Raw genomic sequence first — 72089 nt, forward strand, 5'->3', positions numbered from 1 at the left:
TTTACTTTCCTAATTGCTAAAGCAAATACCATGCAATGGTTTGACTTAAACAATAGGAATTTATTGGCTCACAGTTTTGAGTCTAGAAGTCCAAATCAAGGCATCATCAATGTGATGCTTTCCTCTCAAAGACTGGCTTTTGAGGGCTGCTGGTTGGCAATCCTTGGTCCTGGGCTCTTATGTCATGTGGTAATGCACATGACAGCCTCTCCTGGCTTCTCCCTTCTCTTCTGGGCACCGTTGACTTTCAGCTTCTTGTTACTCCCTCTGTGACTTTCTCTTTCTGTCTGAATTTCATTTTTCTTATAAAGGACTCCAGTAGCAGTATTAAGACCCATTCTGATTGAGTAGGGCCACACCTTAGTGGAAGGAACCTCATCAAAGTGTTCTATTTATGATGGGTTCACTCCCATAGGAATGAATTAAGTTTAAGAACATGTTTTTCTGGGGTACATAGTTTCAAAACAACACAATAACCTGTCCAGGGACCTATTATGCTGTTAGAAATTTGGCCTCTGCTTCCTTTTATATATCAAATGATAAACAGTCATGGGCCATATTTGCCTTCCCATGGGAGGGATGACAGTGATTCTAGATCCTTCCCCAAGTGTAGCAGTTTAATATTATTGATGAATTCCAAAAAGAAATATTGGATTATGTTTGTAATCTGATCTGTAGCTGGGTATGACTGAGTTAATGATTAGGGCATTGAGTCCCCATCCACCAAGGGGTGGGGACTCACAGATAAAAGGCATGGTGAAGAACAGTGTTGAGGGTTTTTCTGATGTCAGAGTTTGATGCTAAAGACTTAAGCTGGAGCCCCGGGAAGTCAGCACGCAGAGGAAAGAGAAGCCAGCACCAGGAAGGAAGGAAACTTGAACCCAGAGATAAGCAAACCCCAGGAATGTAGGAACCCAGGAAGCCTGAACCCTCACAGACACTGGCAGCCATCTTGCTCCAAATAGACTTTGGTGAAGGAAGTAACTTATGCTTTATGGTCTGGTATCTGTAAGCTCCTACCCCAAAATAATTACCCTTTATAAAAACCAACCAATTTCTGGTATTTTGCATCAGCACCCCTTTGGCTGACTAATACACCAAGAATATATACATAGACCTGCTCTGTCATAAATTAATAGCTAGGGACCTGGATACCTAGGGTCCATGTCCAGGAGCATATGTAAAACACTATGTAGATGATATTTTGCCAACTTCTATAAATTTAAGTTTTTTTAAAAAAAGCCACAAAGGTCCTGGGTTCAGTCCCCAGTACCTCCTAAAAACAAAATGAATGAACAGATGAAAAAAACCAACTCTCATTGGTGAGTAGATGTAGCTCTGTGTTTGAGCGCCTGCTTCTCATGGACAAGGTCCTGGGTTCAATCCCCAGGACCTCCTAAAAAAAAAAAAAGAGCCATGGCACTGGCAGTACCTTCAAAAATAGATCAGTAATCAACCCTCAGAAAATACAAGGACCAGGAAACATCATCAAGTTCCTGGGGTGTGTGGCAATTTTGATATTTATGAATCCCAAAAAAAGAGAGATTATGTTTGTGGACTGGTCTGTTCCTCTCGGTGTGATACCCTTTGAATGCATTAGATTCAGTTGACATGTCTTGATTAAATTACCTGTTAAGATTAGGGCATTGATCCACCACATCAGTGGGCATGAATCAGAGCTGAGTCTCCACCCCCTTGGCGGGCTGATAGAAAGATACTAACTCAAAAAGACACACAGAAGATGAGAAAACGTGGTCATTTTGATCCTGCCATGTGACAGAGAGGAAAAGGCTCAAATAGCTAAAGCCCTGGGAAGAGAGATGAGCATTCACCTGATAATTTTCAGTTGAAGATAACAGAGCAGCTGAGAGGCTGAGAAGACCTAAGAGACCAGGTAGAGATCACTCAACACCTTGCTTCAACAAGTGGCAACAGATTTTGGTGAGAAAGCAGCCTTGAGTTGGGCTCTTTAGGGTCTTGTAACTGTAAGCCTTTACCCCAAATAAATATCCCTCATGAAAGCCAACAGATTTCTGGTACTTTGTATCAGCACCCCTTAGGCTGACTAATACAGGGTGGTATGGTGAGGTAAGACTCATATTTTACCATAAATAAAACCTAAGCTTATTTCTTTCTCCTACCTCCCCCCCCCCCAAAAAAAAGGATGAAGAGGTGTAGACTTTTGTGGGGTTATTGGGCTATTGGAGGACATTCATTGCTTATCTGACACAGTGCCTTTGCCCCCTATCTTGGCTAATAAAAAAGAAAACAATATGGGATTAGGGACACAAGAAATGGGGGCTTTTGCGAAAGCAAAAATTTTAGTAGCTCAAGTATGAGCCCTATAAACTGTGACTCCAGGAGACCATTTGATCTATATGTCTTTGTAACAGAGGATAGAATGGGAAGAGCCATATGGCAAATGGATGAAGAAACACAGATGCCCATAAGGTTTTGGTCTCAACTCTTTAAAGGAGCTGAGCAACATTATACCATCCTAAAAAAGGCAATTCCTTGCTGTATACCAAACTTTACTACAGTGGGCACCACAGGGGATATGGTAATAAAAATAAATACTATATATCCCATTAGTGAATGGGTAGAGGGCTGTTTGCAAGGTCTGCTTCTGAAGTAGCTCAAAATGACAAATTAATGCTTTGGAACACATATCTACAGTAGAGGGGTTACAATATCTCTCCCATCTCGCTGAAGTTACAAGCCCTTCTGAGGCCCATACCTTCTACCACAAAATCAAAAGATACCCCAGAATGGCCCCTAGGAAAGCCCCAACATAAAAGAAAAGAAAAGGGACACCCACACAGAAAGCTTGATTTATGGATGACTTCTGTTCTGGCCAACTCCCGCCTTCAGCAGCAGTAGCCATGCAATCAGCAATTGACACCTTGTGTGGAGAGGATAGGGGAAACAGTAGTCAATGGGCCAAGTTAAGAGCTGTCTGTTTCGTTCTAATAAACAAGCCATACCTGGTCACCATTTGCACTGATTCATGGGCAGTTATAAAAGGGTTAACAATATAAATTCCCCAATGTGAGGTCTATTATTGGCTTGTGGAGGGCTAAACTATGACAAAAAATCCGACACTGTCTAAAACAGCCAGAGCTGGAAGCTACAGTCTTCCATGTGACTGCCTATCAGTCGAACTCCTTCCTGGGAAACATAAAAACAAATATCTTAGCAAAGACCCAAGAGGTGAAAATGCCTAAAAAGACAAACATAGCCCCCTGGATACATCAAAAAGGGGGACACAGGGGTATTCACACACCTTGGAGGCTTGCACAAATGGCTGGTTTGTCCATCTCCAGAGAGGACATTAAGAGAGTTTGCCAAGACTTTTGGCCAAGTGTGACCCAAATCTCTGCCTAGGGGGTCTGGCCATATGACAAGTGGGACTAAACCTTTAGATGTCTGGCAGGTGGATTACATAGGGTCCCTTCTTAGGTACCATGGTTATTGTTATGTACTTAACTGTGGTCTCATGCAAGCATTCCCCCGCAGACATGTTAACCAAGCATTCACTATTAAAAGACTGCAGTGTCTGTAAACAATGTATGGCACACCCAGTGTAATTTCTAGTGACAAAGGGTCCCACTTCATTGGCACTCTAATACAAGAATGGGCACAAAAGGAAGAGATGACATGGCAATTTCATTTGTCTTATAACCTTTAAGGGGCTGACTTGGTAAAAAGCAAAAAACACAAGCAAACAAAAGAGTCCTACTAAAGGAACAGATCCAACTCTTCACTAGGCAGACATCTCTGAACAAATGGACAGTAGTCCTGTTGTGGAAGCAGAGAGATTCAGTGATTGCGTATGGAAGGCCAGGACTCAGTCATAATTTTGGGAAGGAAAACTTATTAATGACCGGCCCAGCTCGGAAACTTTTCTGTTAAAAAACCCGAGTCCTGAGTAGGATTTTTGGGTTCCCTTTATACAGAGGATGTAGGAGTGAGAAGCCAAATGGTATTTTGTTTGAGTAACTAGATACGCTTGAATTAACACATATTCCCCACATTCCCAGTCAGCTTGAATTAACATATTTAGTTTGCATTCTTCCTGAATATCCAAAGTCTACAGAGCCTATATCACTTAATTGGCTTTCCGGGACTGGAGCGCTTGGCGTGGTTATGAAAGGTGGGGCTGCAGGTCCTATTGTTTGACACACACAGCCCAGGTTATTCATGAAGAGACGCACAGCCCCACACATAGCCCTTATCAGTCCTATCAGAGACCTCAGAAACCTTAATAAAGTGCCCATCAAGTGATGTAAATCAGCCTGTGACGGGATCCTCAGCATCAAGCTTTGTGCCAGGTATGCAAATATAAAAACAGACAGGAAAAACCTAGTGCCCTGAGCTAAATACCATATGAGATAAAATAACACTAGTTCTCTTTATTGCCCTGGGTACCAGAATAATACTTTGGGGTCTGGGGTGGACAGCACCCAAGGGATGGATCAGGATCCACTTGCTGATAAGGTAGGAGGCTCCTGCCACCCTAGAGTTAACCCCAACATTCCTGGAAGAGAGAGGAGCCAGAGAGATATGGTGAGGGCAGGTGGGTATCTAATACCAAAGGGCACTGGATTACTGTTAATACTGTTAACATAGAATTGGTAGGCAGCCCCTACCATGGTGAGATGAAAGGTATGATATAGTCTGCCAGGTAAGTCCCCACTGGGTAGAGGTCATTGCCAGAGGAAAAACCAATACCAGTCTCATATCAATAAAAGGGTAGAATAGTCCAATCTGTGTTCCTAATCAGTTCTTATTTTTTTGATGCTTGGTATGCTATCTTTTATGGCTAGCTGCATATGCTAACACTTAGAGCACTACTAAAAGTATGTTTTCAGTTTGTGCCCACCACATACCAGACATACATGACCAGTCCAACTACTGGGTTTGTGGCCTTATACCTTTGAGTAGCTATGGAGACACCCGCTGGTGACTTGATCCACTTTGAAGTCACAACTTGGAGGCGGTCCAATGCTTCATCTGAGAACAACAAAAATTAACCTTAAACACCACTGACATCACAGATTTTATAGTTAATTCATGGCAGGAGGCGGGGGTGGTGAGGTGGTGGTGGGGCTAAAACCTCAGGATACAATCTAACATTTTCTAGCAAAGCCTTCTGAAAGAGAAGCCATTGGGAAGGTACCTCAGACCCCAAAGAACGCAACTTTCCCCCAGAGGGGGTGTCCTGTGCCCAATTATGGGATGGCTTTATTGGCTGACTCCTACCATGGGATACTACCATGACCCCCTTCCCTGTGTTGACAACAACAAAAAAACACACAAAAGACCATGAACCAATTAATACTAGATACCTGGGCTATATGTCTCCTATTACACGCTCCCATATTGTTATCCTAACAACTGTCACTAGTTTGCTGCCAACTGGAGACAATGCCTCAGAATCTATTAGATTTCCCCTAATGGTACACATTGTTCTACAGCATAAACAATGGGCCATGGCTGCCCCCCAAATGGATTAAAAAATATACTCTTGGCTTCCCCTAGACACACTCTAGAATATCAAACACAATTCCAGACCCTTAAATGAGCCTATTTGGAGGGAGAGGTATGGGTCTATATTCTCTTGGTGGGATTATTTGATCTCTGTTTTTGTTCCCCAAGGAGGTAATAGTGACATCATGCTCAAGATAAAAACTTCCCAAAAGTTTGTAACTGTGGCCCTTAGTGATACTGAGCAAAGCCCCTTCATATTAAATCAAGAAACTGTGCCTATGTACAAGGTGTTGCTATAAAACCACATGGCCCTAGATAGTTTCACTGCAGCAGAGGAAAACATGTATCTTATCAAAAACTAAGTGCTGTGTCTACATTCCAGATAAAAAAAGCCAAAGCAAATAAATCCTTAGATCTTTTGCAAAAACAGATGCAACTGATAGATTAAATGGATGACAACACATGGTAGTCTCAAAAAAAGACCTGCTTTACTGGATGGGTAGCAGGTAAACAACAACAACAAAAAACACTGTTAATAAACTTTCTATGTACTGGATAATTAAACTTATTCTATACACTTATATACATGTATATAATGCTGTAGGTTCTGTCTCAAACACTCCTTAAAAACAACAACAAAAAAGTTTTACATGCTACACCCCCAACCGGCTCATGATCCAGGGACTCTTGCAAAAAAGGGGTCACATAAGAATACAAGGGGGAAGTGGATGTGCCTCAAGCAATTGGGCTCCTGTCTACCATATAGGAGGTCCAGGGTTCGATTCCCAGGGCCTTCTGGTGAAAAGCAAGCTGGCCCAAGCAGAGAGCTGGTCCGAGTGGCAAACTGGCCCATGCGGAGTGCTGACCCACATGGAGAGCAGGCCTGGGTGGAGTGCTGGCCCAAGGAGAGCTGGAGTAGCAAGATGATGCAAGAAAAAGAGACATGGAGAAGAGTAAATAAGACACAATAGACCAGGTTGCTGAGGTGGCATGGGATCACTCCTGAAGGTTCCTGGATCACTTCCTATGTGCTGCCTAGAGAGAAGACAAACAGACGTGGAAGAACACACAGAGAGCAGACAGTGAGTGCAAAAACAATGAGGGGGGTGGGGAGAAATGGATAAATAAATACATCTTAAAAAAAAAAGAATACAAGGGCCTCACTGAGGATTGACTTTGCCCCTGCCTGTCCCCCTCGGGCATCCCTCCCAGTAAATCCTTGGAAGCATGCCGAGTTTTGGTTGCAATAACTATAAACATTGCCTGACCCAAGCATATTTTGTTTTAAAAAAGGAGCACACACCAAGATGCTTTCCCAAAGCTTGTATGCAAGCCCCTGGAATTTAGCCACTTTTGTCCCTCAACCATATGTAACCTGTAGAGCAACTGAAACAGGTGTGGACATACTCAAGTAAACTTTTGCCAGTTTCGCTGTCTGTTGCAAGGTAGCTGCAGCTCTCTGTACATAAGTTCCACTATTGCTTATGGACTGATCACCGTGGTGTTCAGTGCCTTTCTTTGGAATTGCAACAGTTCTCTTTGTGGGAAAGTTTGGGGCACTCCTGGCTGGGTCTCACCTATTTCTTCTTTCGGGGTGAGTCCTGCTGCTGGTTCAGTGGGATGCAAGAGATTGCAATGTTAAAAGTGCAAAGGATGCCCTGGAGACATTTTAGGCACAACATGGACATGGTCACAAATCACTACCCTGTTTCTGACTGGCTCACTTGTTGCTCGTTATTATCAATCTGATTAATGGTACTTAGTCTTATAATTCAGAACCCTGCGAATTATCTTTAATTCCCTTTTCTCTTTCATCAGCCTCATCTATTAGTCACTAATTTCCTTTTGATTCTATCTCCTAAATATCTTTTATACTTTGTCTCACCTCACCTAGCACTGCATCTACATTCGTGTAGACACTCATCTAGTTTGCAATAGGCTCCTAACTGGACTGCCTGTTTTGAGTCTTATAAAAACACTTTCAACTCATCTTCCTTTAATATGTCTTTTTTTTTTTTTTTGAGGTTCCATGAGCCGGGGCTTGAACCTGGGATCTTGTATGTGGGGGCTGGTGCACAACAACTGAGCCACATTGGCTTCCCTGAGTTGGTTTTTTGTTTGTTTGTTGTTAGTTTTTATTTTTTCAGAAGGCACCCAGAACGGAACACGGGACTTCCCATGTGGAAGGTGGGCACTCACCTGCTTTTGCCACATCTGCTCTGAATAATGTTTCTATAACAGAAGTCTGATCACATTTTCCCTCTTGCTCACAAGATAAAATTTGAGCTCTCAGGCCTAGCTTATCAGGAGTTTTTTTTTTTTTGATTAATTTATTGAAGTATATCACTCATACATAAATATACATAAACAGTAAGTGTATAACAATAGTTCACAACAATAGTTGTAAACTTACAAAACAAACATATATAACATCATACAGGACTCTCATATCTCACCTTACCACCAATAACTTGCATTGCTGTTAAAACTTTTTAACTAATGATTAAAGAACATTGTCAAAATATTACTACTAACCAAAGTATTTCCCCCAAACAACCCTATTATTATCTTTATATCATTTATATATGAACATACATAAACAATTAAGTGTCTAGTAAAAGTTGTGAAGTTACAAAGCAAGCATGCATAAGATCATACAGGGGTCCCATACATCAACCCTCTATCACCACCTTACATTGTTGTGAGACGTTTGTTAGAAATGATGAAAGAATATTGTTAAAATCTTATTACTAATCATAGTCCTTATTATAAATTTGGTGTGTTTTTCCCCCAACCCACTCTATTATTTTTTTTTAAATATATTTTTTATGACAGAAGTTGTAAACTTATAAAACAATTATGCACATGTGCAGAATTCCCAAACAACACCCCTCCATCAATACAACACACTGTGGTGGAACATTTGCTATAGATAATATCATCTGATTGTTGCCATGTCCACAGTGTACATTTGGCTCACGTTTTCCATACTGCCTCATTACCACCACAGTACATCTTTCGCATAGATGCAAGAATATTATATTATTACTACTAACCAGTCCATAGGTCTCTCCAGCTATATTTTTCCCATGTTTCTCCACATTTCCAACACCTGCAGTAGTGATAATACATTTGCTCTAGCTCACAAAGGACACTCTTGCATCTGTACCACCAACCACAATTCTCATCCATCTCTTGGTTTACTGTGCTATTCAGTTCCTAGATTATTCCCTAGCATTTTGTTGATTGGCATTTACATTCCTGGACTATCATTTTCAGTCACATCCCCATTTATGAACTGGCTGTTACTCATTTTGTGTTACCATCCAATCTATCCTTTTCCACACTTTTACATTAAAACTAATTAAAACTTCTACATACATTAAATATCAGTACTCCACTCAGTCCTCCTCTTATTGTCTTTAAGAATCTGCCACCTACCACAAGGTCTTGAAGATATTTTCCTACAATTTCTTCTAGAAGTTTTATGGTTCTTGCTTTTATTTTTAGGTTTTTGATCCATTTTGAGTTAATTTTTGGATAAGGTGTAAGATAGGGGTCCTCTTTCCTTCTTTTAGCTATGGATATCCCATTCTTTCAGCACCATTTGTTGAATGGATTGTTCTGCCCTGAGCTGTGTAAGTTTGACCAGCTAGTCAAAAATCACCTGACGTACATGTGAGGGTCTGTTTCTGAACCATCAGTTTGGTTCCATTGGTCTACTGTGTCTGTCTTTATGCCAGCATCATGCTGTTTTTACCACTACAGCAAGGTAATAAGACTTAAAAGTCTGGAGATGAGGGTTCGCTTTTCCTATTTATGATGTTTCTGGCAATTCAGGACTCCTTACCCTTCCAAACAAATTTGATGATTGTATTTTCAATTTTTTTCTTTAATGCTGGTGAAATTTTTATCTGGACTGCATTGAATCTATATATCAATTTGAGTAGAATTTACAACTTAATGATATTCAGTCTTCTGATCCATGAGCATGGAATGTTCTTCCAGTTATTTAGGCTGTTTTTGATTTCTTTTAACATTGAGTTGCAGTTTTCTGAATACAAGAGCTTTACATCAATGGTTAAGTTTATTCCTGGTATTTTAGTTTTATCTGTCATATTTTATTTTCACCACTTTTGACACTTTTAGTTACTGTTATTGATATACTCTTCATTTCTAGATTCTCTTTCAGGACTCTCTCTCCTGTCTTTTCTTTTCAGGCTCTAGCATACCCTTTAGTATTTCCTGAAAATCTAGTCTCTTGCTTAGAAATTCTCTCAGTTTCTGTTTATCTGTGAATATTCTAATTTCACCCTAATTTCTGAAAGACAGTCTTGCTGGATATAAGATTCTTGGCTGGAAGTTTTTCTCTTGTAGTATCTTTTTTTTTTAAAGATTTATTTATTTATTTAAATTCCCCCCCTCCCCTGGTTGTCTGTTCTTGGTGTCTATTTGCTGCGTCTGGTTTCTTTGTCCACTTCTGTTGTTGTCAGCGGCACGGGAAGTGTGGGCGGCGCCATTCCTGGGCAGGCTGCTCTCTCTTTTCACACTGGGCGGCTCTCCTCACGGGCGCACTCTTTGCGCGTGGGGCTCCCCCACGCAGGGGACGCTGTTGCGTGGCACGGCACTCCTTGCGCGCATCAGCACTGCGCATGGCCAGCTCCACACGGGTCAAGGAGGCCCGGGGTTTGAACTGCGGACCTCCCATATGGTAGACGGACGCCCTAACCACTGGGCCAAAGTCCGTTTCCCTCTTGTAGTATCTTAAATATATCAGGCCATGTCTTCTTGCCTCCATGGTTTCTGGTGAGAAATCAGCACTTAATCTTATTGGACATCCCTTATATGTTATGCATTGCTTTTGTCTTGCTGTTCTCAGAATTCTCTCTTTGTCTTTGGCATTTGACATTCTGGTGAGCATGTATCTTGGAGTTGGGTCTATTCGGATTTTTTTTGGATGGGAGTATGTTGTGCTTCTTGGACATGGATATATATGTCCTTCAATAGGGTTGGGAAATTTTCTACCGTTATTTCTTCAAATATTCCTTCTGCCCCTTTTCCCTTCTCTTCTCCTTCTGGGACACCCACGACACATATGTTTGCACGTCTTTTATTATCATTTAGTTCCCTGAGACCTTATTCAAATTTTTCCATTCTTTCCTTCATCTGTTCTTTTGTGTGTTCACTTTCAGAGGCCATTTCTTCAAGTTCACCAATCCTTTCTTCTGCCTTCTCAAATCTCCTATTACATGATTCCAATATTTTTAAAATTTCATTTATTGCACCTTTTATTCCCATAAGATCTGCTGTTTTTCTATGTGCTTTCAAATTCTTCTTTGTGCTCATACAGTGTCTTCTTATATCCTTAATCTCTTTAGCCATCTCATTGAATTTATTAAGGAGAATTGTTTGAACATCTATGATTAGTTGTCTTAACTCCTTTATGTCCTCTGGAGGCTTATCTTATTCCTTTAACTGGGCCATAGCTTCCTGTTCTTGTAATTGGGTTGTAATTTTTTGCTGGTGTCTTCTCATCTGGCTTACTAGAGTATTTATTCTGGGTGCAGTCTTTCTCTTTAGTTTAGGGCTTTTTGCTCTTTCTCCCTTGCTCATTGTACAATAGGAGCCATGCATGTAGTTGGTGCTATAAGCTGTGGAGGCTCAAGCTGCCCTCATTGTGCCAGAGAACAATGAAGCTTCTACCAACTTTCTCCTTTGCTGGGGGTAGGGACAGAGTCACAGCTGTGTGGAATAATCCAAGTCATGCAGATCTAAACTGTAGTTGCCCAGGGAGATTGATGAAGCTCCACATCCCTTTCTCCCCTGCCTGCAGTGGGGATGAAGTTGCAGGAATGGGCAGCAATCTATGCAGTGCAGGTTCAAGATGACTGCAGTTGCCCCGGTAGACTTCCAATTTTCATTCTGTGCCAGCCAAAGTTAACTGCAGTTACCTGGATAGGCTCGTTCAGGGTCTGCCAGTCTCCTCCCTGCCAGAGGTGGGGTTGAAACCTAGGCTAGGGCTGCGGGCCAATCTGGGCGAAAGAAACTGGTTCCTACCATCCCTCAGATTTTCAGTCAGTCCAGCTTCCCCTGATCTGGGGGTGGATCTAAATGGTGACCACAGGTCTTTTACTGACATGGGCAGATTCACACCCCAGCTGTTCCCAGGGTTGTATCTTAGCCAGCCAAGTCTACCAATGAGTAGCTGAAATCAGTGGCCAACCATCTCCTTCTCCCCTGTTTTTGGGAAATGGAGCTTCCAATTCCAGCCACAGAATACTTCCTGGGGTGGCTCATGCCGCCAGAGTAGGATAATCACTGGCCTCTGCAGCTTGGCTGATAATTTCTCGGAGAGGCTGGCGCAGGTCCCTGCAGCTTCCTTCCTGCTGGAGGTGGCACTGGGGCCTAGGCTGAAGCTGCAATCTGACCTGGATGGAAAGAAGCCAGTCCCCACCAGCACTGTGATTGTCAGCCCACCCCGCTTCCCCTTGTGCCAGGCGTGGAGTTAAGATGGCAACTCCCGGCCTCTTTCTGATTTGGACAGGCTCAAACTTTAGCTGTTCTCAGGATTATACTTTAGCCCACTGAATTTACTCATCAGTAGCTGAAATTGGTACCCAATTGCCTCTTTCTCCCCTGTTTTTGGGAAGTGGAGCTTTCAATTCCAGCTGCGGAACAGCTCCCGAGTTGGCTTGTGCCTCCAGTGGAGGATGGTCACTGGCCTCTGTGGTTTGGCGTGCTCTACTTATGAGTCTTCTCAGCAGGTGGACAGTCTCCTCTTTCTATTCCTTCAAGGATGTTACAGGATGCTCTTCTGGCCTCCTGGAGCCCCCAAACAGGTGCTTCAGCTAACTCCAGAGAGCTCTGGGTGTTTACTAACGCCCTGTAGCACAAGCTGACTCTAGGAGCTCCTTACTCAGCTGCCATCTTGCTGGTTCTCCCCTCCATGAGTTTTCTTATCTCCAGATCAGTGTTCTGTCACTTTTCTTCCTGATTCTCCTTTTCCCTAACAAAAACACAAAAAAACAAAACCAACAAAACACTTGATATTTAAAACTTCTGTTTATTGGGCATGAGATTCCTCCTGTTTGGAATGTCCTTACCACCAGGCCTTCAATGAGGCTCTCCTGAAAAATTTCCTCCTGGAAACTTCTGTTTTTCAAAACTGTGCTCTGTGCATACATACACATATACTTTTTCTTTTTTTAAAATTTATTTACATATACTTCTGTTGGGACATTTATTATATAAATATATCCCATGTACAAACTTTCAGTTCAAAAATCCAAGCATACAAGCAATATAATTTTATTCCACTTAGATTCCAAAATTTTGAACTCCCAGTCTGAGGTGGAAAAGTTCCAGTAAATTCAGCTTCCTTCTCTTTTGCCCCCGGTCTGTGGGTAAATTCTGGGGAAACCTTCACAGTACCTAGGCTTCAAGGTATAAGTGATGGATGTAGGATAAATGAATATCTGAAAGTAACTTGTTTCTCTCCCTGTTGCCAGGATACAAAGAAAAGAATTGTTTGTAAATCAGAAGGTGATGAAATACAACCCCCTCCTTGTGCCAAATTCCGCTTTTGGTGGCCAAGAATATCCTGTTGAAGCAATGAAATATGAAAATCAGCTTCAACCTGTTGGCTGAACCTGCACAGAAGAAGCCCTTTGCTGTCCTCACTTCAACTTGCTTAATTAACATAGGAAAATTTCCACCTAGGGTGGAGTTATCCACCCTTTTCTTGATCATGCAATGTATGTGCAAGTGTGATTTCCTGAACATACAAATCACACAATTATTTAACTAGCTATGTGTGTTCACCCATATGCATAAAAACTAATGTATAATCAAAGCAAATGCTAAGTAGTAACTTGAGTATTTAAGCAAGAGTGAAACTGCAGCACTGGGAGTTGGGTCTGAGTCATAATCCCCAAATTCTAAGTTCTGTCACATAACCACACCTAAGGCACGGTGAAAAACAAAATGGTCAGTAGCTCCTAAATCTCACTGGATACTTTAGAGAAGTTTTAAAAATTTGAGATGTATCCACTCCCAATTCTACATAACCAGAATGGTTTTTCGCTGTTTTTTTTTTTTTTTTTTAATGATCACCGGACATCTTGATCCAACTTTCAAATCTATTAGTGAGCAGGGTACAGGACTCAGCTCAGTCACTTTTCTTTCCTTGGAACCTCTCCTGCCAACTTTGTCCTTCCCGTCCGCTTTCCCCATCCTTCCCTCCGCGTCCCTACCATCCCCAACCCGCCTCTTTCTTCTCCTGCTCCCTCCTCCGCCCCTCGGCTTGCTCCTCCCCTCCGCTCGTGCTCCTCCCCTCGCGCTCCCATCTTCTCGCCCCTCCCTCGCTTCCCAGACCCACCCCTCTACCCCACCCCGTCCTTTCTTCTCTGTCGGCTCCCCTCTGCCCCGCCCCTCCTCCCAGCCCCGCCCCTCCCCTCTGCCCCGCCCCTCCTCCCAGCTCCGCCCCTTCCCTCTGCCCTGCCCTTCTCCCTTCTTCGTCTTGCCTTCTGGTCGCCGCCGCATCCATACTTTTCCGTGTGCCGCTTTCTCAGCTACTCTTCTCCTGGCCCGCCAACTCCTCCCTTCTTTGCTTTTCTTCTTCCCGACTGTACCATCTGCAACCGGCAGCTAACGTCATCACATCCATTACGTCTCCTCTGCGCCGGAAGAAGAACCAGCGGCCGCTTTTGGAATTATGGCGGCGGTGGATATCCGAGGTAACCTGTTTTGTTAAGTTTTACTTCCTGGTTGCCTGTGGACTGCTTTAGCGTTTCTAGCTCCTGGGGCAAGGCTCCAGCTCCTTCGTGAGGTCTCCCAGGCATTTCTTAATGGCTTCCGTGGACCACCCAAAACTCTAATACGGCGGAAGGTTGCCGGGTTTTCCCGTTCCTGTGGGGTCTCTTTCAAGCGTCCAAGCGAAGGGACACTGGAAAAAGCTCTCAGACATGCAGTATTGTCTTGCATATCTGTGTAGCAATATATTGGGGCTATCCTATCGAGAATGAAGGAATGGCCTTTGGGCAGAGAGGGAGGTGGGCTTATGAGCAGACTTGATTTGGTATCTCTTGGGACTTGGCACTGAGGCTGCTTTATTTTATTTTTTCTTATTTATTTATTTTAAATTTATTTTTATTACAGAAGTTGTGAAGTTACAAAACAATCGTGCACGTGTGTGGAATTTCCATTCAACACCCTTTCACCAGCTCACCACACTGTTGTGGAACATTTGTTAGATTATGAAATAATATCATCAGACTGTTACCACTATGTTCCACAGTATACATTTGGCATATTTTTTCCCATACCCGCCCTTGTTAACACAGTACACCTTTGGCATTGATAAAAGAATATTACAGTATTGCTGTTAATCATAGTCCATAGATTACATTAATTGCTTTTTTCCCATACTTCTCTACATTCCCACCACCCTGCAGTAGTGACCTATATCTGTTTTGGTTCACAGAAGGACATTTAGAGGCTGCTTTATTCTTAACCTCCTGCCCCATGCCTCGCTCTTCCTCCATCATACCTCTGCACGAATCTTTCAAACTTTCTATTAAAAGTTTTATTTTTGAGTATTTTTTACTTTACATCGAATACCCAACAGTTACAGAGGACTGGGACTGTTTCTTTTTCACAGCTGACCTGTGTAAGTATTCAAATATTTGTTGAATTAGTGATTAAGTGGGGGTGCACACCCTTAATTGCTGCTACTGATCCGAAGCATCAGACCACTCCTCTTCCTCTCAATACACATATACACATTCATTTTAGTGGGGAAAAAAAGTCAAGAAATTGTGTTCTGGTATTCCAAAGAGAGACTAGAAAGGAAATTTTTAAAAAATACCTGTGAAGCATGTGAAACGTAATTCCAAACAGACTGGGTTGTGAGGAGGAGGTGTCATGGACGTTCCCAGGAATAATTCATGAGAGTGTGAAAGAGAGATTATCTTTGACTATTGTGTGGTGGCTCCAACAAAACTTCCTTTACTTTATAAAACTCTCAACATGGAGACCATTGCTGGCTGTATCTCCTTTTGAAAGTTTGCAGAACAAGTCCTTAAAGGAGGCTTTGATGTTTATACCTAGATGGAAACTAAGATTCATGGTTAAATCTAATTCCCTTCTCCAGCAGATCACAGAAAAGGGCTCTCCGCAAGAGATGTTAACCGTGGGTATGTTCCTAATCATTTTTGTTTGTATAGACCTGATTTTTTAAATAAAAATTTTTGAAGTGTATCATTCATACATGAATATACATAAACAGTAAGTGTATGGTAAAAGTTGGGAACTTAAAAAACATGTATATCATCATACAGAGCTCCCTTATATCACCCCACCACCAACACCTTGCCTTATTGTGAAACGTTTGTTAAAACTATGGAAGAACATTGTTAAGATATTATTACTAACTATAACCCATATCTTAAATTTGGTATGTTTCCCCAAACCCACTTAGTCGTTAACATCCTGTATTAGTATTATATATTTTTTATAGTTCATGAGAGAACAGTCTCATATTTTTTCTAACCATAGCCCATCTTCCACCACAAGATTCCCTGTGTTATACAGTCCCATGCTTTGTCAGTCCATTTAAAGTGTACACTCAGTGGTCTCATTCATTACCTCAGTCAATTTTAGAAAGTTTTCATTATTCCAAAAGGGGAAATCCCATACCTCCTTATACCCACCAGTTGTTGCCCCTTAGAATTGATATATCTTCTTTGCCCTTCCTGCTGTAGTTACTCAGAATACCTAGTGATCTTCAGCATTTCTGGATAATGTTTTTCATGTTTGTCCTCTATTGTAAGGGAGAGTTTCAAGTGCCTAATTTCATCACTTGCTGATGGGTAGAGAGCTGTACTTGGGCTATGTGTACATGTTGTTATACTTCTGAATGAAAAATGGAAACATTTAGTCCCTCAGACTGTTTTTCAAATATTCAGTTGTCATAATGTTTTACTTGGTATTTAGATTTGTTAGAATCACTGCAAAGGCTAAAGACTGGAGTGAGGAAGTGAGAAGAAGATGAGGTAAGAGAGGTTAATAATAAATGACTAGCCCATATAGGGATTATAGGCCTTTAGAAGATCTTTGGCTTTTGCTCTGAGTTAAAGGGAAGCTGTTTTAGGGTTGACAAAGGGATGGTATGATCTGACATTTTTCCAGGATCTCTCCAGTTGCTGAGGGCAGTTTAGGAAGCCATTTCTGTAATGCTTGGTGATTTGGTCATAGCTTGGACTAGGGTGGTAACAGTGGAGATTGTAAGTGGTTGGGGTCTGCTTGACTTGGTAGTATATGTATATTCTTTTTATAGGCTGTTCACAGATAATCTTTAGGTGATATAGATAATTTTTTTGTTACACAGCCATAGCCCACCCTCTTAATTCCAATTAAATGTAAATGAACATCCTTGGATACTGTGTCTGTGTAAATAGATTGATGTAAATCTATGACCAGTAGAGTAAAGCATACCTTACTTGTCCTTGGCCCTCAATCATGAATTAATAAGCATTTGTTGATTATTATGCATCAGTTCCTGTGCTAGTTGCTGGGGCTACCCTGGAGAGTAAGACACATCTCCAGTTCTTAAAAACTAACAATTTAATGGGAAAATATAAACATTTGCATTTGTAGATTATGTTACATAAAAGTATGTAAAAACTGTGAGGAATAAGCTATTATTTCTGTCTTGGAAAGGAGACATAAACTGGGACAGCCTTGGTTAAACTAGAAAGAAGTTTGGTTGTCATAATCTTAAGATAAATTGGCTGCTAGCACTACCATCACCCCTCCTGCCACCACCGTCATCATCATTTTTGGGGTTATTACAGTGTGCTAAACATTTTACATACAAAATATATGTAGGTATTATTGTGGTTCCCATTTTAAAGATGAGCAAACTAAGGCACTGGGAGATCAATTTGCCCAGCATTCTGTAACCAAACCTGTGTACTTTTTCTTGTACATAATGGACATTTGTGGGCAGTGCAGGAGGAATAGTGGAGCTGGACTGTTAAATGCAATATTAAGACATCTTATCCTTTCAGATAATAGGTTTGCAATGCCAGTCTTTAAGGAGGGACATAATGAGATATATAGTTTGTAAGAGTAGCATTATTGAGGGTGAATAGGATTAGGAGAAGACCCAGAGACAGGGAGACCCGTAAGGAAGTTGTTGTATAAGATGACAATTGATAAAAGCTTAGGTAAGAGTGGAAAGAGGGATGTGAAAGAGGACATGTATTTGATTAGACTACATCCTCTTATTCAACAGCTCATTCTACAGCTGTTCTTCAAACTGATAGTATCAACAGTGATTTTTCTCACAAGTTCTCAATATCTTTCTTTACTGGGTATCTTCATTTTGAGGCAGTAAAGTGTATAGAATTATGGGTTTTAGAGCTGGGCTGCCTGAATTCAAATCCCAGCTCCTTTACTTAGTAGCTCAGTAGCACTGGGCAAGATACTTAACCTTCCCATGCTTTGGATACTTCATCTGTAAAATAGTAGTGATAATAGTACCAACTTCCTTGAGTTATCACTTGGTAAAGTGCTTAGAACAGTGCCTGGCAAAAGTCAGTGTTCAAAACTGGTAAGTAATATCATCTTCTTTTATATTGGTCTCATGTTATACTCACCTTACTTTTCATCTTTGACTGGAAAAACATGACAGACATACTGCTGATCCAGGAATTGCTAAGTATGAGAACATCTTGCTGAAGAAAATTACAGGGAGATGTTATTAACAGTCATTGGACCAGATGACATTTATGATTACTTCTAATTTTGAGAGCCTAATTCCATAATTAATCTCAATATATCCAAACCAAATTCATTATCATTACTTTGTAAATGAGTTATTAGTTCCTAAGCTCTCTGAATTTTTTTGTCTTTATTTTTTTTAATGTTACATTAAAAAAATATGAGGTCTCCATATGACCCCTACCCCCTTCACCCCACTCCTCCCATAACAACAACCTCCTACATCATCATGGGACATTCATTGCACTTGGTGAGTACATCTCTGAGCACCGCTGCACCACATGGTCATTGGTCCACATTACAGTTTACATTCTCCCCCAGTCCACCCAGTGGACCATGGGAGCACATACAATGTCCAGTAACTGTTCTGCAGTACTACCCAAGACAACTCGAAGTCCTGAAAATGTCCCCACATCACATCTCTTCTTCCCACTCCCTACCCTCAGCAGCTACCATGGCTACTTTCTCCACATCAGTGCTACATTTTCTTTGATTACTAATCACAATAGTTCATGAATAGAATATCAGTGAGTCCACTCTAATCCATACTCTATTCCTCCATCCTGTGGACCTTGGGATGGTTATGTCCACTCCACATCTATATCGAGAGGGGGCTTAGATTCCACATGGATGATGGATGCAATTCTCCTGCTTTCAGTTGTAGGCACTCTTGGCTCCCTGGTGTGGTGGTTGACCTTCTTCATCTCCAGGTTAGCTGGCTGGGGTAAGTCCAATAAACCAGAGTGTAGGAGTTGCAAGTCTGTTGAGGCTCAGGGTCTGGCTATCACATGGACAGTCCAGAGATTCAGGTCCCTTGAGTATACACTAAACCCCAGAGCCAACCACAGGTCCGGTAAAAGTAACAGGAGAGGCTTGTGAACAAAGATCACATCTGAGTCCAACTCCATCACACTCAGGAACACAAACTCTAAAGTAGGGCCAACGGACATGGCACTGAACTCCATCTGCCATGACCATAGAACCTGTGGGTGTCTGTAGCCCTCAGAAGAACCAATATCTGGGGTTGTATCTACTTTAGCTGTCTCTGGGACTCTGCTGAGGTGTGTGTAAGGGCGAAGCTCTCTGAATTTTTAACTGTCATTCAGAAAACTGTTTCCTTCCCCCATAAAATGCTTCTTGTGTCATAATCTTCCTCTGCATTGCCATGCCTTACACCAGGTCTTTATCACCTAATGCCTACTATCTATTGATGTTCCATAGTTGTTGGTAGGTAGGATCTATAATTGTTTATTTCTGCAGATTATCTTCTATGCAGAAATGATTTGTGACATTGTAACACTATTATCAACAACAAATTAAACACCATATAGACAAAATTTTCACCTAAGAGAAACGAACCTGAATTTTGTCCTTCTAGAGATACTTTTATATAATCATTATTAAGGAAAGGAAAAAATATAAATGTATAAGAAAGTTGCTATAAACAGAACTACTTTAATAATTGGACTATAGCAGTTAAAGCTGAAAATAGTGATTGTCCTTATTACTTGTTTTCAGAAAAACTATCTTTTTTCTGGAAATGTTATTTCCCTGCCTGTTGATTTGGTTATGGCATGATGAATCGTTTTAATGGTCTGTACTGATTATTTGGTGATGAGCATATTTCATCTGTTTCCTCCTTTGTCTTATAATGTACAAAGCATGTTTCACCTTTATATGATTACTTTCTCTCATTTGATTCATTTTTCTTAGAACTGCCTGTTTCCTTGAATTAGGTCTGACTTCTTCAAAGATGCCAGAAGACCTCCTTTATACTATAGGAGATGTTGAAGTTTTCAACCTGTCCTTTTTCAGCCAGTATTATATAGGGATTTTGATGTTCATTACTTACACCTCGTAGTATTTAGTACAGTGGTATCATCATAGCCAGTAGTCAATAAAAGCTAATTAATTAAAAGTATCCACATCTATTTCCCATGTCTTCTTTTAAATTTCTTTTTGCGTTTTGAAAATTTAGGATTTAATTCTGTTCTAAAATATGAAAAGTATGGCTGTAATAAAGGAATTCTGCTTCATATTTGTCACTTAACTTTTATATCACGATCACCTTTTGTCTACAATCTTATAATAACTTACTTTCTTGTATCTGTTTCCCATTGAGATGTCTCAAACTGGTAGTTGTGGAAGTGTTTCCTCTAATGTGCATGTTTGAAAATTTTTGAATTAGTTGGCAACATATAAAAACACGGGATTTACAGTTTTTCAAGAGAACTTTCTAAATTTCAACTCATATCACTTCTTTTACCTACATGAAATTATTCTCTAAACATATAATATACTTCTGTATTTTCATATGTCTGCATGTGCATTCTATGCTTAGAATTACTTTGGCCTGTTTTTCTTCATGGTGAACCTCTATATTTATTCCTTAATTTATAGCTCTGAAAGTCACATCCTCCTCACTTCCTAAAAAATCATTCCCACAGGTAAAGTGTTCTGCTCCCTACTAAGTGCTCGCAGCACATTTATCCATACCTTTTAAAAATAGCATTTATGGTATTGTGTTGTCACATGTACTTATCTTGTATTCTTGTCTCTTTTTATTAAATTGTGAGAATACATAAGTTAGAGTCCATGTCATGCTTATATTCATAGTGCTTACTACATTAAATCCATAATAAATGTTTGTTGAATTGGAGTCTTTCTTTTCTCATCTTTTCTCATTTTGTTTCTTTCCTAAAGATAATCTACTGGGAATCTCTTGGGTTGACAGTACCTGGATCCCCATTTTGAACAGCGGTAGTGTCTTGGATTACTTCTCAGAAAGAAGCAATCCTTTTTACGACAGGACGTGTAATAATGAAGTAGTCAAGATGCAGAGACTAACATTAGAACATTTAAAGTAAGTTATTTTAAGAAGGTAGCTTCTTTACCAATTAGAGATTTTGCAGGGAGTAGTTTTATCAAGCTGAGGATCATGAAATGTGTTTGAAAAAAGAGCTTGGAGTTTTATTGGGTTTGTACCAATTTGATGTGAAAGAGAATTGTTCGTAGTCACTTGTAACTTAGGAATTCTTTTCTTATATATAAATGTCTAGTTAAAATACAAATATGATAATTAAATGTGGATCTGATGAGTGAGCTTAGCAGTGCCCTTGTCATTCTCAACCAGATAACTACCTTTTTTTTTTTTTTGAGGTGTTGGGAGCTGGGGATTGAACTCAGGACCTCATATGTGGGAAGCTGGTACTCAACCATTGAGCCACATTGGCTGCCCTAAGATGTTTGTTTTGCCCTTTTTTTTTTTTAAGGAGGCATCGGGAATTGAACCCAGGACCTCCCATGTGGGAAGCGGGTGCCCAACTGCTTGAGCCATCTCTGCTCCCCAGATAACTACTTTTATTGTCACATCTACATTTAATTTAATCTTATACCATAGTCTGATTTATAATAGGTTATTCTTTGTATGACAAACACAGAAAGTAAAAATAAAATTTTAAGCAAACAAATGCAAAGTAAGATTCTTCAGACTTAGGATGCTAAGTAATGAAGATTTTGTTACTGTTAGAAAAGTTTCTGAAGGAACTGTATAATAAGGATAGTTTTTGATTTGTTATCTTAATATCAGGGAAGTTCAAGAAATTAAGTTTCTGGTGTTTTAAATAACTTTTGTTATGAGGCACTTAATTTATAACTATTGAGATGACTTATTGTTGCTTTTAAACATTCTGTCAGTTCAAAAATATTTGGGAGGACAAGAATAAGGTTTTTGGTATTCTCTAGTTGGGTAAAATATAGTTGGGTCTTCATATGTATTTTTATATTTTATGCATATCTTGGTCAGGAGTATCTTGGCATTTTTACTGCTTTTTTTGAACAGCCACTCTTCAGTACACTTCCATGACTGAAAATACTCAGATTAAATAAGTTCTGGAGAAATTCTGTTGTTTTAAAACCAGATCTTTTTTATGTTTGTACCATCTACCTGGAAAATAACCAGTTTTAATTGAACAGCCAATTTTTAACACCAAACATAGGCAGCTTTAATACTGTTTACACTGTTGCTACACTTTTATATAGTAATTTGAAAGTTCTACAGAATTGTTTGTAGGGCTTTCATTGATCTCTGAATGTCTGTCTTCTGTTGTCAGTCAGATGGTTGGAGTGGAGTACATCCTTTTACATGCTCAAGAGCCCATTCTTTTCATTGTTCGGAAGCAACAGCGGCAGTCCCCTACCCAAGGTAAAATGTGTAAATTTCAGGCAGTATTTTTTTCTTAAAATACTATGATTTATTTACCTCCTGATCTGTATGTTCTTACTTTTTTTTCATATTGGGTTATATTTCTGGGGTCACCAAGACCATGTACATCTCTGATACTTTGCTAGAAGGACTTATTGGAATCAGATTATAGTTGTACTCATGACTAAAGATTTATTATGGCAACAGAGTAAGGATAGACAGCCAAATCAATAAAAGAAAATAGATAAATCAGGTGGGGTCGTCCCTCTAGCTGTGAAATGAAGCCATATGCTTGCAGTGTGTCTGCCCATAGATGTCTGCTTGGGAAGCCTGAGCCCACCGTTTTTTTTTTGAAGCCTGGTCATGTAGACATCCCCTGCCCCACCAAAATTCCAGATGCCTAGAAGGAAAATAGGTCTTCTCTGTAAATTGTATTGTTTGCACAGAGTCTGGACAGGCTGGGAGAGCAGGCATAACGTTACCACTTATGGGACATTTCAAAAGCCATGTTTCACTAGCTGCATGTGTAGACACCAGGAATCTCTTCCAGCATGTCCAGGACATCTCTAAGCAGTGACAATTAAAGTAATTCAGTACATCAACACTGCCTCTTCCTGTGAGCACAGTTGTTGGACTTTTGACTGAACCCTGAGCATCATGAGGAACTTTTCTTCTCATCTCAGTCCATTCAGTCTAATTCTGTTACAAAATGAGATTATAGCTATCAGTGGTATATGCAGTATCCCCAAATGCATAGAGGCTCAGTTGAAAATCCTCATTAACATGTTCAACCAAAAACTTTACTGGGTTATATTACAACCAAAAGCCTTATTGGGTTATGTTATCAAAAGGATTTTGATTTAGGAATCAATACTGAAGAGTATAGAATCCAAATTTAGTCTCTTTTTTTTTAAGATTTATTTTATTTATTTCTCTCCCTTTCCCCCTGTTGTCTGCTCTCTGTGTCCATTAGCTGTGCGTTCTTCTGTGTCCGCTTGCATTATCCAGCGGCACTGGGAAACTGCCTCTCTTTTTCATTATGTCATATTGCGGCATCAGCTCTCCATGTATGTGGCGCCACCTCTGGGCAGGCTGCAATTTTTTCACACAGGGTGGCTCTCCTTGTGGGGCGCACTCCTTGCACACGGCAGCACTGCTTGTGGGCCAGCTTACCACATGGGTCAGAAGGCCCTGGGGATCAAACCCTGGACCCTCCCTATTGTAGATGGATGTTCTATCAGTTGAGCCATGTCCGCTTCCTCCAGCTTTAGTCTTGAATAACAGAGCTAGACATCTATTGTGGAGAAGACCAGAACTTTAAGAGGTCTTTAGAATGAAGTCAAGATTATGGATAAGATCTCACTGAAGTCATGATTCAAGGTGGAGGAGCTGGATACCTCTTTCCAATGAGATATCCTCTTCTAGGCCTTAAGAACAGTCCTTACCCTGGTCTTGATTTCAGGAAAGAAATTATGGTTCCATAGTGAAGGATTGAAATTAATTTCAAAATTGATTCAAAGTGCCTGCCTAGAGGAAAAGAGAACCTTAGGACAAAGGCAAGGCCAGAAACCAGAACTCCATGATGAAAGAGTTCAAGGTAAAGAAGCCATATCAGATGGCATTAGCTTCACTAGCAACTGTCTTGCTCCTTAGTGCCAGTATGGGGCACAGAGGCAAGTTTGGTGCATCTGATATCTTCACCCTGATCCCAAATTTCTCTTTATTCTTCCTTAGAACTCACCCTTTCAATGAGACTGCAAGTGATCCTTCTGGAGATACTAAGACTCCAGAGCAGATAGGCTAGAAGCATCACAAGAGGTACTCCACAACCCTACTGACCCAGTTTGGTTCTAAAGTCTATCAGGACAATGAAAATCAAACAATACAGACAAAAAAAACCCAACAACAACCAGTTCCCAATGCCAGCCAAAGATAAATCTTGGCTGGACAATGAAAATCAAACAAGTACAGATAAAAAAAACAAAAAACTAAACCAGTTCCCAGTGCCAGCCAAAGACAAATCTTCCAAGCTGCCCTTTTTAAAGACAGTAGCCTCAGGCCTACTGTGCCAACTCTTTCCTGTACAGATTTGTTGCTAAATAGGTGTAAATGTTCTATCATATATTTTTGTGTCCTGAAAATAGAGCTGGTATCTGTGGCCTCAGTTAAGTCAGAGGGAGGGAGGTAGGGAGGAAGGAACTAACTGTGAGAGTGGACTGAAGAGCATTTCCTTGTATAGGGAAATTGGCTAATGATCTAAAAAAAATCCCCTAAGATTCCCATAATTGTCCCCTAAATATTACAAAATAGTTATATTATTAAATGCCTAATGTGTTTATGCTATTTACTTTGGCATTCATTTCATTTACTCTTTACTACTTATTTATGAGGTAAGGGTGAAGGTTGGTATCTGGTGGATCTGAAAAACTCTAAAGTAGCCAAAAACATTCACTGGAAGATACTGCAGGCTCCTTTGAGAACAGCTGAAACTGGGAGGGGTTTTGCCCTTTCCAAAACAAGGGGCCTACAGTAAGAGGAACTTGAATGGGCTGGAGCAGTCTAGCCCATACAAGCTCAGAAAACTCACCTCTCAGTGCTCCTTTATAAGATAGGGCCCCACACTGAGGGGAAACTGTTAAAAGTACAATAAGAATTATGCATGATAGGGCCAACAGAGTAAGGAAAGAGAAGGCTCAGATCAAAGGGAAAGGGAGTATGGGGGGATAGAGCCAGGAAATCTCAGAAAGCAAATCTTCATATAAAGACATAAACTGTGTGAAAACTGTGCACATTAGAAACACTTTCCTGAACACTGCTTCATTCTAAAAGTTCAGTAAAACAAATTTTATATAAATTAAGGAATGGAAAAGTAAGGTCAAATCCATACAAAGTTATTTTTAAAAAGACAAAAAGGAACCTAAAAAATTCCCATAGACAATGAAACTATACAGAAGTAACCATAAAACAGATAAATTCTGTAACTATTTTTAAAAAAGGGCTAGAAAAATAATAAGAAAATGATGCAAGATATGGAAGAATAACATGAACCAGAGTTAGAAAAGTGCAGAAAGAACTGACAGTTAAGGAAACCAAGTAAAAGAAATATTTCAAAATTGAAGATTAAGCTAGAAAAAAGACAAGAGCAAATAAACCACAGCCAGTGTTTTAAGAAAAATAGAAGGTGAAAAAGGAACATTTTAAAAACTGAAAAGAAAATAAATTTGAGAGAAAGTATCAAATATTGGAGATTGGCAAAAAAACAACCAACAGATGATTAATAGGAGTCCCTGGGTAGGTGGATGGGTGAAGGGATAAAGCAAATGCAATGGAATAGATTACGTATTAAGCATTTTAAGTGAAGAGAACTATACAAAAGAATTTTAATCTGTGTATTGTGAGAAGAGTCTGCATATCTGAGAATATTACCCCAAATGAGCAGTAACAACATATAATCTAGTTAAATTACTGGACCTTAAAGGGAAAAAAAAACCCAACAAAATGATATTTAGGAAAAAAGGGGCACACAACTTACAAGGGAAAGAAAATCAAATTCCATCAGCCTTTTTGACACCAATGCCTAATGCTAGAAGATAATGGAAAAATACTTTTTTTTTTTTCCTACTTCAGATACTTACAGAAAGAAAGTGTGAGATGAAGATTTAAGTCCAATTAAAACTGACTTTCAGGTATAAAGGACATAGCCAAACTGTTATTAACTCATATGAGCTCAAGGAATCTATCAGTATATATGAGTTCAAAGAATTTCCCTTGAAGTGTTCCTGAAGAATCTACTAGAGAACTAATGTCAGATAACCAAACCAATGAGTAGGACATGAATATAAGGACTATTAGTGAATTTAAATATATGGTTATTGTACCACTAAGATTATATGAGGGTGAAGAGGGTGAGAGTATAGTATGTAATGGCTATGTGCTTTGACAATGTAGGTATAGTACAGTAATGGAAAATATTAGAAGAATAGAGAGTGTATAGAAAAAAAATGTTTTTATTAATTACATTGATGATATTATTGTCCTGAGAGAGTTCTATATATGTGTAATTTAAAAAATGGGTAATTATCAGTTATTTTCTAATTCTTTCATTTGTTAGGCCTAAAAACCAAGACTTTTTGGGTGGAAGAAAGGTATAGAGAAGTTAAAGCTCTGTAGTTTTGAATTTTGAATTGAAAATATCTATGAATATGTAAGGTATCTTATCTTTTGCTGCACATATACAAACACATTTCTAGCTTAGTCCACTTTGGAAAAGGTCCGGAAACAGCAGCCAACCCAATAATGATTGTAGTGCTTTGAACCCGTTGATTATGTTGAAATCTATGAGTTAATGATGACGTTAAAAAAATTTGTCATCTTGAAAGCTGGTAAATAAGGGGAAGGAATCTAACATTTGTCTTGCCTGTCTTATATAAACTGTACCACAGGTAACAAAATAAGAGATGAGAAGTATCTCTTTGTTATTAGTATCCCAACCAACAAATGGAAAAAAAATGATAGAATTAGGATGTAAATATTTTGCAAACCCAGTGAATTAAAAGTTATGGGCATTAATCATCAACAGTTTTTAACATCTCAAGAGAAACAATCAGGCATGTACTTCCTGAGGTCTTGTTAAACACCACCTGTAGCCTTGCCAAAGAGGGAAAGAGTTTTTTTCAAGCTGCTGGATCTAAGTGCCAGTTTGCAGGAAATGGGACTGCGCCATGAGGATGTGGTCAACAAAATCTGGATTGTGAGAAATACATAGGTTAGATGGCCTATGTTTTTCAATAGATAAATTATAAGGAAAAGAAAAGGAGGGAGAGAATATTTAAAATTAAAAGATACTTTAAAAACTGATCAAATGGACAAGATTAAATACAATGTCTAGTGATGTACATTTGGTGATAAAACTATAAAACCATGCAAAGAAGTGATTATTACTGTGAAAATCAGGATAATGCATACTTATGGAGGAAGGAAGAGGATTGTAATTTGGTTTGGGCAGATGAAAGGGGCTCCTAACAGTTCTATTTCTTAATCTTGGTCTTGTTTTAAAGGGTGTTAGCTTTGAAATCAGCTAAGCTATATATTTGTGTTTTCTATATCTGTATTTTATCTTATAATAAAAAGGCTAACACCAGTGTTATACAAGTGAATCAAAGATGGCCCTGTGTATTGACCCTGTGTGTTGTTTATTTCTTCACAAGAACCTAGGACCATTAATCCAAAAATTCCACTGGCGCCAAATTCATACAGATCCAATTGTTTTAAAAATAGCCTAGATATGCACCTTTTAGACATTTAGAACCGACTAACTTGCATACCCTGGGAAACTGCACCATACATCTGCTAGTCATAGATAAGATAAGCCCTGTAGTTATAAGGACTGTTACCAGATCCTTGCTGTGCTGCCTGAGTGATATCACTTAGAACTGTAAAGCCCTCCTACCCCAATTACCCTTTCCCCTGGGTGTTTCCTTGTGTCACAGCCTCTTGAAGGTCTCTGCTGAGAGGGTTTGCCTTTCCCAGGTAACCTAAGCATCACCCCAATAAATATCTTGTGTGTTACTGCCATCCAGTGGTTATCTTTTTCTTGATCAGCCCCCAAATCCCTTGAATTCACTACAAACAACAAAATACAATGTAGCAGCTCTCTCTGTATTTGTTGTCTTTAAGACAAAGTGAAGAAAGCAATGTGCAGTGCAGTGCGTTGTACTATTTGTGTATAAAAATAGATTATATATGTATATGCATGGAATATCTATGGCAGGATATACAGGAAACTGGTAATAGTGTGTGCACATTCTGGGAACGGGAGCTGGGAGACGGGAGCTGGGAGACGAGACAGAGTGGGTTGAAGGCTCATATTTCCTTAAGATTTAGATATCAGTTCAGATCCTTTGTCTATTCTGCCTTGATTTCAGGTGTTTTTTTTTTTTTTAATCAAATCAATTTGTATACATTTTTGAATTAAGGACATTCTTTTTTTAAATATTTGTGACAAATATGGTTTCTTGTTGCCTTTCAATTATGTGTTTTTAAATGTATGAAAGTTCTAATTTTTAATTTAACTAATGATCCTTTCTTGAATAGGATTTCTTCCTTTTCTTTAGAGCTTAAAAATACTCTCCCATTCAGGGAAATGTTGTGTTGTATTTTTAATTTTTCCATCTAGAATATGTTCAGGTACATGGTGTAGGTAAGGTTATAAATTAACTTTTTTCAAGACAATCCATCCCTTTTCCATTGTTTGGTGTTATTTTATCATGCTTAGTTCTACCTATTTTTCTTATAATGTGAGTTAAATGAATATTAATAAAATAAGTTTTAAATTAAAATTTTACTTTTTCCTTCTGAATGCATTTCTTTCCTCTGCCAAAGGTAAAAAATCATAAGTGAGTATTTCTGAAGAAGAGAGAAAAGAACTTTGTCTTCTTTTTTTCACTTAAATGTTAGTCTCTATTACCTGTAGTTGAGGAAAAACAGCATTTTGTTTCCTGATTTTATGGTATGGTGTGGAACTTTTAATACAGTGTTTGGTAACATTGTGTGAATTCATTCTTTGGACCTTTTTAAACACACACACGTATGTATAAGTAAGTGATTCTTTGCCCACTCACACTTGTCTATTAAGGCAAAGTTGATTTGACAGTGTAAAATAAAGATACCGTCATCTAATTAACAACTCTGGAAATATAACCATTTTTTCTGTCTGTGATTTTTGACTAGTGAAGTGCGTGGTAATCCCATTGTTTTTAAAATAGACTTGATTTTTGTATAATTATATGTTTTTTTCATCATTTTGTAGGTAATCTGATGTGACAACTATTTAAAATAGCCTCCTCATCAAGAAATATGTAATTGAAGGGAAAAGACTTGTTTTGGTGTAGATAAATTTCCATATCTGTAAAATGTAAGGTAGAGTTTGATAAATGCCCTAAGGGTGATCAACAAAGTCCTCTAAGGTCTTGCTTCCCAAAGTGTGGTTGGTGGACTAGGAACATTGGCATCATTTGGGACCTTTAGAAATGCTCTATGCCTACTGAATAAGAATCTGATTTTAACAAGTTCCTCAGGTAATTAAAATTTGAGATGCATAACTTGAGGGCAGGAGTTGGCAAACTTCCTGTGAAGGACCAGAGAGTAAATACTTTAGGCTTTGTGGGCTTCACCATCTCTGTAACAACTATTCCACTAGTGCCAGAGCAGCCATAGATAATATTTAAACAAATGACCATGAGTGTGTTCCAATAAAACTTTATTCATGGAAAAATAGGCATTGTGAAATCTTGTTTTAAGTTTAGTTTCGGAGATTGTCAACTTTCAGTTGTTCTTTTTATGAAAATCTCTCGAGCAGTTTGTGTCCATAGCTGTATTTGTACACATTTTTTTTTCTCCTGTTTTAGTTATTCCACTGGCTGATTACTATATCATTGCTGGAGTGATCTATCAGGCACCAGACTTGGGATCAGTTATAAACTCCAGAGTTGTAAGTGTCTTCACATTTTTGTAAACATTAAAGACAACTTAATTGTGCTATTTTGCTTCCAAGAATCAAACAGGAACTTCCCTCCCTTTTTTAAGTTGGTATAAGATATTGACTATTAGAATTTGTTGAGCAGAGGTTACTGTGGGCCAATTCAATGCTAAAAGTATTTAGCACAATACCAGCTACATAATAATTCAGGTTTTGAAAAAATGAGAAGTTTCTCTTTTTGCATATGTAATATTTTGAGAGTACTTGGGAAATTTTGGTCATGCTAATGAGAAATTCAGAATTTGTTTTTCTTTTACAAGCTTACTGCAGTGCATGGCATTCAGTCGGCTTTTGATGAAGCTATGTCATATTGTCGATATCATCCCTCCAAAGGATATTGGTGGCACTTCAAAGATCATGAAGAACAAGGTAGGTAAGACACCTAGATCCTCCTAAAATGTCTTTTGATCTGAGTCATATTTTACTTCTCTATAGGGAGACTCTTCATGGGATGATAATATTGTTACAGCTGTGCTTCCTGAAATAATAATAGCAATCATATAGGAACAAATAATAAAGTTTAATCTGCTTGGTAATTGGTAATCTTTGTTGGGGTGATTCAAGGTTTTAAAATATTTGGAACATACAGAAGGGAAACAGTCAAGGAATGAGCAAAGATGGTATTTCCTGCTTATCTAACTGTTAAGTCATTTTGGAATCTAGGACCCTTTTTCCTTCCAATCTTCAATTAGGGGAAGATTTATGACATATGACTAGTCTGTTTTCTGGTCCTTTCAAATTATTACCTGTTTTGATGGCAGGTCCCCTAGTTTCCATGCCTGCTAATCTGTATCTATATTTTGCATTTTCTTCTTTGAAAAATAGTAATTCAGAATGAATTACGAAAAGAAGGTAGTAGTCTTTAAATAGAATTCAGACTTGTGGAGTGGTTTTTCAGACACACAGCTATGTTTATTTTTAATAGTAGCCCATAACATTTGACATAGGAAAGTTCTCCTTAGCTGAATAAAATTTATGCAGGAGTTATTGCTCTTACCCTAATGAAATGTTTATAGTAAAACTGATCTGGAACCCTTCATTTAGAGGTTGACTCTCACTATCCCTTCCTTCCAGGGCAAATCTCACATGTGATTAACTTCAGAATTTCTCTTACAGGTTCATTTCCTTCTTGTCTTCATAGACTTCCATTGTTTTGTTTGTCCTGTTTTTCTTGTGAATTACAGTCTTAATACATGAGTATGCTAACTTGAGTTTGTGGAACTTGTATTTTCCATTTGTGCCTAGTAAGTTTTGTGGAAAAAGACCATGCAATATATGTATAAATAAAAAAGGTGATTGTAGACCAGTAATCTGAATTGTGATTTAGGTAATTATGAATAACTTGTCTTAAAACTCTATCCATATACTGAAGCTGAAATATCTTTTAATAACATATGTCAGCTTTTTCAATGTTAGAATGTTAATTTCATTTCAGAGTGAGAGTTAGAATACTTTTGTTTATATGATGTGTTTTGCTTATTTGGGGAATTATCTTTGATAAAATAGAGCCACTGAAAATAATGAGATTTGGGTATGTCCATGGTAGCTAAAAGATTTGTAAATATCGGGAAACAGACTTTGGCCCAGTGGTTAGGGCGTCCGTCTACCATATGGGAGGTCCGCGGTTCAAACCCCGGGCCTCCTTGACCCGTGTGGAGCTGGCCATGCGCAGCGCTGATGCGGTCTCAAGGAGTGCTGTGCCACGCAAGGGTGTCCCCTGCGTGGGGGAGCCCCACGCGCAAGGAGTGTGCCCGTGAGGAAAGCCGCCCAGTGTGAAAAGAAAGAGCAGCCTGCCCAGGAATGGCGCCGCCCACATTTCCCGTGCCGCTGACGACAACAAAAGCGGACAAAGAAACAAGACGCAGCAAATAGACACCAAGAACAGACAACCAGGGGAGGGGGGAAATTAAAATAAATAAATAAATCTTTAAAAAAAAAAAAAAAGATTTGTAAATATAAGACACTAAACTAATTATGCAGTGTTTGGACTTCATATTTTAACAGATAAAGTCAAACCTAAAGCCAAAAGGAAAGAAGAACCTAGCTCTATTTTCCAGAGACAACGAGTGGATGCTTTACTCTTGGATCTTAGACAAAAATTTCCACCCAAATTTGTGCAGGTAATGAGAATGTGTGTGGTTAAGTTTGATTTGACACTTTTTTTCCTGACATGTTTATTCCTTTTTTTAAATTGAAAACTCTTTCAGGTGTAACCAAAAATGTTGATTTTCCTCATTTGTTAAAAAATGATCTCTAAATCAAAGGAAATATTTTAAATGATTTAATGGAAGAAATGGGTAAAGGGAATGGAATTAACACTGTTTGGTGCTTTTAAACTTAGTTCCTGATTGAATTGTCACATCAGTCCTATGAGACTATATAGATAATAATCTCATTCAGAATCTTGCTGAAAGTGTCACAGGTGATGTCAAATCTAAAATCTAAAACTCATGCTGTTTTTATTGTACTTGCTATCTTCTAGTTTTATGTAGTGGATATATAAGCTCCTTATATGATAAAATAATTACAACTTTTGTAACTAAAAAGAATAAAACATTTGAAGTAGAAGAGTTGGCATGATAAACAGAAGGATGGATTAATAATAAATAGAGTAACATCATATAGGTATTTAAGTTATGTGAATTCCACTGTATGCTTTGGGGGGTTACAACAGCAATAACAAATCCAACTGCCACTTTTTAAAATGAGCTTTTGAACTAAAGTAGTTAAGATGTTGAATATGTGAATATGCTATTCTTGTGTTACTTTCAGGTCTTACAGACTTGTTCAGGTTTGTGTACATACAAGATCATATGTACTATTTTTTTTTATGTGCTACTTAAGTGGTTTTTAAGGATAATTTTAGTTTAAATGAGATATTTTACATCCCACGATGACTTTACAACCGGCCTTCCCTTCCTGATTCCACTGTAGTGAGAGATAATGTACTTTTGGAATGGCCATGTGCTGGTGACAGGAGCAGAGTTGGCACTCAAGACAAGAAGGCCAAGTTAGAGAACTCTCATGAATTGCACCTGAAGACTGAATAGTGTCTGTTGACACTATTGAAGGAATAAGTGAATAAATTAAAACTTTGTGTAGAATGGTTAGTATAACATTGCAGAGTGTAAGAGGTTAGGTATGGTTGACATTCATTTGTTGAATGCATACTATATACTAGGTAAGCTGGGGCAACAATGTCCAGTATAGCGGCACATGTGACACATGTGACACCTGAGCATTTGGAACACAGGTAGTCCAAATTGAGCTGTGATGTAAATGTAAAATAAACACTGAATTACAAAGTCTTATAAAAAATATAATCTCATTAATATTTTTAATATTGATTACGTGTTGAAATTATATTTTAGATATCCTTGATTAAATAAAATATAAAAAAATTAATTTGATGTCTTTTTAAAATGTGACTACTAGAAAATTGAAAATTACAAATGTAACTTGCATATGTGGCACATATTAGATTTCTTTTGAACAGTGCTGATCAAGACAATGGAAATAGAACATACAAAACCAGAAACGTGAAAGAGAATGAGTGAACATATGTATTCAGAAACTAGAAAATCCTTTGAGGATTTACTCTATAATGGAAGATGAAATTGGAAAAATGAAAAGGATTTTGTTTGCTGTGCAAAGGAGTTGGTGTAATCTGATAGGCCTTTTTAAAAAAACTCGTAACCTATTACCACTCTATAAACAGGCTTCCAGTCACATTCAGAGTTACTTAAAAATACTGAAACTAACTTTCTGTCACTAACGTCAAACCAAAGCAGTGATAATTTTATTATATTTTTTCCAAACACTTACTTGAAGTATACTGAAAAATCCTCTAGCTCATCTTTCAGACCTTATCACTAACTAGCCTAGAATTATTCCTGATGGCAGTGGGAAGCCATTGAATGTTTAATGGTGAGTAATTAAGTCAGTCAGGAAGATAACTGATAATCTTGAGGTACTTAGGAAAATGTAAAGTTTGGAGTCAGGAAATTTAGATTGTGTATAACATGAATTAATTCTGTGGTCATAAGAGAGAGGAGAACAGAGTGAAGAGATTTCAGAACTAGGATTGTTTAAATTCGATGGTTGAATTTGGAGAGATTGGTATTAAAGATGACTGAGGTTTCAGGGCTAGAAAAAGACTAAGTATTGATGTTGTTTAAACAAGATTCAAAATATAGAACAAGAAACAAATTTTCATTGAAATATCATTGTTAGGGTTTCTGTTGTCATTGACCAACCTTCTAAACATTTAGCTGTTTATTGCTATTTTTGGGTTCTGAGATAACTCCAGCTGAATGCCTTATCCTTTTGTCTGGCTAGGGGTCCAGTCTTGGATCCTATGTGGTTTCTTATCCTGGTGAGCTAGACTCGACATTATAGAAAGCTCAAAGACTCTCTAACTCTAAAAAACAACCACCTTTTTATATTATGGAAACTTATGGGAAATTTAAAACACAAAAGTAGAGAAAATGATTAAAAAATGAATCCCCACGTACCCATTTGTCTGCTTCAGCAATTATCAAACATGGCCAGTCTTGTTTTATCTATTCTTCTCCTACTTCCTCTCAATTATTTTGAAGCAGAGTGCCAATTTCATACCATTTCAATGATTTTTTTAATGTTTTCTTTTAAAGATTTGGTTATAGTCACACTTAAGTTGTCATTTCCATCATTTTTTTAATCCATCCAGGAGACAAAAGTCAATACCCAAGGAGAGAATATATCCAACATTGTTTAACAGAACTAGGAGAAAAGTGGCTTTCTTCAGAATTATTGATAATCCTTTTGCTCTGCCTACTAAAAACTTTACTCCATAGACCTAGGGAAGGAAATAGATCTCTTGGTGTACTTGAAGTCTTCCAGAACCACTCTTCACTGACGTGAGCTCCTATTTACCCATTGTGTCTCCCAGAATGACTTGTAGCTCAGGACTTACTCCTTCTTATCCGTCTTATTTAACAGTTGGCTTTCTGTTGCCTAGGGATGTTGTTCCTATAGTAGGGTGTACAGGAGAATATTGAAGTCTTGTCTGCTTCTTTGAGCTCCTTTTTTTTTTAAGATTTATTTTTTATTTATTTCTCTCCCCTCCCCCAGTTGTCTGCTCTCTCTGTCCATTTGCTGTGTGTTCTTCTGTGCCCGCTTCTATCCTTATCATCAGCACTGGGAATCTGTATTTCTTTTTATTCATTGCATTATCTTGTTGTGACAGCTCTCCATGTGTGCGGCGCCATTCTTGGGCAGGCTGCACTTTCTTTCGCGCTGGGCGGCTCTCCTTATGGGGCACACTCCTTGCGCGTGGGGCTCCTCTACACAGGGGACACCCCTGCGTGGCACAGCACTCCTTGCGTGCATCAGCACTGTGCATGGGCCAGCTGCACACGGGTCAAGGAGGTCTGGGGTCTGAACCTCCCCTCCCCTCCCTTCCCCTCCCCTCCCCTCCCCTCCCCTCCCCATTTCATTTATTTACCTGTCTGTCTACCTATCTATCTAACTTAGTTTATTTATTTATTCATTCATTCATTTCCCTCCTCATTGTTTTGCACTTGCTGTCTGCCCTCTGTGTCTGTTCGTTGTGTGCCTGTCTTCTTTTTAGGAGGCACTGGGAACTGAACCTGGGACCTCCCATGTGGGAGGGAGGTGCCCAGTCGCTTGAACCACCTCTGCTCCCTGCTTGTAGTGTCTCTCATCATGTTTCCTTATTTTGTCTCTTTGTTGCGCCAGTTTGTATCTGCTTGTTGCGTCTGCTCTCTGTCTTGCTCGTCTTCTTTAGGAGGCCCTGGGAACTGAACCCGGGACCTCCCATGTGGTAGGTGGGCCCCAATTGCTTGAGCCACATCCACTTCTGAGGCCTTTCTAAAGATAGTAGCCTTATGGAAGTGGACTTGGACCAATGGATTGGGCATCCACCTACCACATGGGAGGTCCGCGGTTCAAACCCTGGGCCTTCTTGACCCGTGTGGAGCTGGCCCATGCGCAGCGCTGATGCATGCAAGGAGTGCCCTGCCACACGGGTGTCCCCTGTGTAGGGAAGCCCCACGCGCAAAGAGTGCGCCCCGTAAGGAGAGCCGCCCAGCATGAAAGAAAGTGCAGCCTGCCCAGGAATGGCACTGCACACATGGAGAGCTGATGCAGCAAGATGAAGCAACAAAAAGAAACACAGATTCCCGTGCTGCTGATAGTGTAAAAGCGGTCACAGAAAAACACAGCGAATGGACACAGGGAGCAGACAGTGGGGTGGGGGGGGGAGTGGGGGGGGAAGTGAAGAGAAATAAATTAAAAAAAAAAAAAGATAATAGCCTCAGACCTTTTACATAGAGGGCTGCACAGTGGCTAATATGAGCTCAGTTTTTATCTTAGTAAGTGTAGGGGTCCCAGGATTTGCAGTTGGAATAGTCTAGTAAGCAGTTGGCAGCATGAATCTGGAATATATGTGATCAGAATATCTTGTTTTCTTTGGTCATGTAAGTAGGTTTTGCTATAGCTTAGGGAGAGTGTAAATTCAGGAAAAATTCAGAAAACAAATGGAGGCATTAACTTTATTATTTTTTCTAATATCTATTATTTATTTTTAAAAGATAGGTTACATAAAATGTTGCATAGAAAAAGATAAGGGATTCCCATAGGCATTAACTTTAGAAATAAATAAATCCCTTTTTTAAATTCTGAGATAACAGGAAAAAATATAAAGGTATAATTTTGAAGATAGGAGGGAAGTTGGTGGCATTGGCATCCTATTTTTATTTATTTTTTGAACGCAGGAGGAAGGGTCATCTGAGAGTGTGAGGTAGACTGTGAACCTTGAAGAGAAAGAGGTTGTTTCAGAATACTTAACTTGGATATGGGAAAAGGAAGATGACTAGGCCCAACCAAGTAAAAGAATTGCTGTACAGAATAGAGGACCTGACCTTGTTCGTCACCCTCAGTTCCCCCATCATTTTTTCCTGCAGTTTGATTTTTAATAGTACAATCACCAGAAGCCCATGTTCATAAGAAAATACCCTTTTCCCCGTCCTTATTTCCCATGTGGTTCACTAGCCTGCCAACTTTAAAAGTCAGAGAATTCATCCAAACCTTTGTTTCCCTTTTTTCTAGCTTATATCCTCTAAATAAATTTGCTTCTGGAGTCTCGAAAGGCTCTGCTTTTCTCTCCTGTTGTATTCTATTTAACTACTTTTTGTAAAGCATTGTGGCCTGGGTACAGAGGCAAAGGACTTTCTAGATGTTAAAAGGTTTTCATGATTATTTTGTATTTTAGCTTTTTGTCTTTTCTGAAACAGGAAATTAATTAGAAAGTGATAGGTTTACTTTTTTTGGTACATAAATAGTATGGTTCCTCTTCACGAAGTCACTTAAATATAATTTGAATGAAGGTGTAATTTTAATAAGAATTGTGAAATCAAGAAGAAAACTTTGCTAACCTGTCTTTTTTTTTTTTTTTTTTTTTAACTAATAGCAAAAGTCTGGAGAAAAGCCTGTCCCAGGTATGGTTTATCTGATGTCCTTATTAAACTTGAAATAAGACAAACTGCCTGTGTAACTCAGTAACAGCTGCAGACTGTGAGATGAGCTATGGTCATTTTGTCCCCGTAGACTCTCTCATTGTAGTTTGTCTCCTAACTTTTGAGATCTGCAGAATTGCCAAAAAGTGTGCTTTTGGGGTAGTGATATTGGTATTTAAGACATGAACTGAGGAAGAGTAGGTATTAAGCAAAGGTGGAGAAGCTGAGGTGACTTGAAGTTGTTTTTAGTTCAAATTAAATCAATGTAAAAAGTTGTCTTTTTTTTTCATTGAAAGCAGGTATTTGACTATCCACTGAGCTGAGACAGAATTATTGTACATTTTGTTTATACTTAATATCTTATTTAAATGCCATGTGTCTTTGTCCATTATCGCACATTTCCTTGTGTATTCAGTTTTACAGGTTTGTAAATGGGTTTATAAATATATCTGCCTGATGAAACAATTTAATTTAGAACTTGAGATTAGTAATTAAAAATTAATTTACAAGAGTTTGAACCATTCATATTAACTTTTGTTTCAATTTATTTTCACCTCTCCACTTTCATCCCTCTCCAAAAAAAAATCTGCTTTTGGTACCTAGTGGATCAGACAAAGAAAGAGTCAGAACCTGTACCAGATGCTGTAAAATCTGAGGAGAAGGAGACCACAAAGAATGTTCAACAGATAGTGAGCACTAAAGGCCCCCCTGAGAAACGGATGAGACTCCAGTGAGTGATGGACAAGACTCCTTTTTCCGTTATAAAATAATATAACTTATTTCTGTGGCAGGCTCTTGAACTTTAAAATACTTTGTCACAGTCCTTTCCTTTGTATGGAATGTGCTGTTCTTAAAGAAAGGGTGTTATTCCATCATGTTTTCTCCATGAACTTGTCTTATGTATCTTTTGTTAAAAATGGAAAAAACACATGTCCATCAATAGATGAATGAATAAACAAAATGTATAGACATGCAATGGAATATTATTCAGCTGTAAAAAGGATAGAAATTCTGATACATGCTACTACATGGATAAACCTTGAAGGTATGTTATATTAACTAAAATAGACACAAGAGGACAGATATTGTGTTGTTCCACTTATATGTGAAATATCAGAATTTGCACATTCACAGAGGAAACAGTAGAAATTACCAGGAACAGGAGGAAGTGGGTGTGTTAGTTTTCTAGACTGCTTACAGTAAATACCAGTTTTACTACATTACCATGCATCCCTAAATAAATCGTTCAGCTTGAACAGTGGGAATTTATTGACTTACAGTTTTGAGGCTGAGGAAATATCCAAGTTAAGGCATCATCAAGGCCATACTTTCTTCCCAAAGACTGGCTGCCAGCGATCCTTAGTTCCTTGCCACATGGTCAGGCACATGGTGGCATCTGCTGGTCTCTCCCTTCTTTTCTGAGTTTTGTTGATTTCAGCTTCTTGCTTTTTTTCTCCTTTCTCTCTGTATTCATTCTGTTTATAAAGGACTCCAGTAACAGGATTAAGACCCATCCTAAATGAGGTGGGTCACACTTTAGCTGAAGTGGTCTCATCAAAAGGTCCTACTTAAGAATGGGTTTTCAATAGGTTAATGCATAATGAATATAGGGTTTCTGTTTGCAAAGTTTGTTAATGGATGGTGGTGATGGTAGCACAACATATGAGTATAATTAATGCCACTGAATCAAATGCTTGGGAGAAGATGAGATGGGAAATTTTATTTAATATATATATTATCACAATTAAAATTTTAAAAAGTGAGACTAAGACAATGACAGTTAAATGCAGTACATGGTCATGGACTGGAACTAGTAATGGAGGAGAAAATGCTCTAAAGGACATTATTGGGACAACTGAAAAAACATGGACTATGTGCTTTGTATCAGTGTTAAATTTGTAAACTTGATAGCTGTACTTAAGGTGGTTACATAAGTTAGAGTCTTTGTTCTTAAGAGATGTACATGGAAGTGTTAAGTGTTAGAAAAGCATGATGCATGCAACCTACTCTCAAATGTTTAAAAAGATAGATACAACAAATATGGCAAAATGCTAATAGTTGGTAAATTTGGACGTTTGGGTGGGGAATGTGTTGGAGTTCTATATATCATTACTTTATTTTGCAATTTTCCTGTAAGTTTGAAGTTATTTCAAAAAAAAGGTAAAAACAAAGAACTCATGAGTCCTCAGTGATGTAAGTAAATAAAAAGGCAAGAAGAGGGAAGCGGATATGGCTCAAGTGATTGGGCTTCTGCCTACCATATGGGAGGACCCAGGTTCGATCTCTGGGGCCTCCTGGTAAAAAGGATGCCTATGTGGTGAGCCAGTGCCCGCGCAAGTGAGTCATGCAGCAAGATGACACGACGAGAGATGAAGGGGAGAGTCAATGCGACGTGCAACAGAAACCAGGAACTGAGGTGGCATAAGTGACAGGGAACCTCTGTTCACGTCAAAGGTCCTGCAGGATCGAGTCCTGGTGAATCCTAGAAGAGAAAAATGAAAAGAGAAAACAGAGAGAAATAGATAAAGAAGATCACACAGTGAATGGACACAGATAGCAAAAACAGCAGGGTGGTGGGGAGGGGAAGGGGAAAAAAGTTTACAGTTCAGTGGTTTAAAAAAAAAAGGCAAAAAGAGAAAGTTCTTATAACAAAGTCAACTAATAAACACAGAAGGAATGACGGAATTTAAAAAAATCACCGTTTAGCATCTGTGGCAGTTTGATATTTATGAATTCCAAAAAGAGATACAGATTATGTTTGTAAACTGGTCTGTTCTTCTGGGGGTGATAACCCTTTGATTGTATTAGATTCAGCTGAGACGTCTGATTAAATTACATTGCGATTAGAGTGCAACTCGGTGTTGTCTCAGTTCCCTTGGTGGGCTGATAAAACAGACTCTCACGTAGAAGTAGACACAGAGAGCAGATACACAGAAGATCCTCCAGCCTTGGGAAGAGAGATGAGCCTAATAGTTTACAGCTGACTTTGTGAAGAAACCAGAGCAGCTGAGCCCAGAAAAAAGTCCAGAAGAAGAGAGATGAACCCTATGCCAGCCTACAGCAGAGATCGGAAGTAGTAGGAGGCCTTAAGAGGAAAGAGGAAGGCTGAACCCTCACAGACATCGCCTGCCATTTTGCTTCATGTGGCAACAAACTTTGGGTGATGAAGTACCTCTTTGGTACCTTGAGTTGGAGTCTTTAGGTCCTGGTAACTGTAAGCTTCTACCCCAAATAAATACCCTTTATAAAAGTTGACAGATTTCTGGTACTTTGCTTTAGCATCCCTTTGGTTGACTAATATGGCATCCATCATAGTAATAAATGATCCAGGCAAGAATTACCAATAGCTACTAACTATTTACAGATCTTCAAAATATCTTTTCTTCTCTCTTCCATATTTCAAACTCCCTTCTCCACTGATGAGAATTCTGGCTACCATTACCCACAATGTATTTACTTATTTGCTTAATCCTAAAATACATAAAAAGTAGTTTTGGAATTGCTTAGCTGCACCTCTGCAAAAAAGGAAGCCTCAACTAGAGGTCAGTACTTGACTAGAATTTTTACCTTTTCCGCCTGAGGTCATATAGTTCAGATGCTGTATTAAAAAATTTTTTTAATTTCCCCCTTCAGTGTGGTTATGTAACTCATTTATTAGATGGTTGAGTTCATTTGTTTCTGTTTTGAGATTCATTTTTCATTCTTTCTGTTTTTTGTTTTGTTTTTGAGTGTGTGAAATGTTAACATGGTTCTAAATGCCAAAACTATCCAAAAAGGGCTTAGAGAATATCATACCCTTTCTCTCCCCTGCCCCTTCCCATTTCTCTCCTTTTTGTCCTATTTCTACCCACTTACTCAAGGTAATCAATCTAATTAGTTACTAGTTTACCTTTCCCATATTTTTTTTTTTGTGCAAAAGATAGAGACACTTTCTTCCCCTCAAGCAGAAGGCAACATAATCTATAAGGTCTTTTGTACTATGCTTATTTTTCACCTATTTAAGTATGAACATTTGACATGTAAAGATACCAATTCTTTGTCCTACTTGCTGCAAGTAGTTTCTCAACTTGTTTTTTTCTTGTTTTCTAGCAAAGCTCCTTTCAACCCCATTTTTGTAAAATATCCCTAGAAATTATACAAAATAGTGGAGTACAGCTCATTATCACAAAGTGATAATTATTACATGAATTATTCATATAGGTTACCGTGCAGGTGAAGAAATAGATATATTGCCAGCACTCCAGAGGCTCCTTTGTGCCCATTCCTAATCACAGCACTTGTCTTTCCCATTGAGGTCACCCCTACCTCAGTTATGGGTAATAACTTTCTTGTTTTCTTTACAATTTTACCCTATTACCATGCATCTCTAAATAAATGTTTAGTTTTGCTTGCCTATTTTTTTAAGCTTAATATAAATAGGATTGTTGTGTGCATTTCATATTGGTTTATTTCGTTCAATATTAAATTTCTGAGGTTCATCCAAGTTCTTTCATGTAGCTGTGGTTCTTTTATTTTCGTTTCTGTGCAGAATTCCATGGCATAAATTATTACAACTTCTAAATTTTGTCCTAATGGTGATGGGTGTTTGGATTGTTTATAGTTTTTGACTATTATGAATAATTGTGAATATTCTTGTACATGCCTTTTGGTGTACTGAGCCTGTGTTATTTGTAGACTCAAATCCTGCATTGTAAGTAGGCATTTATTCAACTCTAGCATATAATGTTTAAATGCTTTCCCAAATGGTTGTACCAATTTGTACTTCCATCAGCAGTTGTATGAAAGTTCCAGCTGTTGCACATCTTCAATGACTCTTAAATAAAAATTAGGAATTCTGCTGGGTGTATAGTGGTATTTATTGAGCATGCCATTTGTGTTTTCCTGATGATGATGTTGCACATCTTTTCAGCTGATTATTGACTCTTTGCATATTCATTTTTTGAAATGTGTTCAAGTCTTTTATACACTATTCTTTTGGGTTGTCTTATAGAATTATAAGAATTTATTTCTTTGAATGAGGAGTCCTTTGTCAGTTATTTTCCAATGTCACTAACTACAAGCTTTATTATTTTACATTTTACATTCTTGATTCCAGTCCATTTGTTTGGGATTGATTCTGTAGATCATTTGGGAAAACGTGACATCTTAATAACATTGAATATTCTAAACCATGAACATGGCATACTTCCCCATTTATTTAGGTTTCCTTTAGTTTTTAGTAGCAAAGTTCTAAATTTTCAGAGTTCATTTCTGGCACATATTTGTTAAATTTATCCCTAAGCATATCATGTGTTTTGATGCTATTGTAAAAGGTGCTTAAAATCTTAATTTCCATTTGTTTGACATCAGTATTTGGAAATGCAGTTGTTTTTTGTATAATTGACCATGTATCCTGTTACTTTAATAAATTCACTTGTTCTGGGAGCTTTTTTGTACATTCCTTAGGATTTTCTACATCCATGATTATGTCATCTTTAAACAAAAAGAGTTTTACTTCCTTCTTATTCTGTATACTATTTATTATTCTTTATTCTTGCCTTATTGTACTGGCTGGGATCTCTAATACCATACTGAATAAAAGTGGTGAGAACCAACATCCTTGTCCTGTTCTTGGTCATAGGGGGAATGCATTCAGTCTTTCAGAATTAAGTTTGAAGTTAGGCTGTAATTGTAGATTTCCTTTATCAGATTAAGGAGATTCTCTTTTATTCCTAGTTCTTTGAGAGTTTTTATCTTGAATTGGTGCTGAATTTTGTCATCTACCATTTCTGCCTTTATTGAGGTATTCAGATGGTTTTTCTTTTTCATTTTGTTAATGTGCTGTGGTAGACAGAACATAGGCCCCCCAAAGATGTCCACATCCTTATCTCTGGAACCTGTGAATATGTTATCTTAAATGGCAAAAGGGACTTTTATAGATATGATTAAGGATCTTAAAATAGGAAGGATATCTTGAATTATCTGAGTGGGCCTGATGTAATCACAGTGGTCCTTATAAAGCAGAGGCAGGAAGGTCAGAGTCAGAAGAGGATATATGACAACTGAAGCAGAGGTTGGAGTGATGTTAGGATGGGGCCATAAGCCAAGGAATGCAGGTGGCTTTTAGAAGCTGGAAAAGGCAAGGAAATAGATTCTCTCCTAGAGGGTCTAAAAGGAATGGAGCCCTGCTGATACCTTGATTTTATGACTTCTGACCCCCTTAAATGTGCTTACAACTTTGAGTTGTTTTAAACCACTAAGCCTGGAAATTCATTATAGCAGCAATAGGAAACTTATTACATATGGTGAATTACATTGATTGATTTTTAGATGGTAAGTCAATCCTATATTCCTGGGATAAACCCCACCTGGTTATGCTGTATTATCATCATCTTCTTTTTTAATCTATTGATTTATTTAAAATTTAGTTAAGGATTTTTGCATCTATGCTCATTAGGAATATTATTCTGTGACTTACTTTCTTATAATATATTTGAGTAGTTTTAGTATCATGGTAATACTGGCCTCATAAATAAGAAGGCAAGTTTCTTTGTTTTCCCCTTCTCTTTTCTAGAAGAGTTTGTGTGGAATTGGTATTATTTCTTCCTTAAATTTTCGATAGAATTCAATTGTGAAGCCATCTGAATTTTGGAGTTTTTGTGTTTTGTTTTTTTTTTTTTTAATTTTTTTATTTTTTATTGACTTTGTAATAATATTACATTAAAAATATATATGTGAGGTCCCATTCAACCCCCCCCCCACCCCCCCTCTCCCCCCCCCCCCCCAACAACACTCGTTCCCATCATCATGACACATCCATTGGATTTGGTAAGTACATCTTTGGGCACCTCTGCACCTCATATACATTGGTTCACATCATGGCCCATACTCTCCTCTATTCCATCATGTAGGCCCTGTGAGGATTTACAATGTCCGGTGATTACCTCTGAAGCACCATCCAGGGCAGCTCCATGTCCCGAAGACGCCTCCACCTCTCATCTCTTCCTGCCTTTCCCCATACCCTTTGTCCATTATGTCCACTTTTCCCAGTCCAATGCCACCTCTTCTATGTGGACACTGGATTGGTTGTGTCCATTGCACCTTTATGTCAAGAGGAGGCTCAGATTCCACCTGGATGCTGGATGCAATCCTCCCATTTTCAGTTGTAATCACTCTAGGCTCCATGGTGTGGTGGTTGTCCTTCTTCACCTCCATCTTAGCTGAGTGTGGTAAGTCCAATAAATCAGATTGTAGGTGCTGGAGTCTGTTGAGGCTCAGGATCTGGCTATCACATTGTCAGTCCAGAGATTCAAATCCCCTAAATATATCTTAAACCCCAACATTAACTGCACCTCCAGCACATTAGCATGAAAGTCTTATGAAGGGAGATCCCATCTGAGTCCAGATTCATCACACATAAACACCATTTCCAAAGAGGGGCCATCTGCCCTGGTAGTTAACCCCATCGGCCATGACCATAACTCCCATGGGTCTCTTTAGCCCTCAAAGGAACCAATATCTGGGGGTTGTATCTGCTTTATCTGTCTCTCTGACTCTGCTCAGTTGTGCATGAGGGCAAACCTTCTGCCAGCCTCCAGACTCTTTTTTAGAAACTCGTAGCCATATAAACTCATTTCTCCTTTCCATTTCCCCCTTACTTTAGGTCAAACAGCATTTTAAAGTCATGGTATTTTATGTAGACATGGATATTCTGCTGATCCGCATTGAACCTTCCGTATAAGGTCATTTTCCAGTTGCATCATCAGTTGGTAGTTGATAGTGGTCCCTCGTTGCCAGGGAGGCTCATCCCCGGGTGTCATGTCCCACGCTGGGGGGAAGGCATTGCATTTACATGCTGAGTTTGGCTTCGAGACTGGCCACATTTGAGTAACATGAAGGCTGACAGAAGGAAATTCCCAGGCACAAAGTTGCTCTAGGCCTTGTTCTTATTTTGGGTTTATCAGCTCACAAGCATAGTCATTAGTATCAGGGGCTCACTGTTGAACCCTCACTCCCTCCCGGTCCCCACCACTGTACCTGGGAGACTGTCGCTGCTCCCCTAGGGACCACGACAGAGCACCACTGGCCAGGAACCCAGTACCCCCCCTACTGTGGTTTTTAATTGTTGCCACTATGAGTATATCCAAACATTACCATGCACCCTGGACATATGTTCTGTACAGCTCCCTGTCAGTCATATATCACCTGTCATTGGTATCCCATACCAGTATCCCTCCATTGCCATTGTTGAAACACTCTGTGATCCAGAACTCCCCGAAATTTGAAGCCCAATATAATGTCATGGTCCCTTACTAGGGAATGGCATATAGCGATGAGTTTAAAGGATAGATAAAGAACTTGGATAAAGTTAGATAAAGAACTTAGATAAAGAATGTTGACTTGAAAAAATTCCACATCCTATTTTTTTCTTTCCCCCCCCCCCCCCTAATTATTCAGCTTTTCTTCACAGGAGTCCTAGACCACAGCAATGTATATATATAATATACAGCACTCCCACACATCCACCAGAAAACCTTTTCCCTTCCACAGTGATACTCTTACGCCCTATTCATATCATATTTACTTAAAGTGATGTACAGAGTCTGAGACATTAGCTTTCTAACAAGGTGACATCTGTGTTTACATTATGGTGCATACTTTAGGATACACAGTTCTTTACATTTTTAGTTATCCTATGTTTTACATTATGGTTTACATGATCAGTCTGTCATCTCCTATATGTTATGGTGTAATATTACATGTTTTATATCCATCCTTGTGTACTCTCAAGAAACTCCTCTCTTACCCCCCATTTACTTTGGTTCCACACATTTAACGTCCATTTTCCCTTCCACCTTGGTGCCCTCAGTGATAGCCAACCTCCGTTTCCTGAGGAGCCACTTCCAGAGATAGATGGAATAGTGTTCAGGGCCTAACTTGCTCAACTGCCCCAATGCCCTGGGAGCCACCCTTTCTCTCGAGGGATACAGTTCCCTCTATTGGATGGCATTAGTCCTCCCCAGGATGTGGGTCCACCCCCACTCTCACTACTTGGGTTTCTACCCCATGGTGTCACCCACTCTGGCAGAATGAGCATTTAGACATTCCCCAGGAGCCCGTCCTGCATCAGACCCTCCCCTCCGAGCATTCTAAACAGGTAACCCTCTTTATTATATTTTGATATGATTTTCTCGGCATTTTACTCTCCACCAACACCTGACCCTCTCCTGGTTCGTATGCTACCCCTCCCTCCCCCCACTTTTGGGCAACGTTACCCACCCGTCCCTCCTCAGCCACCCTCAAACCCGCAAAGCCCCAAGCAAAGGCAACCCCTTGCCCCCCTTTTATCTCTTCTTTGTGTTCATACTTACCACCATCTCGTTTTAAATTCCACCCCTGCAGACATCGGCTCATATCCTTCCTCCACCCTCCGATTTCCTGCAAGCCTATCGTTCAGTCTCTTGCTATCTAGGGCAGCTTGTTTATTTCATATCATTGAGGTCATGTAGTATTTGTCCTTCAATGTCTGGGTTGCTTCACTCAACATAAGGTTCTCAAGATTCATCCATGTTATCACATGTGTTTGTAGTGTGTTTGTTCTTACAGCCGAGTAGTATTCCATTGTGTGTATATACCACATTTTATTGATCCACTCGTGTGTTGATGGGCATTTGGGTTGATTCCAACTTTTGGCAATAGTGAACAATGCTGCTATGAACATTGGTGTACATATATTGGTTTGTGTTCTTGTTTTCAGTTCTGCTGGGTATATTCCCAGCAGTGGTATTGCTGGGTCATATGGCAAATCTATGGCTAGTTCTTTGAGAAACTGCCATACTGTTCTCCAGAATGGTTGGATCCTTCTGCATTCCCACCAGCAGTGGATGAGTGTTCCCCTTCCTTCACATCCTCTCCAGCACTTGTATTATTCTGTTTTTTTCATAGCTGCCAATCTTATGGGTGTAAGATGGTATCTCATTGTGGTTTTGATTTGCATTTCCCTGATAGCTAGAGATTTGGAACATTTTTTCATGTGCTTTCTTGCCATTTGTATTTCTTCTTCGGAGAAGTGTCTGTTTAAGTCTTTTTCCCATTTTTTAAATGGATTGTTTATCTTTTTATTTTCAAGATGTAGGAGTTCTTTATATATGCAAGTTATAAGTTTCTTATCAGATATATGATTGCCAAATATTTTCTCCCACTGTGTGGGCTCCCTTTTTACTTTCTTGACAAACTCCTTTGAGGTGCAGAAGGCTTTAATTTTGAGGAAGTCCCATTTATCTATTAGTTCTTTTGCTGCTCGTGCTTTTGGTGAGATATTCATAAATCCATTACCTATTACAAGGTCCTGTAGATGTTTCCCTACACTGCTTTCTAAGGTTTTTATGGTCTTGGCTCTTATATTTAGGTCTTTGATCCATCTTGAGTTGATCTTTGTATAAGGTGTGAGATGGTAATCCTCTTTCATTCTTCTACATATGGCTATCCAGTTCTCCAGACACCATTTGTTGAATAGGCCACTCTCTCCCAGTTGAGAGGGTTTGGTGGCTTTATCGAATATTATGTGGTTGTATATGTGAGGTTCTATATCAGAGCTTTCAATTCGATTCCATTGGTCTATATGTCTCTCCTTATGCCAATACCATGCTGTTTTCACCACCGTAGCTTTATAGTATGTTTTGAAGTCAGGTAGTGTGATTCCTCCAATTTCGTTTTTCTTTTTCAGTATGTCTTTGGCTATTCAGGGTCTCTTTCCTTTCCAAATAAATTTCATAGTTAGTTTTTCTAGTTCCTTAAAGAAGGCTGCATTGATTTTTATTGGGATTGCATTGAATGTGTAGATCAATTTTGGTAGGATAGACATCTTAATAATGTTCAGTCTTCCTATCCATGAACAAGGAATAGTCTTCCATTTATTTAGGTCTTCTTTGATTTCCTTGAACAATCTTGTATAGTTCTCAGTGTATAAGTTCTTTACCTCTTTAGTTAAATTTATTCCTAAGTATTTGATTTTTTTATTTACTATTGTGAATGGTATTTGTTTCTTGATTTCCTCCTGATCTTGCTCATTATTGGTGTACAGAAATGCTACTGATTTTTGCGCATTGATCTTATAACCTGCGACTTTACTAAACTCATTTATGAGTTCTAGAATCTTCATTGTAGATCTCTCAGGGTTTTCTATGTATAGGATCATGTCATCTGCAAATAATGAAATTTTGACTTCTTCCTTTCCAATTTGAATGCCTTTTATTTCTGGTTCTTGCCTCAGTGCTCGAGCAAGTACTTCTAAGACAATGTTAAATAGGAGCGGCGACAGTGGGCATCCTTGTCTTGTTCCTGAGTTTAGAGGGAAGGAGTCTAGGATTTCTCCATTGTAAACAATATTGGCTTTAGGTTTTTCATATATACTCTTTATCATGTTCAAAAAATTTCCTTGTATTCCAATCATTTGGAGTGTTTTTATCAAGAAAGGGTGCTGTATTTTGTCAAATGCTTTTTCTGCATCAATAGATATAATCATGTGATTTTTTTCCTTCAATCTGTTTATATGGTGTATTACGTTGATTGATTTTCTTATGTTGAACCATCCTTGCATACCTGGGATGAATCCCACTTGGTCGTGGTGTATAATTTGTTTAATGTGTTGTTGAATACGATTAGCAAGTATTTTGTTAAGTATTTTTGCGTCTAGGTTCATTAGAGAAATTGGTCTGTAATTTTCCTTTCTTGTGATGTCTTTGTTTGGCTTTGGTACTAGGGTAATGTTGGCATCATAGAAGGAGTTGGGTAATGTTCTTTCTGTTTCGATGGTTTGGAATAGTTTCAGCAGGATTGGTGTCAGTTCTTTCCGGAATGTTTTATAGAATTCACCTGTGAAGCCATCTGGCCCTGGGCTCTTCTTAGTTGGGAGATTTTTAATAACTGATTCTATCTCTCTGCTTGTGATTGGTTTGTTAAGATCATCAATTTCTTCTTTTGTCAATATGGGCTGTTTATGTGTTTCTAGGAATTTGTCCATTTCCTCTAGATTGTCATTTTTGTTGGAATATAGTTTTTCAAAATATCCTCTTATGATAGTCTTTATTTCTGTGGGGTCAGTGGTGATATCGCCTTTCTCATTTCTTATTTTGTGTATTTGCATCTTCTCTCTTTTTTTCTTTGTTAGTGTTGCTAAAGGTTTGTCAATTTTGTTAATCTTCTCAAAAAACCAGCTCTTGGTCTTGTTTATCTGTTCAAGTGCTTTCTTATTTTCTATTTCATTTAGTTCTGCTCTTATCTTTGTTATTTCCTTCCTTCTTCTTCCTGTTGGGTTACTTTGTTGTTGTTTTTCTAATTCCTTCAAATGTGCAGTTAGTTCTTCAATTTTTGCTCTTTATTCTTTTTTGATATATGAATTTATGGCTATAAACTTCCCTCTCAGTACTGCTTTTGCTGCATCCCATAAATTTTGGTATGTTGTGTTATCATTATCATTTGTTTCAAGGTAGTCATTGATTTCTTTTGAGATTTCCTCTTTGACCCACTGTTTTCCTAAGAGTGTGTTGTTTAATTTCCAAATCGTGGTGTGAAATCTGGGCTTCTTTCCCTTGCAAATCTCCAGCTTGACTCCACTGTGGTCAGAGATAATGTTTTGTATGATTTCAATCTTTCTGAATTCGTTCAGCCTTTCTTTGTGGCCTAGCATATGATCTATCTTGGAGAATGATCCATGTGCGCTTGAGAAAAATGTATATCCTGCTGTGTTTGGGTGTAGCGATCTATATATGTCTATTAGATCGAGCTCCTCTAATATACTATTCAGATGTTTTGTTTCTTTGGTGATTCTCTTTTGAGATGTTCTGTCCAGAGTTGATAGTGGTGTATTAAAATCCCCCACTATAATTGTAGATGTATCTATTCTTTCACTTAGTTTTTCCAGCGTTTGCCTGACGTATTTAGAGGCACCCTTGTTAGGGGCATAGATATTTATGATTGTTCGATCTTCTTGACAGATTTTCCCTTTGACTAAAATGTAGTATCCTTCTTTGTCTCTCACAATTGTTTCACATTTAAAGTCTATTTTGTCTGATATTAATATAGCTACTCCTGCCTTTTTTTGGTTATTGTTAGCTTGTATGATTGTTTCCAGCCTTTCACTTTCAATCTCCATGCGTCTCTGGGTCTAAGATGTGTCTCTTGTAGACAGCATATGGATGGGTCATATTTCCTTATCCAGTGTCCCAGTCTGAATCTTTTGATAGGTGAGTTTAATCCATTGACATTCAGTGTTATTACTATCAAGGAATTATTTGTGTTAGCCATATTTTGATTGGATTTGTGTTTGTCATATTTTGTTTGTATATTTTTTTTTTGTCTTTTTTGTTGTTGTTGTTGGTCTTATACTCTCTTCCAACTTTGCCTTTCCTGTTTTTTCCTTTCTTCCTGCAGAACTCCCTTTAGAATTTCTTGAAGGGGAGGTTTCTTGTTGGTATACTCTTTCAGTTTCTGTTTGTCTGCGAATATTTTGAACTCTCCATCATGTTTGAATGCTAGTTTAGCTGGATAGAGTATTCTTGGTTGGAAATTTTTTTCCTTTAGTACCTTGACTATATCATACCACTGTCTTCTTGCCTCCATGGTTTCAGAAGAGAAATCAGCACTTAATCTAATTGAGCTTCCCTTGTATGTGATGGTTTTCTTTTCTCTTGCTGCTTTTAGGATTTTCTCTTTGTCTTGAGCATTGGATAATTTGACAAGTATATGTCTTGGGGTGGGCCTGTTGGGGTTTATGACTTGTGGAGTGCGCTGTGCTTCTTGGATATGTACATCTGTCTCTTTCAGTAGATTTGGGAAGTTTTCAGCCATTATTTCCTGAAACACTCTTTCTGACCCCTTTCCCTTCTCTTCACCTTCTGGAATGCCTATAATACGTATGTTTGAGCGTTTTGCATTGTCATTCAGGTCCCTAAATCCTAATTGGATTTTTTCTATCTTCTTATTGACCCCTTCTACTATCTGTTTGATTTCTGATGTACTGTCTTCCACATCGCTAATTCTCTGCTCTGTCTCTTCTAGTCTGCTGATATTTGCTGCAAGTGTATTTTTGATTTCTTGAACTGTGGTGTTCATTCCCATCATATCTGTTATGTTTTTGCGTATGTCTGCAATTTCCCCTCCAAGTGATGTCTTCATGTTGTTAACCTCTTTCATTACTGCATCAAATTTGTCGGTGATAAATGTTCTGAGATCTTTCATTGCTTGTGCCAAGTTTTGCTCCCCTTCGTGATTATTGGTTTGTTGATTGGATTCAGCCATGTTTTCCTGATTATTGGTTTGGTTCGTAGATTTTTGTTGCTTTCTGGTCATCTCTTTATTTTGACGAATTTAATCAGTTCCTTAGCTTCTTTGTCTGCTCTTGGAGGTTAATTAGTTGTTATTTTTGCACAGGTGTTATATCTTCTCTTTGTCACTTTTTTCTTCTTATTCTAGTTACTTGTTGTTGGTTAAGTTCACTTTAGAGGAAAGTATTAGTGTTGGGGAAAGGCAATTGTGTAAGCAAGGGAAAAGTGTAAAGTTGTATTGGTGATGTATGTTAATAAAGCAGGAATATGAGATCTGGAAGGATGGAGGTTAGATTCATGTAGATTGTATAGAGTTATAGCTGTAGGTAGAGTACCTTTTATGAAGTTGATGACTGAATTTGGGAGGAATATGGTATGAACTACACAGCTATTGTTTTCATGAGAGAGGGAAAAAGAAAAGAAAGGTAATAGTTTCAAGAGTGGATAATAGACAGAAAACAGAACAAAGGTATTAGAAATTAAGAGTTAGACACTTTGTGGATCAAAGAACGGGAGGTGGGGGGTGGAATATAGGAGAGACAGTAGATGATAGTGGATATCAAGATGCAGGGGAAGGGGGATAGTGTAGGTAGCCTAAATCAGTTCACACAGAAATGAGGCAGTGGAGGATGGGAAAACCCAGCAAATGTGAGGTGTTCCCTGTAGCACCTATTGTATACTTGAATTAAAGTAAAAATAAGTGGAAGATGAGGGACAAGAGGGAAAGAGAAAACCGAAAAAAAAAAAAAAAAAACAAACTAATTATAATAAAGAAAAAAGAAAGGCAAGAAGAAAGGAAGAAAGAAAAAGAGGATGGGCAAACGGTGGGGAACGGATAGGGAGAAGAGAGATACAGGTACACACGTGTCACAATTGCAACACTATCTAAAACAACAACTTCCCCCCGCTTTGCCCTAAAACCCCCCTGTCTGTCTGCCCAAATGGGTCTGCAAGCACCTCCCTTCCCACAAACCCCCAATAGGCCGCCCAGGGCCCACGAACTCCCCAGTACTGCAGATGCTCAAAAAAAAAAAAAAAAAAATTAAGTAAAATTAAAAAAAAAAAACAACAAAAAACAAAAAACAAACAAACAAACAAACAAACAAACAAACAAACAAACAAACAAAAAAAAACAGAAACCCCTCCGCAGGCCCGGCTCCGCCCGCCGCGGAGGCTTGGACCGGCTCTGCCCGGCTCCTCACGCCGCCTTGGCCTGGCCTGGCTCCGCCCAGCTCCGCTCGCTACAGCGGCCCAGCCGGCTCCGGCATCCACCTCCCGCCACCGCGGCCTGGACCGGCCCTGCCCGGCTCCGTACCCGCCGCGGCCTGACCCGGGCCCGCCCGGCTCCAAACGCTACCGCGGCCCACAGCCGGGGCCTGCACCGGCCCCGCCCGGCTCCAAGCGCTACCGCGGCCCGCAGCCGGGGCCTGCACCGGCCCCGCCCGGCTCCAAGCGCTACCGCGGCCCGCAGCTGGGGCCTGCACCGGCCCCGCCCGGCTCCAAACGCTACCGCAGCCCGGCTCGGCCTGGCTCGGCCCCGCCCGGCCCCGCTCACCGCCGGCGCAGCGCGGCCCGGCTCCGGCGTCCGCCGCTGCGGCCCGGCCTGGCTCAGCCCCACCGAGCGGGGCTAGATGCCTCGTCTCCGCCTACCCAAGAAGGGAATCCTCTACAGGTAGCTGGGATCTCCGTGTATATTTCACAGACGAATCCTCTCTGTTACCTTCCCTCCAAATCGATGTCCAGACACCTCCGGACCAGCAAAAATCCCGAAACAATCCGGTCCCAAAGAGTCTCCAACGCCGCCCAGCCGATTCCCTGCAGAAGACTCTAACAGGGATGTTCACTCAGCCGCCATCTTGCCCCCTCCTCTTCCTGTGTTTGTTTTTTATTTTAGTATGTTTCTTTTTTTATTACTAAACATTTATTTTATTTTATTTTATTTTCCCCCCTTCCCCTCATAACAAAACATAACATTTTGTTATGTTTCTTGAGAACAGAGTTTACACTTTAAAAACCAAATAGTGCACATCTGCTTTTCTTTCTTCACAAGAATGTCTCTCTCCTCTGCTGCCTTCTTTTGAGGATTGCAGCGCTCTCCACTCTAACCATGTGGCTATGATGGAGACTGCCAATTGTAGGTCACTACTCTGGCTTCAAGGGTGTGTGTGACTTTGGCCAGGCCAAACTTATTAGCACATCATCTTTTTCACACATTTGGTCCAGGGATGGGCATATGATCCAAGCAGTAACAATGCAGTCTTTTCTGGGTTGCTTCTAAATAGTGATTTTGTTTCTATATGGTGACTGTGTGGGTTCTTTTCTTCTCAGGTTTCTAAGGGTTATGAACTGAAAGCTGACTCAAAGTTGCCAAGTTTCATTAAAGAATATCATGTAAGGATTATGATTGGGCTTGCATTAAATTTATAGATGATTATTTAGAGAGATGACATACCAATATTAAAAACAAGAAGCACTGTATATTTAGCCATTCAGGCCTTTGCTTTTTATAAAAAATTTAGTTTTTTTCACATGGGTCTGGCATACTTATTAGGTTTGGTCCTAAGTATTTTATAATTTTCGTTGACATTGTGAATGGCTTCTCCCCCCCCCCCCCCCCCTCCATTACATCATCTTACTGGTTTTAGAATGTTTATCTTTATTCGGTTACTTTATTGGACAATTATATATATTTTTTGGTTGAGTCTTTTGCGTATTCTAGGTAGACTGTCAGATGGTCCATAAACCATGACTGTTTTATATTTTTATTTTTAATCATATCTCATTTTTTTTGTAGTAATACATTTATTAAGATTGCCATTAAATGTTGACAAGTAATGATTACTGTCAACATCTTGGCCTTGTTCATGAGTTTATTTTCAATGCTTCAAATGTTTTACTATAAAGATTCTTTTATTCATAGCTTGCTAAGAAAATTTAAAATGGATGGGTTGTATCACTGTATCACAATATATTTTGAGAACTCTTTAGAGAAGCCTATGTTTTTTAACTTTGGTCCTCAAGGTAGTGAAGTATGTTAATGGATATAACAGCAGTAGCAACACAAGAACAATAATTGAATGTCCTTGCATTCTTCATCATAGTGCATTGTAATTTAAATGCATTCCTTTATTCAGATTGTTCAGCTTCATCATAATTATTTTGTTGATAAAAATGATTTGAGTGTTTATTTGCTAGTCATAGACTGAATTGATGAAATTTTGTATAAGCTCAAGCATTATAGGAATATTATTTAATATTTGTAATTTTCTTCTACCCTATACATTTCTCTTTATAGAGACATATCTTTATGATAGTTCATTCCTTTTATTTTATTGAATTTTGTGCCTCTCCTTCATGGGGCTAATTTTTACTCAGTCAATCTTGTTTGCTCATGTGTCTAAATGAGGATCTGTATTGTTCTGGGGTGGTCTTCTGGATGTGGTCTTCTGGATGTGGTAGCTTCCCATCCCTTTTGTGGCCATAGTTACCTGAGGCACTGTTTGCCTTGCCTTCAGTGCTTATCATTCCTTTCTTCTAGATATACTTTCTATTTTATCCTGGCCTTCTTCAGTGTCATAATTTCTTTTTTTTTTTTTTCCTGCTGGCTCTCTGCTTGTTTCATTTCTGTTGCCTTTGTGAGCTGTGTTTTTTCCTTCTGCTCTTTCTACAAAAAATCTCAACTCTGTTTATGACTTCATTTACCCTCTATATGCTAGAGATTCTGAAATTTACATATCTAGGTCAGATTTCCTTGCTAAATTTGAGACTGATTATTCACCTGTGTGCTTGTTCATTTGTTCATTTGTTTGTTCATTCATTCTCAGCACAGGTCAGGAAAGTAGCAAGGATAAAGACCCTGAGGTGGAGGCATACTTTAGTGTGTTAGTGGATTAGTAAGAAGATCAGCTGAAATGGAATGAACTAAGAGTAGAATAAGTTGAAGATGATTCAGGGGGAGATAATGAAGGAAGGGTGTCAGGGAAGTATATTGAGTAGGACCCTGTAGAACATTGTAGACTTTTACTTTGAGATGGGAAGCCACTGGAGGATTCTGAGCAAAGTAATGATATAATATGATTTACACTTTTAACTGTATCACACTGTTGGGTGGGGATTTGAGTGTTGGAGATAAGAATCAAAGCAGGAGACAAGTTAGGAGACTATGGCAGTACGCAAGGAGGGAGATGATGGTAGCTTTGACTACCATCATGGTATGATAATAGGATGATAATGGTGGAGGTGGTGAGAAGTGATCAGATTCTCTGTATATTTTGAAGGTTGAAATAACATGATTTGCTGACAGATTAGATGTGGGGTGTAGCAGTTTGATATGGTTTATGAATTCCAAAAGTAGATATTGGATTATGTTTATAAACTGATCTGTACCTGGAAGTGATTAAATTATGATTAGGGCTTTGGGCCATGTCAGTAGGATGTTGAGTCCCTGCCCCCTTGATGGGTGGGGACTCACAGGTAAAACTACACAGCAGAGCAGAGGAGTTAGTTGGAGTTGTTTTTTTTTAAAGATTTATTAATTTCTCCCCCTCCCTCCCCCCATTGTCTGCTCTGTGTCCATTTGCTATGTGTTGTTCTGTGCTTGCATTCTTGCCAGGTGGCACCACAATGTGTCTCTTTTTTGTTGCGTCATCTTACTGCGTCAGCTCTCCATGTGTGCAACACCAGTCCCGCGTTGTCTGTTTTTCACGTGGGGCAGCTCTCTTTGCAGGGTGCACTCCTTGCATGTGGGGCTTCCCTACACAAGGGGCACCCCTGATTGGCATGGTACTCCTTGTGTGTGGCAGCACAGCATGTGGGCCAGCTCACCACACAGGTCAGGAGGCCCTGGTACTGAACCCTGGACCTCCTACATGGTAGGTGGACACGCTATCAATTGAGCCACATCTGTTTCCCATTAGCTTGAGTTCTGATGTTAGAGTTTTGATGTTGGAGTTTTGATGCTAGAGTATTGAGCTGGAAGTAAGAATACAGAGGAGCAGAGCAGCTGAGCCGGGAGAGAATCAAGTCCCAGGGAGAGAGATAGAGCTGGTTGTCTGATAGTCTACAGCTGGCCTTGTGGGAAAAACAGAGAAGCAGAGCCCAGAAAGAAATAAGCCCTGGGAGAGAGGAACCCGGGAATCCTGAACCCTGGCAAACATTGGCAGCCATCTTGCTCCAACACGTGGTAATAAACTGGCAAAGGAAGTATCTTATGCTTTATGGCCAGGTAACTGTAAGGTTCTATCCCAAATAAATACCCTTTATAAAAACCAACCAATTTCTAGTATTTTGTATCAGCACCCCTTTAGCTGACTAATACATGGGGTATAATTTATAAAAAGGAATTAAGTATGACAACAAGGTTGTTTTTCCTTTTTTTTCCCTGAGTATCAGGAAGGAAAGAGGTGACATTAACTGAGGTAGGGAAGACTGTGGGATGAACAGATTTAGAGATGGGGGTTAGAGGGGAGAGATCAAGCTCAGACGAGACATTTGTTTTGAGATGTGAATTGACATTCAAGTGGTGATGCAGTGGTAGATGGATGCATGAATCTGGATTTTAAGGGTGAAGTTCCAGGCTGGAGATACTATATGTGGTCTTTAATACCATGAGATGGAATGAAACCACCAATACGTAAGTATATAGAGAGGGGAATAAAGGACATCCAAGAACTCAGGGCTGGAGCATGCTATCATTTAAAGTTTAGGAGATATGGAAGAATAGCAGATAAGTATGAGAAACAGCATCTAGTGAAGTGATGCCTGAAGACCAAATGAAGAAGGTAGTTTAGGGAGGAGAGAGATGCTGATGCTGGTTTTTTGCAGATGCTCTCCTCTTTGCCTGGAATTTGTATAGCCCTACCTCACAGTTTGCTTATTTCTGTTTATTTTCAGGTGTCAGATCAAATGTCCCTTCTTAAGGGAAGCCTTTCCTTACCCTCAGACTAGTTTATACATTCTCCTAGGACCTAACTTTCTCTTTTGGGGGCTCTCAACTCAATTGTATTAATATTTAATTATGTGTTTAATGCCTATTTCTTTATTAGACTTTAAACTCCATGAGCTGTCAGTCTTGCTCACTGGTGTATCCCAAGCATTTCTCTCAGTGCCTGAGGTCAATAAATAATGAAAGGATTAATGAATGAACAGTCATATCCATGTATGCTATGATGTTAGCACATTTTGGGGTGACATAGAAAACACTATTGTAACCATCTTGGCCCAGTTCATACCTTTGAACTTGAACAGTAGCACTCCACTCAGCAAGGGCCTTAGTTCTTGCTTTTGACTTTTACCCACGGGGGAAGGTAAAGTGTACAGAGAGCAACACTATTCTCCTCACCATCTTTACTGTGTGACAAGTATTTTACATATGTTGCCTTTGCAGCAACCTTATAAACCATTAATACCAACATTCTAGTCAAAGAACCTGAAATTTGTGATTAAAATTTGCTCAAAGTATTATTGCTACTAAGTGGAAGAACTAGGATTCCTCAAACCAGGATTCCTCAGTGTGTGCACTGTCTTCTATGCCATACAGATTTTAAATTGGATGCCAAAGGCAGCTGGAGTGTCCAAGGTTCTTTTTTTGGTGACCAGGGTGGTAACTGTAAGGTTTGGCCTATTTATTATTTTTTTAAATTTTATTTTTATTTTAGACTACACTTTTCCTTACTAGATTCCTTTGCGAAACTAGTTCACTAGAACTCCTTTCAGACTAGTCCCTGCTTTTCTGAAGACCATAAAAACAGCACATTTTCCTGTGCTTTCCTTTGATTCCATTACCCATGCCTTTTTATAACTCCTTATATATATATATATACATACACACACACACACACACACACACACACATATGGCCCATTTTCTGGCTACTTTATTAGCCTTTTTCCTTGATTTCCTCTACCATTTCTCCTTCAGGTATTTCAAAAAGAGGTGTTACCTTTAATGTCTATCAGTGATTATGCCATACACTTGTTCCCTTAAATCTGGTATAGCCAGTAGAGCTAATATGATGAACGCACTGAAACACATTTCTAGCGTTTCCTACTGAGCGCAACTCCTCCTTAAATGGAAAGAAAGAAGGAAAAGGAAAAGCAGAAGATATTTAATTTCAAATTTTAAGTGTCTGTTTATCTTTCACTTAAACACAAGGAACCAACAAAGTCTGCCTTTGATCAGACCTCTTATGTTGATGAACTGTGGGTCACTGGACACTGATCATGCGATGTCTTCTCTTTCCAAAGATGTTTTCTTTAAACCAATTCATATTTTATAATCTTTCAGTTTCCTCTTTAAGTTCTAAGGATATTGAATAGGGACGCCATTAAAAACACAGTACTTTGATAAAAACATAAGATGCTAAAGCAAGAAAAAAGAGTGTGAATAGAGTTACTGTGTAAAGAATTGTTAGTAATGGGGGAAGGAGACTGCCCTTTGGAGCTGGGCCACTGTCTGAGCTTCCTCCATATCCTATAAATTCACAGTAGGGAGGGGCCCATCCATATCGACAATGACAATGTTTTTCATTGTTGCAGATCCCTCTCTCATGACACTTCTCCAACTTGCAGTCATAGTTGAGGATCGAGTAATTGACACAGCTCCTTCTCATACATATTTTGCCTAGACCACACAAGGTGCCATCTTTTACTTGTCCAATGTCGGCTATATCCACCCCAAAATGATAGTCAGTTCCCCAACATTTTGTACCGTTAACTGATTTCTGAATTATAGTATTATGCTGTTTTAGATTGGGAATTGTTTCTATATTTTCACACTGCACTCTTCCACACAAAACATTAGAAAGAGGGCATCTTTTGTATGTCAAACCATCCATACCACAGTGGCCAAAACGGTCTCCTTGCATATTAATTGTTTTATAGCAGCTTAGGGAGGCACTCCTTGCTGTCTGGCCAAAAATATATTGGCATTGTTTATTGTGACTGTTGCACATTTTATGATAACAGTAAGCACTGTCACCACAAGGTGTCCCATCCTGCACATAGAAATCCTCAGGACACCACCCTGAGCTCCCATTGCACCATTCGGGTAGGTCACATTCACTGATGTGCGCTCTACACAGCTTTCCAGGAGCAGCAAACTTACATTTTATGCAGCAAAGTCCAAAAGCACAGTCTGCCCAAGGTCTCAATTTGCAATCAGAGCCACAGCAAGGATCCTTTCTGCACTGCCGTTCTGATCCACAGTCACATTCTTCTTCACCTTCTATCACCTTGTTACCACATTGTCCTATTGGGGCAATATTTCGAGATGTTGGTGTATTTTTCAGACAGACTCCCCTCTGGTTAGTCAGATTAAAGTAACTTCCATAACTGCAGTTGCTGAAAACATTGGTGTTTGTGTTATAGGCATTCATGATGCAATGTTTTTTCCTGCAAAAGCAGAATTCTTCAGTGTGAGACATACCAAGATTATGGCCCAGTTGGTGAGCAATGACCACTGCAAAATGAAAGAAGTCCTCTTTGAGGAATTTACAAACTGCTGTCCCAAACTGAGGGTAGCATATTCCTGAGATCCAAGCCAGTCCAAATATATTAGAAAAATCCTTGCCCACAAAAAGATGCCCAGAATCATGTGGCAAACGAGGATAAAGATGAACACTTTTCCATTGGCTGAAACTGTCAAGAAGCTCACTTATGTCTTGTTCGACATTGATAAGATTGCCCTGGTTCCAAATCTCAATCCCAATTAAAGAAACGTGAAGGCCTAGCTGTAGATAAATGGAATCTACCAAATTGATCACATTTAAAATATCTTCTGTGGCCTTTGACACATTCCTATTTGAGTAGTTGAAACTATAGTTGTCCATCACTACAACCAACTCTACAAAGGGCCAGTGGGTCCACCACCCTTCAGTGGAACTTCGTTGCAGTTTTGAATTCTCTACCTGGAACTCCAGCTTCTGACGTTGTATTTCCTCTTCCGTTAAGCCACATTTCATGGGTGGGAATTGTGTCTCTTTACTGTCTATCTTATACAGTTGATGTTCAAATGTGGTAGAATGCCTTATGGGCTCGATTTCATAAGTGAGGTCATTTATCTGTACTATTCCTCGAAAGGCCCCCAAACAAGTACTGAGGACAACCAGGGACTCGGGGATCCCCTCCACATAACCATGATGATAGCAGTCATCCTGGACAAAGGGCTGATCCTCGTGGAGGGCGCGCTGCTCTGTATAGGTGAACACTGGTAGGTGTCTGGAAACCAAGAGCTTCTTACGCTCTAGACGAATTATGTGAGTGCGGCCCTCCAAGCGCAGGCTGTAGGAGAGCCCGCGGGACACCGCAAAGGCTCCGCCCTCACTGGGGGCCTTCCGGGGAATCACCACTTGGGCGGGGCCAGAGCGCCAGTTGGGTCTGGTTTGCGACCCGCAGGGCGAGAGTAGAAGCGCCGCGACCCCTAGCAGCAGAAGAACGCCGGGCAGCACGGGCCGGGCCCGCAGCTTTTCCATGGTGTAGCTTTTTCAACAGCCCGGTTGCAAGCCGACAGTGGGTCTAGGAAAACTGGCTTTGGAGACGTTGGTTGTAAACTGCTCTTTGGTTTATGACCAACGCGCGTCCTGTCTCCTGGGTTTGCCACGCAGCCCCCACCGGAGGGAGCCGTTCCTCTCGTCTTGGTCCGTTAAGGAACAGTAGCTGGTCGGGCTTGGGTTCGAGAAGGTTTAGAAGTTGACGGGAGGGAGGCTTCAGGGACACTGAGCAGAAAACAAAGCGGTGTGGAGCGGAGGACTAAAGGGGCCTAGGGAGAAAAGTGGAGACAGCAACGAAAGTGTGCCCCGGAGCAATGGAAATTAAAGAAGTAAAATCGGAAGAGAGAAGTTCAAGGAATTTTAGCCACACCCACGCTGTACGGGAAGTGGGAGCTCCAGCCTGGCGTGTGCCTTACTGTACCTCGTGAAAAAAAAAGAAGAGCAAGAATATTGTTTCTTTGTTTCAATTGTTTCTGCTGTGGGAGGATAAAGTTTTGCTAAAGCTGTCCCCAAAAGGGATTTTTTTTTTAAAAGAAAATATCTTTAATGTAAATTCGGATCTAAGCATAAAATTCATTTATCAATAGGGTTAAATTTAGTACAAACTATAAAAATGTTAACACTGAAGTTTCAACAGAAATCTAATAAGATCCCTTAGAAAAATCATTTAAAGAAACAGCAAGTCATTTACTCTTATGAGGTTAATACAGTAAAAAAAAAAAGTCCGCATTTTACTGAATTTGTCAATAAATAATTTTAGCCATAATACTTATCATAAAATTGAAAGACTGAAAGTTGTATGTGGCTCTGTAGCAATTACAATTGCAATGAGGATACTAAGTCAAATCTTTTTTATCTAATCAGAACAATCCTAGTTTTAAAAACTTGAAATTTGCAAAACTTAAAAGGATACCAACTGTGAATGGAGTAGGCTTATATTGCAGTGGAAGATAGTAAAAACTAAAATGCTTTAAAATTTGAATTGCATAAGGAAACTATTAGGGAAGAAAGACCATTCAGAGCCACAGCTATTACTTAAAAAAGAAAAGACTATTCTTATATTGAAAATATAAATTAATAAAAGCCAGACAGTACCGAATTTTTGCACAAGCTTCTTTTGTATTTCAATGTTGTTTATTGAGGAGTGAATGAGACTACTGTCAGACATGCCAACAACACTTCACATTCAAGGGCTGGAAGCTGAAAACTTTCCAAATTGAGTCACTGCATAAGTCCCTAAAAGGGATTTAATGCTAGCGGGTTTCCATGAAAAAAAGCTGAGAGGGTTGCAACACGTTTGTCAAAGTCCTGCAGTATACAGTAGATAGTAAATGTCTGTTATAGCTAATTATGTACCTACCCCAGGACTGTAATTTTTTTCACCCCTTTACTTTTTAGTTTTTTTTTTTTAAGCTTTATTGTGCTTTTTTCAATCTGTAACAAACTGCACAGATATATTATATGAATCCATCACCCTCGGAAGTTTCTTCCTACCCACTGACAATCCCTTACACTTCTATTCACTCTCCTCTCAGGAAACCATTGATCTGCTTTTTTCAATATAGATTAGTTCACATTTTCTAATGTCTATTTATACAATGTAGTGATTAATCATGTAGTTTTAATTTGCATTTTCCTGATAACTGTTGATGTTGAGCATCTTTTCATGGTTATTTGAAATCCACATATTTTCTTTAGTAGAGTGTGTTCAAATCTTTTGCCCATTTATATTATTATTGAGTTTTGAGAGTTCTTTATGTATTCCGAACCAGTCTTTATCAGCTATTTGTTATGCACATATTTTAGTCCCATCTGAGGCTTGTCTTCATTCTCTTAATGTCTTTTGAAGACAAGTTTGTAACACTGATGAAGTCCTGTTAATCAGTTTGGATTGTGCTTTTTTCTGTTTTCTTTAAGAAACATTTGCTTAACTCTAGGTCAAAAGATTGTCTTCTATGTTTTCAAAGTATTTTCTCATAGATGTTTTACAGTTTTGTGCTTTACCTATTGATTTATGATTTATTGTGAATTAAAAAATATAACGTAAATTTTTAAATATAATGTGAGGTATGGAATGAAATTTTTTTTTCCCCTTGCATCTAGTTGTTCCAGCACCATTTGTCAGAAAGATTATCCTTTCTCCACTGAATTGCCTTTGTACCCTTGTCAAAATTAGTTGTCCATATATGTGTGGATCTATTTCTAGATTCACTGTTCTGTTCTATTGATCAATTTTGCTACACTCTGGTTTATTGGACTTACCCCACTCAGCTAACATGGAGTTGAAGAAGGTCAATCACCACACCATGGAGCCAAGAGTGCCTACAGCTGAAAGCAGGAGGTTTGCATCCAGCATCCATGTGGAATCCAAGGCCCCTCTTCATATAGATGTGGAGTGGACACAACCATTCCAAGGTCCACAGGATGTAGGAATTGAGTATGGATTAGAGTGGACTTACTGATATTCTATTCATGAACTATTGTGATTAGTAATCAAAGAAAAGGTGGCATTGGTGTGGAGAAAGTGGCCATGGTGGCTGCTGGGGGTAGGGAATGGGAGGAAGAGATGAGATGTGGGGGTGTTTTCGGGACTTGGAGTTGTCCTGGGTGGTGCTGCAGGAACAGTTACTGGACATTGTATGTCCTCCCATGGCCCACTGGGTGGAATGTGGAAGAGTGTGGGCTATGATATGGACCTTTGACCGTGAGGTGCAGCGGTGCTCAGAGATGTATTCACCAAATGCAATGAATGTCTCATGATGATGGAGGAGGTTGTTGTTATGAGGGGAGGAGTGGGGTGTGGGGGGTGGAGGGGTATATGGGGACCTCGTATTTTCCAAATGTAATATTATAAAAATAAATAAAGCCAAAAAATTTTGTTGTCTTTATGAAAATATCATAGTGTCTTCAGTACTATAGCTTTATAATAAATCTTAAAGCCAGGTAGTGGTAGACCTCCAACATCGTTTTCTTCTTCTTCAAAGTTCTTTTGGCTGTTTTAGAGCCTTTGCATTTTTATAGGAATTTCAGAATCATCTTGTCAAATTCTACAAGAAAAGCTTGCTGGGATGGGTTCTCATCGATCATTTTGGTAAGAATTGACATCTTACCCATGTTAAATGTTCAGACCAATGAACAAAACCTCTCTACTTATTTAGGTTGTCTTTAATTTCTCTCAGCAATGTTTTGTAGTTTTCAGTGTACAAGTCTTTCACAGGTTTTGCTATACTTATTCCTAGGTATTTTATGTATATTTTTGTTACTTCGTAAATGATATTTTTCAAAGCTCTAATTTCAAGTTGTTTGTTGCTAGTATATCAAATAAAAATACAATTGTTAGTTGCATATTGACCTTGTATCCTTCAAACTTGCTAAACTTACTTATTAGTTCCAGTACCAATTTTGTAGCTTCCATCAGATTTTCTACATAGACAAGCATGTCATCCGTGTATAAAGATTGTTTTAAATCTTCCTTTCTAATCTAGATGCTTTTCCTTCTTTTTCTTGTCTCACTGCACTGGCCAGAATCCCCAGGATAAAGTTGACTAGAATTAGTGAGAGCATTCTTTCTTTCTTCATTTCTGATCTCAGGGGGAAATTAGTCAGAGAGTCATTATTAGGAATAGATGTTTGATTTTGTCAGCTGCTTTTTTCTTTTCTTTTTTTTTTAAAGATTTATTATTATTTTTAAGAATTTATTTCTTTCCCCTTCCCCCCACCCCAGTTGTCTGCTCCCTGTGTCCATTCTCTGTGTTGTCTGTGTCTGCTTGCATTCTTGTCAGTGGCACTGGGAATCTGTGTCTCTTTTTTTCGTGTCATCTTGCTGCATCAGCTCTCCATGTGTGTGGTACCACTCGTGGGCAGGCTGCGCAATTTTTGCAGGGGGCGGCTCTTCTTGCAGGATGCACTCCTTGAGCGTGGGGCTCCCCTACAAAGGGGACACCCCTGCATGGCATGGTACTCCTTGCGTGCATCAGTACTGTGTGTGGGTCAGCTCACCACACAGGTCAGGACGCCCTGGGTTTGAACCCTGGACCTCCCATATGATGTGGTGGATGCTCTATCAGTTGAGCTATATCCACTTCCCTCAATTTACTAAAGTTTTGTTTAGTGTTTCTATGTTCATGAGAATCATTAGTCTGTACTTTTCTTTTCACGTAATGTTTTTATATAGTTTTCAAATCAGGGTAATGCTGGCCTCAAGGAATGAGATGAGAAATAATCCCGTCTCTTCAATTTTTTTCAAGACTTTGTAGAGCATTGTTATTACTTCCTCCTCACATTTTTGGTAATATTTAGTTGGAAACCATCTGGGCCTGGAGTTCTCTTTGTAGGTAAGTATCTAATTAAAAATTCCACTTCTTTAATAGACACAGGGCTATTCAGGTTATCTATTTCTTCTTGTATAAATTTTGGTAGTTTGTGTTTTTCTAGAAGTTTGTCCATTTTATCTAAGTTGTGTAATTTATAGTCATAAAGGTCATAATATTCCTGTATTATCCTTTTAATAACTATAGGATTCGTAACACTGTCACTTCAACCATTCCTTTTATTGGTAATTTGTGGTTTGTTTTTTTTTTTTTTTTCTGATCAGTATGGCAAGAAGTTGATTCATACTATTGCTCTTCTCAAAAAAACCAGCTTTTAATTTCTGTGAGTTTTTTTCTATTTTTCCGCTCCTATTTCATTTATTTCTGTTCTGGTGGGTAGTGATGTCTAGTGGGTAGGGGTGCCTGTGAGGGTAGGGATGTCTGGTGGGTAGGGATGTCTGGGTGGGGAGGGGTGCCTGGGTGGGGAGGGATGTCTGGGTCAGGTAGGGGTGCCTGGATGGGTAGGGTTGCCTGGGTGGGGAGGGATGTCTGGGTGGGTTGGGGTGCTTGGGTGGGTAGGGGTGTCTGGGGGTAGGGCCCCTGGGTGGGGAGGGATGTCTGGATCGGGTAGGGGTGCTTGGGTGGGTAGGGTTGCCTGGGTGGGGAGGGGTCCCTGTGTGGGTAGGGGTGCCTTGGTGGGGAGGGGTGCCTGGGTGGGAAAGGGTGCCTGGGTGGGTAGGGATTCTGGGTGGGGAGGGGTACCTGGGTGGGTAGGGATGTCTGGTGGGTAGGGGTGCCTGGGTGGGTAGGGGTGCTGGGTGGGTAGTGATGTCTGATTTTCTTTCATCTGCTTACTTTGAACTTAACTTGCTCTTCTTTTCCTAGTTTCTTAAGGTGAAAGTTGAGAGAACTGATGTGAGACCTTTATTATTTCTAATACTTTACTACCATACATCCTGATTAGGGTTTTCATTTTCATTCAAAATACTACTAATTTCCCTTTTGATTTCTTCTTTGACTCCTGGATTATTTCATTTCCAAATATTTGGGGGTTTTCCAGGGATTTTTCTGTTACTGATTCCTAATTTAATTCCATTGTGGTGAGAGAATTTTTTTATTTTTATTTTTTTAGGAGGTACCAGGGATGGGACCTTGTACATGGGAAGCAGGCACTGAGCTACAATACCACCCATATTTTTTTTATGATTTGAATCCTTTTACATTTGCTGAGACTTGTTTTATGGCCTATAACATAGTTTAGCTTGGTAAATATTCCATGTGCACCTGAAAAGAATTTGAATTCTGTGGTTGTTTGGTAATGTATTCTATAAATACCAGTTAGGTCAAATTGGTTGATAGTGATAGATATACTGTATCCTCCCTGATTTTTGTCTACTTGTTCTATCAGTCTTTGAAAGAGATATTGAAATTTCTATCTATAATTGTGATTTGTCTGTTTCTCTTTGCATTGCTATCAGTTTCTTTGCTTATGTATTTTGAATTTCTGTTATTATGGGAATAAAAATTTAGGAATTTTATGTTTTCTTCTTTAATTTGACCCCTTTGTTATTATGAAATGACCTTTTTAATCCCTGGCAATATTCTTTGTTCTAAAATCTCATTTGTCTAATAAGTCTTTTGATTAGTGTCAGTATGATATATCTTTTTTCATCTTTTTACTATTAGCTTATTTTTGCCTTTATATTATAATTGAAGTGCATTTCTTGTAAGCCGCATGTAGTAAGAGTATTAACTTTTTAACCATTGGACAATCTCTCCCTTTTATTTGGTTGTTTAGAACATTTGAATTTAATGTCATTATTGATGTGATAAGGTTTAAGTCTATCATCTGGCATTTTGTTTTTCATTTGTCGCATAGAGTTTTTTTTTCTTAAAGATTCTATCTGTCTGTCTATCTATCTATCTATCTATCTATCTATCTTCCCTATGCCCCCACCCTGATTGTCTGCTCTCTCAGTTTGCTGTGTGTTCTGTGTCCGCTTATATTCTTTTCAGTGGCACCGGGAATCTGTGTCTCTTTTTTGTTGTTGTTGTGTCATCTTGCTGCATCAGCTTTTCGTGTATGTGGCACCACTCCTGGACAGGTTGCACTTTTTTTGTATGGGACAGTTTTCCTTACAGGGCGTACTCCTTGCATGTGGGGCTCCCCTGCGTGGGGGACATCCTTGCATGGCACGGCACTCCTTGCGCGCATCAGCCTGTGTGTGGAGCAGCTCACCACATGGGTCAGGAGGCCCTGGGTTTGAACCCTGGTCCTACCACGTGGTGGATGTTCTATCCATTGAGCCAAATCCACTTCCCCCATATAGTCTTCGTTCCCTTTTCCTGTTTAGTTTTCCCTTCTTTTGGATTTGGAATTTTAATGATTTCATTTTATTTCCTTTGTTGACTTATTAGTTATAATTCTTTGTTTTATCATTTCAATGATTGCTGTAGGGTTTATTGTATATATTTTTTAACTTATAGTTTACCTTCAATGCTATTATACTACCTTAATATATTGTATAAAAACCTTAAAATAATATATACTTCCATTTCTCCTCTCCCAATCTTTATGCTATTGTTATCATACATCTTCCTTATTCCTGTTACAAACCCCAGATTATTTTAATTTACATAGTCAATTATCTTTTTTTATTAGAAAAGTTGTACAGTTACAGAAAAATCATGCATAAAGTACAGAGTTCCTGTATGTATTAGCCAAAAGGGGTACTGATGCAAAGTACCAGAAATCTGTTGTCTTTTATGAAGGATGTTTAGCTGAGTCATGCCCTAATGACATGGTCCAATCAAATCCTAATCTTAACAGGTAATTTAATTGATGAGAGATGAGCCTGATAGTTTACAGCTGACCTTGTGAAGAGAACAGAGCAGCTTAGCCCAGAAAGAAATGAAACTCAGAGGAAGAGAGACAAGCCTATAGCTGAGATAGAAAGAAGCTGGGACCACAGAGCCTTAAGAGGAAAGAGGTTGAATCCTTGCAGACATCACCTGCCATCTTGCATCAACACATGGCATCCCAGACTGTGGGAGAGGGAGTACCTCTTATGGTACCTTGAGATGGACTCTTAGGGCCTTGTAACTGTAAGCTTTTAGCCCAAATAAATACCCTTTATAAAAGCCAACAGACTTCTGGTACCTTGCACCAGCACCCCTTTGACTGACTAATACGTAACTTGGTAGTGCAAGGTTCTCATTTTAGCCATTCAGGTGGATATTGAGTGGTATCTCATTGTGGTTTTAATTTGCATTATTTTCTGATAGCTATTATGTTGAGCACATTTTCACATTTGCCAGTCATTTTGATATGATCATGTTTTATGAAGTGCTGTGGTGGTTCGAAGCTGTATGTACCCCAGAAAAGCATGTTCTTAAGTTTAATCCATTCCTGTGGGTGTGAACCCATTGTAAGTAGGACCTTTTGATGAGGTCACTTCAGTTAAGTTGTGTGTAACCCAGCCCAAAAATCAATTATTAGATTCTCTCATGTCTCATATTTAGACATGAGAGAAAGCCATAGAAAGTAAGAACCTGAAAGCAATGAAACCCAGAAGAGAAGGGAGAGAACAGGAGATGCCACCATGTGCCTTGCCATCTGACAGAGAAGCCAAGGATTGCTGGCAGCCAGCCTCAGGTTGCCACAGTCTTTAGGAGATAACATCGCCTTCATGATGCCTTGATTTGGACTTTCTTTTTACCTCAAGACCATAAGTGAATAAATTCCCAGTTGTTTAAGCCAGCCCATTTCATGGTATTTGCTTGAGCAGCCTAGGAAACTAAAACAAATGCTTCTTGAAATGTTTTGCCCACTTTTAAATTGGATTGTCCTTTTTATTTTGTGGAATTTTTTATATGTTCTAGATAAGAATCCTTTGTCAGATACATGTCTTGCAAATATCTTCTCTTAGTCTGGGTTTTCCTATTCACTGTCTTCATGGTGTCTTTTGATGAATAGTAGTTCTTAATTTTGGTGAAGTCCAATTTATCAATAATTTATTTAGTGTTTAGTGCTATTTTGTTCTGTTAAAGATATCTACTACCATGAAGATATTTTCCTATGTTTTCTTCTAGAAATGTGATTGCTGTAGCATTCATATTTAGGCCCATGATCCTTTTTCAAGTGTATGGCATGGGGTAAGACACAAGATTAACTTTTTTTCTCATTTGAATAACCAGTTGATGCTTTACCATTTATTGGAAAGATTATTCTTTTCTTTGCTGAAATTCAGTGGAGACATTGTCAGAAATCAGATGATCATGTAAGTGTGGGTCTGTTCTGGACTTTTTATTTCATTCCATTGGTTTATTCATCTCTCCCTGTACTAAAACAATATTGTCTCAATTGCTGTTTCTTTATAGTAAGTATTGACAACTGGTTGTCTAATTCCTCCAGCTGTGTTCTTCTTTACTATTGCCTCAACTCTTCTAAGTTTTTTGCATTTCTATATGAACTGTAGAATTAGGTTTTTAACATCTAAATCAAAATCCACTGGGATTTTGAGTCAGTTTGTACTGAATATATAGATCACTTTGGTGAGAATTAACATCTGAGCAATATTGAATCTCGTCGAGTTCATGAACACAGTATATCACACCATTTATTTACTTAAAAGGATTTTTTCCTCAATAATATTTGAGGTTTCAGGGTAGAAATCTTGTATATATTTCATTATATTTATTCTTATATTTGTGATAGCTTTACATTTTTATAATGTACTGTACTGTTCTTTTCCTATATTTCATTTTTACTTGTTTATTAAGAGTATGTAGGTAACAATTTATATTTGTATATTAACATTGTATCAACAACCTTGTTAAATTCACTTACTATTTCCAAAAAATTGTAGATATTTCTGTGTATCCCATGTACATAATCATGTCACCTGGAAATAATGACATTTATTTCTTCTTTTGTAATATTAATACCTCTATATCTTTTAAATTTTCTTCCTTAATGCACTGTGGCAGTTTGTGGTTATTTATGAATTCCAAAAAGAGAGATTATATTTGTAAACAGGTCTGCTCCTCTAAGTGTGATCCCCTTTCATTGTATTATATTCAAGTGCCATGTCTTTGATTAAGTTACCTAAGATTAGGGCTTTAATTTGACCAGGTCAGTAGGGCATCACTCAGGGTTAAGCCCGTGGCTCCTTGGTGGGCTGATATAAGTGGACACTCACTCAAGAAGACACACAGAAGAAGATAGAGGAAGAGAGAGCTCCATAGACATGGAAGAAGAGAGAACTTGGTTATTTCAGTCCTGCCATGTGACAGAAAAGAGAAGGCTCAAATAGCTCAAGCCCCAGGAAGAGAGACAAGCCCTGTGACAGCCTACAGCTGAGATCAGAAGAAGCTGGACCCACAGAACCTTAAGAGGATGAAGGAGAGACCAGGCAGAGGTTGCCTACCATCTTGTTTCAATACGTGGCAACAGATTTTGGTGAGAAAGTAGCCTTGAGTTGGATTCTTTAGCGTCTTGTAACTGTAAGCTTTTACTCCAACTAAATATCCTTTATAAAAGCCAACAGATTTCTGGTAGCTTGCACCAGCACTTCTTTGACTGACTAAATACACACACTAATTAGGACCTACACTTTAATGTTGACTAGAAGTGGTGATAGAGAAACTGTTTGTCTTGTTTTTGACGTCATGGGAATAGTGTACAACTATGTGTCCTCTTTTTTATGTACTCCATATCAGATTCAGGAAGTTCCTTTCTTTTCCTAATTTGTAGAGGGTTTTTTTTTTTTATTCTGTTAATGTGGTGAATTGCATTTATTGATCTTTCAAATGTCAAATCAATCTCATATTCCCAGTGAATAAAAATGCTTGATCATGATATAGTATCCTTTTTATATATCACTGTATTAGATTTGCTAATTGACTTTTAGAATTTTTTTGTCTATCTTCATGAGAATTATTTGCCTTCTGTCTCATTTGTAATGCTTCTGTCATTGTGGTGGCTTGGAGTTATATACCCCAGAAAAAAGCATGTTATTAATCTTAATTCATTCCTTTGGATGTGAACCTATTATAAATAGGACTTTTGATGAGGCTTCTTCAGTTAAAGTATGATGACCCAAGGTGAATCAGAATGAGTCTTAATCCTATTAATAGAGGCCCTAAAGGCAAAGCCATGAAGAGAAAAGCCACAAGCTGCAGCCAGAACCTGGAAGAGAAAGGAGATGATGCCACCATGTGTATTGCCACATGATGGAAAAGACATGAAACCCCGAAGACTGCTAACCACCCAGAAGATTCTGACCCCAGGGGGAGCAAGCTTTTTAACCTCTGAAACCATGAATCAATAAATTCATGTTTTTAAGCCAGTCCATTGCATGGTATTTGTTTTAGCAGCTGTGAATCTAAAACAGTCATGTTTTTGAGTCAAAATTTTGCTGTCCTTTTAAAAAGACATGGCATTTTCGGGACTTGGA

General features: G+C 39.0%; 2 protein-coding genes across 8 annotated transcripts; one reads left to right on the plus strand and one right to left on the minus strand.

The window, feature by feature from the left end:
• The first annotated feature begins 13800 nt into the window (after nt 1-13800).
• MED6 (mediator complex subunit 6) lies at nt 13801-43125 on the plus strand. Of its 7 annotated transcripts, XM_071213839.1 has the most exons (11): nt 14192-14225; nt 14647-14676; nt 14972-15157; nt 15641-15683; nt 20977-21136; nt 22386-22477; nt 29884-29966; nt 30275-30383; nt 32019-32134; nt 37486-37513; nt 38135-43125. In XM_071213839.1, the coding sequence occupies exons 4-11, from the start codon at nt 15671-15673 to the stop codon at nt 38263-38265; spliced, it is 732 nt and encodes a 243-aa protein (XP_071069940.1). In that variant the 5' UTR covers nt 14192-14225; nt 14647-14676; nt 14972-15157; nt 15641-15670; the 3' UTR covers nt 38266-43125. The 7 variants fall into 7 exon arrangements, with proteins under 7 accessions (XP_004463696.1, XP_071069938.1, XP_058149166.1 ...); XM_058293183.2 differs by lacking the exons at nt 14647-14676; nt 15641-15683 and adding an exon at nt 18932-18997 and having other exon boundaries at nt 14072-14225; XM_071213838.1 differs by lacking the exon at nt 14647-14676 and having other exon boundaries at nt 14182-14225.
• A 16033-nt stretch (nt 43126-59158) lies between these two features.
• Nucleotides 59159-61303, minus strand: LOC101427606 (disintegrin and metalloproteinase domain-containing protein 21-like). The gene is made up of 2 exons (XM_058288714.1): nt 59938-61303; nt 59159-59193 (listed from the first exon to the last, which is right to left on the minus strand). The coding sequence occupies exons 1-2, from the start codon at nt 61301-61303 to the stop codon at nt 59159-59161; spliced, it is 1401 nt and encodes a 466-aa protein (XP_058144697.1).
• Between the last annotated feature and the right edge of the window lie 10786 nt (nt 61304-72089).

The sequence above is a fragment of the Dasypus novemcinctus genome, chromosome 3 (assembly GCF_030445035.2).
Source record: "Dasypus novemcinctus isolate mDasNov1 chromosome 3, mDasNov1.1.hap2, whole genome shotgun sequence".
Taxonomy (NCBI): Eukaryota; Metazoa; Chordata; class Mammalia; order Cingulata; family Dasypodidae; genus Dasypus; species Dasypus novemcinctus.

What these genes read in the sequence shown, in the direction of transcription:
- MED6 (XM_058293183.2), top strand. Translation starts at nt 14,204, where the DNA reads ATGGCGGCGGTGGATATCCGAG. An exon ending in CAGTTATAAACTCCAGAGTT is followed by an intron (nt 29,967 to 30,274) that starts GTAAGTGTCTTC and finishes TTCTTTTACAAG; the next exon opens with CTTACTGCAGTGCATGGCAT. An exon ending in CAAAGATCATGAAGAACAAG is followed by an intron (nt 30,384 to 32,018) that starts GTAGGTAAGACA and finishes ATATTTTAACAG; the next exon opens with ATAAAGTCAAACCTAAAGCC.
- LOC101427606 (XM_058288714.1), bottom strand. Translation starts at nt 61,303, where the DNA reads ATGGAAAAGCTGCGGGCCCGGCCCGTGCTGCCCGGCGTTCTTCTGCTG. An exon ending in TGGACTTTGCTGCATAAAAT is followed by an intron (nt 59,194 to 59,937) that starts GTAAGTTTGCTG and finishes TTCTTGCTTTAG; the next exon opens with CATCTTATGTTTTTATCAAA.